Source organism: Polypterus senegalus, chromosome 3 (genome assembly GCF_016835505.1).
Source record: "Polypterus senegalus isolate Bchr_013 chromosome 3, ASM1683550v1, whole genome shotgun sequence".
Taxonomy (NCBI): Eukaryota; Metazoa; Chordata; class Cladistia; order Polypteriformes; family Polypteridae; genus Polypterus; species Polypterus senegalus.
In genome coordinates this window covers 74,311,656-74,383,744 of record NC_053156.1, presented here as the reverse complement: position 1 = coordinate 74,383,744, position 72,089 = coordinate 74,311,656, and the positions used below count along the sequence as shown (strand labels likewise).

General features: G+C 34.6%; 2 protein-coding genes and 1 pseudogene across 2 annotated transcripts; 1 reads left to right on the top strand and 2 right to left on the bottom strand.

Annotated features, from left to right (window-relative positions):
• The first annotated feature begins 18,719 nt into the window (after positions 1–18,719).
• Positions 18,720–19,751, top strand: LOC120526536 (trace amine-associated receptor 4-like). The gene has a single exon (XM_039749699.1). The coding sequence runs from the start codon at positions 18,720–18,722 to the stop codon at positions 19,749–19,751; it is 1,032 nt and encodes a 343-aa protein (XP_039605633.1).
• Positions 19,752–28,840: 9,089 nt separating this feature from the next.
• LOC120526535 (trace amine-associated receptor 13c-like) lies at positions 28,841–29,869 on the bottom strand. The gene has a single exon (XM_039749698.1). The coding sequence runs from the start codon at positions 29,867–29,869 to the stop codon at positions 28,841–28,843; it is 1,029 nt and encodes a 342-aa protein (XP_039605632.1).
• A 31-nt stretch (positions 29,870–29,900) lies between these two features.
• On the bottom strand, positions 29,901–47,206 carry LOC120526533 (annotated as a pseudogene).
• Between the last annotated feature and the right edge of the window lie 24,883 nt (positions 47,207–72,089).

The following is a 72,089-nucleotide window of genomic DNA, read 5'->3' as shown; positions in this document are numbered from 1 at the left end:
ATATGCTACTGTTAGCTTTTGCTTTGGATACTGTATGTTTTGATGAACACTTCCAGACATTTAATGTTGCACAGACAGATAGGAGACCATATATGATGTTTATAAAATACCTTCTGTATTATCAGTCCATTGACATACAAATGTCTTATGAATGTGAGGAGTCTGATTTGTGTATTGTCCCTTACTGTTATATTTTGTGACAGTTTTAGTTCCCTGCAGGTGCGTAGCCTGGAATAGATTTTTTTCGGTAGGCATGTGTAAAAATGGGTGTTTTAGTAGGATATATAAGGTAATTTTTCCAAAACAATACATTTACTTTATACTGTGGTACTTTCACATAACTGCATTATTAGGACCATGCAAAAGTTGAGCAAAAATTACCAAGGTCATCCAACACTGTTGTGCCATGGTGGACACACACAAACAAAATCACCCTACCTGTCCTGTGAAGTTTTATCCAGTTGCAGGCATCAGGGTTTTAGATTGAGCTGGTTGATGAATTTGGCACGTTCTAGTTTTTCAGCAAGATCGTGTTCAAATGATAAGACAGTTGCTGAGACAAACTGATGAATGACACTGATGATCTGAAACATGTCTTGATTTAATTTATGAATGAAAGAATCTCTCTCAGCACTGTAAGTTGTACTTGAAACAGTAGCCATTATTTGCAACAAAGCATTAACATTAGGGAAAATGTCCAAAGGCCAGTTGTCAAGCAATTTCAAAGGAGAGGACAATTTTTGCTGTCCACTTTTGTAATAATTTGTTGGACAAACACCGTGTATTCTGCATCCTGGATAGTTATTCCTTCTAGCTAAATGAGGCTTTTTGAAAAACCCTGATATTTCCGTTTGTTTTGCTACGTCAGAAATAATCAATCAAGATAAGAAATCTCTTAGTGTTCATCGAAAATACTCAATTAAGCAACTTAAGGTTCTGTTATCTGTGTAATGACTACTACCAATCAGGTTACACATACACCATAACACGTCCCATTTTTTATTTATTGAAAATTCTGTAAACCATTGGGATTTGGCACACCACTTCAAAACCGAATGAATGATAAAATAACAAATACCCAATCATTTACATAATTTAACAGAAAATTCCATATACAATGAACTGTTTGACTGGGCCTATGGCCAGTTATGGTGGGCCTGGTCACAGCCAGGCTCACCCTTCCCTATGTCACTGATTTCAGTGTGCAGTGTATGTGAAAAGCAAATATGCATTTAATTCTGAGGTCTCTTAAATTTCTTTTAACTAAATGTAGCCTTTAATTTTCATTTGGTTGTTTTTTGCATGGAGATACTTGTGTTTTACTAAATACTTCTTTCTTTTATGAAAAAAAGTGGTAAGCAGTTGACACTTTTAAAATTAATTAATGAAAAATTATTTCAATTCATGTATCTATTTCACTTATTTACTGACACAGGTATATTTTGTAAAAGCATTATTGTAGGAAATGCAATGATACTGCCTTGATAAACATCTTGAAATTCTTTGAGAATAAAGCAAATGTTTACATGCAAAACAATATACAGTAATATAATGTAAAACAATAAAGAATAAAGAAACTGACAACGAATACTGCGTAGTGTAGTACCTGAAACATCAGAGTGGGTAATCTTAAACTGTATCATGTAGATTAATAAATGAAACCCCAAATATTAAGAGGAGATTTGAATCTTCGAATAAATTTGTACTGTGTACACTTCAGAGAGTTATTTTTTTTTTTAACATTCATGGAATTGTATAACTTCAGTATTATATTTTTTACACCAGCTGGTGAAGTGTATTGTTAGAATCTAACACAAAGTAGAGTAAAACAACAAAGTAAAATTTAACACTACACAAAGCAGTACTTTTAATGCTAAAATATTATCTGCAACTGTGTTAAATGTAACATTTTAATTTAAGTTAATTTAACACTGACAAATGTACTCTGTACATTGTATTCTAGACTATCAACAAACACATATCCCCTCTCTTCAGTGCATATTTGCTGGGGTCAGACACATACCCATGCAAGCTGATTAAATTGACTTTTTCCATAATAATGACCTGTATCAGTTATCCTCACATACTTAACTGCTTTATTATTATTATTATTAAAGCATAACTATCAGTAATAAATGTTGATAACAGATTTACTGCACCATTATTTTTCTAAACTGATGTTAAAAGCCAAAAAGTTAACAATACTTCCAAATTAAACTTTTGTTGTAAGTGATAATATTATCTGTATGCTAAAAAATAAATTTGTTACCAGGGGACTTTATATAACTTGTGGCCTTTGAGGAATAGGAGGCTTTGCTAAGTGGTACAATGTAGTGTAACACTGTACATAGTTCATCTATAAAACAGGTTTTAAGTAAAACACAGAGCAGAATATCTAAGGGCCCTGGAACAAAGGTGAGCTCTCATTCTGTAGTTTTTAGTGAATTATGGCTAATATTTTTTACTACATAAAAAAGTTATAAATGTGCACAATTCATTTAGAATTTTTGATTGTCAATTTAATATTTTTAAAAAAGGATGCATATCATCACAAAAACATTGAATAACTCATACTTGGAGCATTTACAAATTCTGTAAGAAATACTCTCAGTGGCATTTCCATCTGATGCATTATGAATAGTATGCTATAGCCATTCATCTCTGCAATGTGGTTTGCTAAAATAACATTACTTTGGAATGGTCAGAGGTAGCTCAAGTGAGACATGTTTCTCTTTATATTGCATAATTCAGCAAGAACTTCAGTGTAAATCCTTCATATTTGCAAGTAATCTTTTGAGTATATCAAAGGTTTTTAACATGAAAACTAAGCAAAGATTAAAAAATACTGTACTATTGCTTTATAAGTATTACTAAGATCAAAAGAAACCTTTGTTAAGGTTTTGGTACACAACAGTGTTATCAAAAGAACTGTATCAAACATGTAAGTTTATTTAAAAGAAATCCAACAAAATTAAGTTGACCCTTAGCCAAACTAAAAAAGTAAAATCGCTCAGCTTTAATGCTGATGTTAATAAAAATGACTGATCATGGCATGCAGTCTGAGTGATTACTGTAGGTGAGTTATAGTCATTTGGACTGTTGTTTACTTTTTGCAAGCTAGTTTTGACTTGCAGTTACGGATATTTCATTTTGTACTTACTCAATTTTTATAGTTTGCAAGCCTTTCATGTGTTTTTCTTATAAGGCTATCAAATAGTGTGTTCAGTATACTTTATATGGTCATACTAGTTGTGTACTGTGGTGTTTATACCATAAAAAAGAAACTAGCTTAACTTGAAAATAACCTGCAACTTTTTATTGCTTATTATTATCACCTAAAATTAATCAATGTTTAGAGTTCTTGTAGATCATCTGATTTTAAATAAAACAATTTTCAACCAAGTGTTAATGTGTTAACTAAATTTTATAATACATGTAGTATTATTTTTTGTATTAAGATTTTACATGTACAGATGTGACACTTATTTTCAAGGAAGTAGAGTTGACATATCGAATATACACTTGAAGCTCTGATGGTATCTTAAAGTATTCATAATCTCAGCAAACAGCAAATGCATTCAGACAATTTTATGAAAGTAATATGATTCTCCTGTTGTTAATGCAGATGTAGAATCTTTGTGGCATGTTTAAGATAAAATAATTAACAGTATAAAGTGTGAAAATAACATACTTCTCTTAGGAACGCGGTCATAGACATAGTCATACGTCATCATCGAACCTCCTAGTCCAATACAGAAAATGGAGCCCAATCCCAGCAGTGCTGAGTGAATGGCAAGAAGCATCCTGGGAAAGTGTGCCAGTCCATTACAGGACCTAATCTACTATGTACCCACACTAACTCTTGGACTAATTTGGAATTTGTAAATATAGTGTGGTGTAAATAACTAACCCATTTTTATATGTTTAATTTCAGAAGTCAACCTTTTGGACTGAACTGGCAATGGCTTCGATTTTGTAAGCGCTGAGACTTCTTCCTATCCTTTATACCTTTTGTGGCTAAATAAAAACTAGTGGATGGGGATATAATAATGCTGGGTGACACTGACTGGCCTTTTATGTATTTACTTCCATACATGCTTATTAATGCACATTTGAAACGTTAACAGGTAAAACATAAACATACAAAAGATTCTGCCTGTTTTTTTGAATATCTCAGATAACTTTGATTCGATAGAGAAAAGGACATCATTTTATTAAGATGCATGGTAATCACAAGATGATAGTGGTTTTCCTTCTTTGTAAAGTGAATCTGTAAACCTGAAATAATGAAATATGAAAACCACAAATACATTTTAAGACATGAATTATAGCCAAAACAATGAAGAATTTTGTTTCAAATCTATAAATGGATCATGTCCTAAAATATCTTATTCTTTCCATATCCGTGTTTTAACATACATTTTCTTGAGCATTGCCATTACTATCACAATTTTGGGAAATCTAACGGTCATTATCTCTATATGTCATTTTAAGCAGCTTCACACTCCCACTAATTTTCTGCTTCTGTCCCTGGCATCAGCCGACTTGCTGATAGGTGGTTTTGTAATGGCCCCCAGTATGAGTCGCTCTTTGGAAAGCTGTTGGTATTTTGGGGATTTGCTTTGTAAAATATACATAAGCCTTGACATTGTACTTTCTACTGCATCACTGATTCACCTTTTCTTCATTTCACTTGATCGTTACTGTGCTGTGTGTTATCCTTTGCACTACCAAACTAAAATAAATTCATGTGCTGCAGGTAAAATGATTGCCATCAGCTGGATTTTTGCAGGAATATGGACATGTTTTTGTGTTTAAATGAACAAGGACTAGATGGATTACAAAATAATCGTAAGTGTCTTGGAGAATGTATATACATATCAAGCCCATTATAAGGACTTCTTTCATCTTTAACATGTTTTTATTTTCCAGGAGTGGTTATGATGGGCATCTATGCTAATGTTTTTATTGTAGCAAATAGGCAAGCAAAGATAATCAAACGAGCTGAACAGAGAGGACAAACAGCTAATGAAAAGAAAATGGCAGCATCAATGAAACAAGAAAGGAAGGCTGCAAGAACACTAGGGATGACAATTAGGTGTTTCTTTATATGCAGGTTACCCGTTTTCGTCTACAATTTAATAAACATATTTTTAAAATTCTCAACTCCGACGTTTGTAATAGAAATGCTTTACTGGTTAGGCTATTTGAATTCAGCATTTAATCCTTTTATCTATGCTTATATGTTTAACTGGTTCAGAAAATCTTTTCAAATGATATTGTATGGCAAAATTTTTCAAACCCAACTCTTCTAGAATAAACCTAGTTAAACATTAATATATAATAGGAGCGTTTATGTTTAAAGAGTCAACAAAATATGAAAGCAGAACAACAGAGTTAGAAGTTAAATGAAATACTAAAATGTCTACTATCACGGTTAAACTAGCGTTTCTGAAGTTTTTTGCTTTAGTTTTTGAGGAGTCAAAACTTATCCTAGCAATACAAAGTTTACAAAAAGCCACTAATGGAGTTTATTCCACTACAGGACACAGCAACACACACTTTAAACGAACCTACACATCTTTAGAATGTAGTAAGAAAACAAATTACAGGTAAAAACCCATTCAAACACAGAGAGAACACAGAAATTACCCACTGAACTGGAACCCAATGGAACTAACAACTACTGTATGCTACTATTCTGCCCTAAATTTTAATGTAAAGGTTCATAATTATAATGTAATTATAATTATAATAAATAGAACAAAAATGTGTTCAATAATGCTATTGTCATTTAAAAAATAGTAATGTTACTGGTAATAACTTATAAAAAAACAAAGTAAATATTACAGACAAGAGCAGATTATTTGGTCAAATCAAGCTACTTGGTTGACTAAGAGCTAAGTTGTCTCATTATGTCATCCAGGTACTTTCTTTTTTAGGTTTTTTATAGATCATTCATTTCAGTTATATGATTCACTCATTTGTGTCCAGATTTCTACAAGCTTTTGTATAAAATTGATTTCCTAGTTTTATTGTTTATCATGATTGCACCTCTTAATTTCCTTCCATGTTCTTAAGTACAAAACTGTTCATCTGATGGGATTCTACTTGAGTAGCTTTACTGATGTCTTTGAAAATTCTGAAGATCAAGATTAGTTACATAGGCAGCACATGTATGCACTTTAACAAGTTTAGTTCCTTAGCTGTGCCATGATAGGCCTGTTGCAGAAAATTCCAAAAAGTGCATTTCTGTTAAAGCTTTTTTTTTCTTTTTTCTGTATGAAATTGAGTGTTCTGGGTGTATTTATACTATAAAAACAAAATATTCTCTATCCACCATATCCTATTCAGTTACCAAGGTAACAGTGAGATAATTCTAAATAAATATAGTCTTTTTTCGTAGAATTTATAAATAAGAAGTTTTTTTCAGAGTGAAATGTGTGTGTCAAAGACTTTTAACAAGATAACTATTTTAAGATCATTAGATTATATTGAAAACATTGGTATGTTACTAGGTTATACCATTTGTTGAGTGCTAATTGGTGCAATCTAAGATGTTTCTAATATGTATAAATGATTTTACTCTATTTTAAATACTACCTTTACCTTTTTTATTTGAGTCAGTCTCTGTAATCTGCTAGAGAGCACTGAGAAAATTCCATCAAGCTTATCATAATAAAGATGTCCATTGTGAACTTCTTTTTTAGTAGTGACCTTTCATTTATGAATATTTTCTGCCACAATCTGTATTCTTAAGTCTAAGGACAGACATGATTACTTTAAGTAACAAGAAAGAAAAGAAAATAAAAAAAAACAATCAATTTAGGCATTCATCAAATTACTGTATAAGGTTCTTAGGCCTCTGCTTCTAAGTCACAGTTGTGGAGTTGATTCACTTAGGCAATCAACGGTGGCCCTTAAGTGCAATGCACAAAAACACATTAAATATGCAAAAGCAAATCCGAAACCACAAATTGAATTTGCAAAAACAAATCCAAAACCTTTGTGACAGCTATTGCTCCCCTGAACCCCTGTCCACGACTCCAGACACCAAGTAAAAGTCCAGACAATGACTTTATTTAAATGCCACAGTGCACAAAGCACCTTCTCCTCCACTATACTATTCATTAATCAATACAATAACAATAATAAATCAATCCTCCAACTCCCAGACACATTGCCACCCTTCCACCCAGCTCAGCTCGCCGTCTGGGAGCTCTCACATTCCTTTTATATTCCCTGACCCGGAAGTGTTCCCAATCCCAGTCCATGTGATCCTGTATCACTTCCGGGTCAGGTAAAAGTTCTTTTCTTCACACCGGAAGCCCGTCGCTCTTCCTTTGATGAACTTCCGGGTTATAGGGCACAAATAAGTCTTTGGTCCTCCCTGCAGCTCCCTCTTGAGGCCCCTGTGGTATCCAGCAGGGTCTTGTATAAAAACTACATAGTCCATGACTCCCTGCTGGTCTTTGGGGCACCTCCATACTGCAGGGAGGGCTCCATCTGGCGTCCTGGATCACACTGTAAAAACAAATCAGAAAGGTAAAAACAAATCAGAAAACACAAAAACAAGTTGAATATGCAAAAAATGTAAAAACAATTTGAGAGCCCAAAAACAAATCAGAAAGCACAAAAAAATTAAGAAAACATAATGATTGCTTAACTTCGAGCAATCTCGCGCCAGAGCAGTATTTAAAAACAAACATATTTTTGTAGTATATTGTAAGGCTATTAAACTATTGGGGGTTCTGTAGTAGTAAAGAATTATGGTGTTAAGGAGCTAGTAGGAAGTAGATTCTAATACAAATATGGTGTACTGTGTACACAGCCAAGACCTCAGTAAAAGGAAACTGTTAAGGTTTATTACTTTAAAATATTCTCCATCTTTCGCCTTTTTTGAGTGCAATATCTTTGCCTGCAGATATAACAAAACTGGCAACAAGGATGCAATAGACTTATGGTGCACCTTTATTGCTAAGATGCAACATGTAAAAGTCTTTTTTCTTTTTCACATGAGAGGAAAGAGAAAAGCTGCGGCTTTTTGTTTTTGGTAAAGTGACTGACGTTTAGCAGAAGATGCAAAATGGCACTGATAAGAGGACATTTTGTGCCATTCAATGGTACAGTTGAGCAAAAGGGCACTTATTCAGAACAATTTGAGTTTTTGTGTAAACAAACACCATTGATGATGAACTGAAAGGGCTGAAATTTCTTTGTGTTATCGGGAAAAAGACATTTAGTCTCCTGAGGAGTTCGATACAGCCAGAAAAACCTGGTGACAAGTTATTTAATGATATTGTAAGGATTCTGGAATCACATTTGTCACCTAAACCATTATTAATAGCTGATATATTTAAGTTTCACAAATGGAACCAGGAAGAAGTTGAGTCTATTGCTTAATATGTAGCTGTGCTCAAGAAACTTATAGAACATTGTGAATTTGGTGCCAATTTGGATGATGCCTTATGCAACAGGCTAGTGTGTGGATTAAGAACAGAGAGCATTCAGAAGCGGTAACTGAGGCCATAAAATATGTATATTTGCCATCCGCATTTAGAACATTTGTATATCTATTTATATATATCTATATATCTATTCCCATCATCACTGTGCTCTTAACTGTACATATCGTATTTAACTGTATATGTCGCATTTAACTGTAAATATCGTATTTAACTGTACATAATATGCACATATTATATTTATTGTACTTCTGCTCTTTGCACTTCTGATTAGATGCTAAACTGAATCTCGTTGCCTTGTATTTATACATGTGTAATGACAATAAAGTGAATCTAATCTAATCTAATCTAATCTATGGAACTGGCTGCTAAAGAAACACAACAGTTAGGGCCAGCTGCTATACCAAACAAAAAGGTGTCTTCAAAGAGAGTTACAGAGGAAATATAGATCACCATCCAGTGGAGTGCTGGGCAAAATAACTCATATGCTGTTGCTGTTTAAAAAAAGGACATGTGGAGCATGCATGTAAAGCTAAGAGAAAGAGGGGCACAAACAAGTGGGAAACGGAAAGATAAAAAGGCATCCAGGCCCAGTAAAAAGAAAAATGTGCATGTTGTACAGGAAGAAAATAAAACTGACAGTGAAACTGATTCAGAGGCAAAGCTACTAACTAAAACACTAAATAAAAAAGAGACTCAGCAGCATATACTATTACTGCCATGCTGGAAGGGCACACTCTGAAAATGGTTGTGGATAGTAGAGCAGGTGTCTCCCTAATATTAGAGAAACTGTTCAGGGAAAAACTAAACCACCTCTCATTGGGAGAGTGTACCAATGATAGGTAAAACAAAGATTCAGGTTGAACTAAATGGACAAAGAACTAATCTTCCTATATATATAGTAAAAGGCTCTGATGGGTAGGTTATGGATTGAAAAGGTACAGGTGGATTGGACCGAGATGAATGTTGTGTCTGTTGGAGAGTCTGAGTTGGCTATAGTCCTCAGAATGCATCAAACTGTATTCCGAGATGAACTGGCGAGTATGAAGGAGCATTAAAGTGACTGACAGAGTGCAACCAGTAAAGGTGTCTGAAGGCAATTAGTGCTGCCTATGCTTGTGAAACTATGAGTCCTAGAACCTGTTTCTCATTCTGAGTGGATCATACCTGTGGTTCCAGCAGTCAAGAATGATCTGTCTGTATGATTATGTTGGGACTTTAAGGTAACAGTTAACCCTGTACTCATAGCTGAGCAATACCCTCTTCCTTTGATTGAAGGTCTTTTTACTGGATTAGCTGGGGAGAAAAAATGTATTAAAATAGATCTCGGCCAAGCATATAAATGCATGTGGATGATGGCTCACAAAAGTACCTTACCATGACAATATCTAAAGGGCTATACTGTTATCATTACCAGGACCAGATCCTTAGCAGACTACCAGGTGTTCAGAGTAACCTAGATGACATTAAGTATATATGTCATGTATGTTTAATATAATGATGTAATGAAGTATAATCAATTCTAGCTGTTACTTTAAAATAAAAAGTATACAGGAGCACAGATGGAGGCCGAATAAGGTTAAATTTGGTACACATGAAAAATATTTCCTCATATAAAGTACTGCTTATACACAGAATAAGTTCCCAAGTAGAATGGTTTAAAGAAGAAATTTGGGAGTCTTGGAACTTTGACAATTATTAGAATGGAAATTGGTAAAACATCTGTAAGCTTATCAGAAGAAACTGTCTGTACACAGGTTAAGTATCCAATAGACAGGTTAAATAAAATAGAATATTTGGATAGCAAAAGAGTTAGAATTGATATTAAATAAGAAAAAAGTGAAAGTGGGTGAAAAGAGAATATAAAAACATAAAAGGACAGTTAAAAAGGTAAGTAAAGTACCATTTTTATTGCGTGTTGCTGTGGTGCTTACATGGGCACAATGCTGACACATATCTATTTTTCTTTATCAATTTAATACCCACAGTAAATCTTTTATCATTCTCAAAGTTAATAAAATAAGACACATAATGTAATGCATACATTTTCTTGAATTCACTAGGGAAATGTTTTATATACAATGCCTACAAAATGTATAGTATTCAGCCCCCATGGAAGTTTTGACAGTTTACTGCTGTACAACATTTAATCACAGTAAATTTAGTTTGGCTTTATTGAAATTGATCAACAGGAACTATCTCTTTAATGTCAAAGTGAAAACAGATCTCTTCAAAATTATCTAAATTAGTTCAAAGTATAAAACACAAAATAACTGATAACATAATTATACACCTATTTTAATATCTTCTTTCTCTTCATCTCCTCCCATGTGTCTGGGGGTTAATGTGCTTGATCAACCCTCTCTTTACAGTTCAATCCTACATCTTCTCCTCTGTCAGACAAATTTCCTTCCAATCTTGTTTTACTTTATCTGTCTACCTCTTGCTGTCTCTTTTGCTTGTCTTTCATTTCCTTCTCTCTTTTGTCCACATGTTCACTGACTCTGTTTATCACATGTCCAAACCACTTCAATCTACTTTATTAAATTTTCCAAGATACCTCTACTGCTTTTGTTGTACTTCTGATTGTCTAATTTCTAATTCTGTTCCTTCTAATTCCATCACGTCCTAATTCTTTTTTATTGCCCATGTCTTCGCTTCATATATAATTTCTTGTCTTACTGCTTTTCTTAAAAAATTTATCTTTATTCTTCACCATAATTTACGGAAGCCAAGAGAGGACGCGCAATATCATTATTTTTCAAAATTGTTTCCTCGAGATAACAGAATAATTTTATGGAGACTTCAATAAAATAAAAGATCTTGTTTTCTCTAAATTATGAAATAATTGTATCTAATGGTTAATGTTTAGCTTATTTAAGCCACATTCTGTTTGAAATGGCAGAAGAGCAGAACTGTGCTGATCAACACGTCACATTTTTGTTCAATCAAGGGCTGACATAGACTTAAATATGTTTCTGCCTTTAGAAAATAATAACGTTTGTGTCCGTCATTTAAGAAGACGGTTAGCAAGGCTTCAGCTGTATAGACGTCGCAATTTAAGTGAGCCTGATGCCAGGAGGTTAAGTTTCATTATCTTGAGATCGCAATAAAATTATTCCATTATCTCAAGAAAGACATTTTTGTTTTCTCAACATCTCAATAAAATTATTCCGTTATCTTGAGAAAACAAAATTAGTTTTCTCAAGATCTCAATAAAATTAGTCTGTTATCTCGAGGAAACAATTTAATTTAAAAAATAACGATATTGCATGTCCTCTCTCGGCTTCCGTACTAGTTCTTTGAACGCATAATATTCCTGATTCCTTATCTCTGCATCCAATTCTCCATCTTGGGATACCACTGATATTAGACATTTTAACTTATGCACTTGTTTAAATAACCCTATTAAATATCAAATATTTAACCCCCTTAAATATGACACCCCAAATCATCACTACTACAACCAATTGGCATTAGAACTCACATAATTAGTTCAATGAATATCACCTGTCTGTAGTCAAAGGCTTTCAATTGATCGTATTATAAATTAACCTGTATTTGGAAGTTTCAGCTTGGGATGAAATAGTATGGTGCCCTATCCTACACAATGAAAATGAAAGAACACACCAAGCAACTCTTTGAAAAGATGAATTAAAAACCACAAGTCCAGGGATGAGTGCAGGAAAATATCTGAGTCACATAATATCTAATGGAGTCGAGTTAAATCAACCATTAATGGATAGAGTATGTAACAGCTGTAAATCTGCATAAAAGACACCATCCACAAAAACTGAGCTGATCATGCAAAAAGGAGTCTAATGAATTAGGCCTCCAAGAGACCTGTGAGGAATCTGAAGGAGTTACAAGTTACAGTGGATGTGGTGTAAAGCATGGCACATTATTAACAATACTCCATCCCCATCATGCATCATGGTTGTGGCAGCATCATACTGTGGGGCTGCTTCTCTGTAGCAGGCTTTGGAAAGTTTGTGAGTGTAAAATGAAAATAAAAAGTACAGTGAAATCCTGGAGGAAAACCTCCTGCAGTTTGCAAGAAATAAAAAACTGAATTAAACACATTGTGATTCAATGTTGTATAAAAGTAAAATATGAAAATGTCCAAGGGAATGAATACTTTTTATAAGCACTGCAAAATGCAGCACATCACATGGAGATTCTTACCTAAAAGAAACCAGTACAAGCCTTATGTAGATTAGAGTTACCTTAAAGTACATGAAAGCTGGGAGGTAAATCATACAGCTATTCAAAAGCTATTTATAATAAAAGCATACTTTTAATACCAACAATAAAATCTGTCAACTTCCTATAACAAGGATCTATATCTAACAGGCTTTTAAATAACTACACGAATCACTTCTGTGACCAGGAACCACAGAAATGAAATCATCCATTAGCAACTGCAGAACATGTAGAAACAAATTAACACTAGAATTACCAGAGCCTACGAAAAAACTCGTAGATCTGTCCCACCTTAACACGCTTCGTACCTTTCCATCAGCGTCTTTTGTCCTCTAAATGTGTGGATAAACAGCAAACAGCCTACTATCACATCCCCCCACTGAGCACAGTTGTCTCAGCTCAAGTCTGTTTACCTGTGTGTCAGTTGCTTAGAGTTGTATAGAGTGAGAAGTCAAGCAAAATGACACCTTTTATAAATACTATATCGTTATTTGGAACACTTTCATTTCATGTGTGTTCCGTGTCTCCAACAATCTATGTACAGTAAACACATGGTTAAAACAGAAACGTTTTTCATGTTTTAGTAATAACAAACAAATATAGACATGAAGTGTATAATGTGTGAAGCCTGAATTCCAAATACTGTATCAAAGAAACAATTTCACAAAAGGCACAAATATAACAGAACAAATGCGCTTTTATTCAAAAATATAACTTCAGAAAAAAAAGCCGCTTTAGTGTGCTACATTGACACACATTTACTATGACTGCCTCTGTGATGCAACAGTATCAGCCCCTCACTGGGAAGCAAAAGGTCATGAGTTCAATCCTGCATGACTCCATTTTGAGAACTGAGTTGCAAGTGTTCTTAATATTTTAGAATAAAAACATACATTTGATTCCAGTCTGTAACAGCCAGTGTAATTTATGATACTTGTAAAGGTTAGCCTTGTTTTTTTTTATTTCAGTTTAATTTTCTCAGCCGCGTTCACAATCCCAATGACGTGCTATAACAGAGGTAAACTCAAATCATGACGCTCAAAACATTTACCTATTTACCTTTATTTATTTACTTACTTCCTACAGCGTAAAGTCACGAGTGCAGAGCTTCCCATGTACATATACAAAGTACAGCGATGGCAAAAGTACATTCTTGATCCGATGTAGAACCATTGTCATGTAAGTAAATAACTCAAGGTAAATAACAATAGATCTGGCTTTTATGTAAGTAACATATAAATGTTAATGTTTTGGGCACATGCACATGCACCTTTCTATGTAAGAGCCAGAACTAATGTTATTTACCTATTCACCTTCGTCATGGTTTGCGTCTGTAACAGACTGTGTATATTTATAGTACTGTAAAAAAAAAGAAAAAAGTTACCTTTTTTTCACTTTTATTGTGTCAGTCACGATCACCATACATACATCGCCTTAGGGATCTAACGCTGTTAGTATTTATTTGACACTGGGAATAATTGTGGATGTGAGTGGTGTTTTGAGGCAATGGAACTGGACATTCTCTGATCTGGAGGGATAAAAGCTGACGCACAAACGTTGCTGAATCTGCCTTCTTCGTATCTCACCGTCACTTTACGTTTTTTGTTCAGTTTTATTGAGTGTTCCTACTGCAATGAATAAGCTCACGCCTTCTGGTGCATGATGTCGACACAGCACGGAGAAAAAAAGAAAGAGACAAATATATGGGACATTGGGTATAAAATTAATCAGAAAACATCATCGCATTAATGCAATATTATTTGAAAACGAACAGCGTCAGATTGGGTTTGTGTGAATTGTTAACATTTGTGTGAACTCTTAAGATTTGAATCTGATGATTGCATATACTGTAGCACTGAAGTTACTGCCCTGTACTATTCTTTTCTCTGCATGTCCTGGAGTACAAAAGAAACAGCATACAGCAACATGTGGGGACTGGCAAGATCGGGAAAAAAAAACATGCGGTCACTGATTACAAACCGCAAGAAGTTATGCGAATGAATATGAATAATATGAATAATGTTGCATCCATTCCATTGTCTCAAGACACCACTCACATCTCCAGTTATTCCCAGTTTCAAATTAAAACTAATAGCATTAGATCCCTGGGTGGATCGTGGTAGTATGTATCGTGATCGTATTTTAGAGAGAATAAAAGTGAAAAAAACAGTAACTTTTACAAGTCCAATAAATGTACACCGCGTGTTACAGGCGCCGCAAACCAAGTGTATGTGTGTACTGTATAATATTAACAATAAGAGCAGCCCACTACTGAAAACGGCAAATATATGAGTGAGTTGGAATTGAACCAGGGACTCTTGATTATAAGTCAGCAAATCTTACCACTACGCCACAGAAGCTGATGTCTTTTCCTTGATCCTTTTGTGAAAGTGTTTATTTGATCTTTGAACTTCAGGCTTCAAACTTTATATAGTTTATGCCTACATTTTGTCATTTATAACTAAAATATGAAAAACGTTTCTGTTTTAAAAATGTCTTTATACAGATTACTATCGAAATGGAACACACATGAAATGCTTGTGTTCCAAATAACGATCTATTATTTCCACTCTAAAACTCCACTTCACTCCCAGATAATCAATCAAGACATGAGCTGGGAGAAGTCTGTGCACGTTCAAGTCGGTGGGGGGCCGGAATAGCCGGCTGCTTGTCTTTATTGGCACATTTAGAGGACAAAGGACACTGGTGGAGAGGTGTGAACAGATTTAAGGTGGGCCGGATCTACGAGTTTTTTCGTAGGCTCTGGTAATTCTAGTGTCAATACACAATTCAATTTTAATTATGCTGTCAGTTTTTTTTTCAGATGGAAACCACAAGGAGGCAATAGTACTCCATTGTTGGTATGTGATTTGTCGTATTTAATACTTTTCATAAATAAACATTTCATCACCTAAACCTGTAAATATGAAGTTAAATAATATATGTAGCTGTCAAATCCATTATCCCAAATGCAAGACAAGAACAGAAAAAATTAACATCAGTGTGAACACAAGAAAACAAAAGTCAATTCAATGCATAAATTAAAATACATTATTTTTCCTTTTATATTAGCATTTCTCCAGTTGATATACATTTTTGTATTAGAGAAAACTACTGGTTTTATATAATTTTTAGAATTACTCTTGGCTTTTTCTCTAACTTAAATATTTCTGACAATTTGTTTGAATGTCTTTTTTCCATGGCCAGGAAGTTATGGACACACAAGGTGGAAGGATATCCTTAATGTAAGAATTGATCCTTCTTTTTCTGGTTAGGAGGTCTCAATAATGAATCGACAGAGCAAGTGGATGCTTGCTGTTATCTTTTACAGTCATAAGCTTAGTATACCAAAGGAATGAAATATCATTATTGTAGTGGGCCAGAAGCCTGTGTAAAGGTATCTGTGTAAAATAAAAATAGTCTGTGTAAACCCAGGACTTGTGCCTCTGTAGTTGTAGCCTGGAGTTTCAGGTCTGTGACTTGTCATAGTGTCCACATTGTAGGAGCATACGCACTCCGATCAGTCTGCAGCTGCAGAGCCCCATATGCAGCAAGCTGCAGTGCACTATGTGTTCTGACACCTTTCTCTCATGGTAAGCATTACGTTTTCTAGTCATTTGTGCTAGAATAGCTCTTCTGTGGGATCAGACCAGAAGGGCTAGCCTTCATTCTCTATGCACATGAATGAGCCTTGGGCACCACTGACCCTGTCACCAGTTTACAGATTGTCATTTCTTGTACCACTTTTGTTAGATATTAATCACTGAATACTGGGAACACCCCACAGGAACTGACATTTTGTAGATGCTGTGATCCATTTGACTAGTCATCACAATTAGGCCCTTGTCAAAGTTGCCAAAATTGCTTAGATCTTTATGCTGGGTAATGTTTCCTGTTTCCAACACATCACTTTCAAGAACTAACTGCCCACTTGCTGATTAACATATCCATGTACCAGTCTCTGACATCAACCAGTAAAATGTTTTTCCCACTTCTCCATATTAGAATTATATTCTTTAATGCATAGCTCATTTCAAATCCCCTCTTGGATTCAAATCTGGTCTTTGACTTGGCCATTCCAGGACACTTTATTTTTTTCTTTTCAATTGTTCCTTGTTGTGTTTACTGGTATTTTTAGAGTTATTGTCATACTGTAGGGTCCACTTTCAGTTGAGCTTTAATCTGCTGACAAATGGTCTCACAATATCCAGAAGTACCCTCTGGTAGAATGAAGAGCTTAACAGGTCCTGAAGCAGCAAAGCAGCCTCAAACCTTTACATTTTGCCCACCATCCATTGCAGTTTGTATAGTCCTGGGTCTATTCTGGTCAAATGCTTTATTAAAAAGACAAATGATCAATGAATGCAGTACTTAATGATCCACTTTTTCATATTGCTATTTCCAGAAAAACAGCAATTGCATATACACTGTAGTTGTAAAAAGTAAAACAACATGCACTGTAGGCTTCATTTTGTTCTAGTAAAAGTGATTTTTTTTTATTTTAATATCAGTCTTGTAATGAGATTTCTTTATCTTCTTCTATCTATCTTTACCATTCTTCAAAGAAAAAAACATGTTATTTAAGAGTTTTCAATTTTCTACCATTTTATGAGTTCATATGATTATTTAAACTTTTACAATTTTTTAATAACCAGAAGGTAGTTATTACATAGCCGACAATGTCTAATTAATTAAACTGGTACCGTTTTAATCTTTTTGCTTACCCATTAGTAGCTGATTGTAATAAAATCTTTGAAAACGAAACTAGAAAGAAAAAAATTAAAGGCCTGATTCTAATCCTTTCCAGTTCACAGATTTTGTTGCAGAAGCTTACAGTACAATACAGTCAGATGGCACAATTCAGAGTACTGCTGCTTCACAGATGCAGTGACCTGTGTTAGAATCCCACACATGGTCATTTTCCATGTGGAGCTTTCACATTCTTCCACTGTCAGTATGAGCTTCTTCATCCATCCATCCATCGTCTAACCCACTGAATCCGAATACAGGGTCACGGGGGTCTGCTGGAGCCAATCCCAGCCAACACAGGGCACAAGGCAGGGACCAAAACCCACCGCAGGACACACACAAACACCAAGCACACACTAGGGCCAATTTAGAAACGCCAATCCACCTAACCTGCATGTCTTTAGATTGTTGGTGGAAACTGGAGCGCCCGGAGGAAACGCACGCAGACATGGGGTGAACATGCAAACTCCACACAGGGAGGACCCAGGAAGCGAACCCAGGTCTCCTAACTGCGAGGCAGCAGCGCTACCACTGCGCCACCGTGCCGCCTGCTTCTTCACATATTCCCAAAGATTTGTAGGTTAGATTCTTTGGCAATTCTAAGTTAGCTAATGTGTGGGTGACCAGGGATGGAACCTGCTGTATGTCCAGGACTTTCAGAAAAGTGTGGACTTTAAAAAGATTAAGTAGGTTTGACATTGTTATGTAGATTATAGTATGGGAGTCATTCATGACAGAATAATATAACAGGTACAGAAAGCAGAAAAGCTATTCAAATGGCAAAAATCCATAAACCAATGATGAACTAACTGAGAAAATGGCAGGAACATCACTTTAATAGATACTGACACCAGGCAGCAACAATAAATGTTTTAATGTTCTTATAATTCATATTATACCTGTGTGCATTTTTGAATACTCAAAATGAAAAAAACGGCATAACAGTATTTCATTTGTACTGTTCTGTTTATCCTATGCTATTTAGAAAATCCCCCAGATGCACTTGTCATAATTGCTGAGTAGATGCACGTATATATGGAACAATGAGGTTTGAAAAACAGGTATTTGGGAAAGGAAGAAGTATCTGTCTAATTTAGATTAAGGTAATACTTTTGCTTGCTAATTCAATGTAATCTTTGCCACTTAAATAAAAATAAAATAAAATAAAATAATCAATTTCAAATAATCAACTATCAAAGAACACTCTTTTATTAAAATATGTAAACAGTACATACATTACATTTGTTTTTCTCTGAATTTTTTTTTTTGAGTGACTGATTATAAAAGTTAATTGTGCATATAATGAATTTAAGTTTGTTGTCAGAAGAACCAGTAGAATACTGCTTTGAAAATGTAAGTAACTCCTGTGTAAAAGTCACCAGATCCTTAGCTCTTAAAATTGTTATGTATTTCTTGCTTGTTTTCACTGTTGTGCTCACTGTCTTTGGGAATCTGTTTGTTATGATTTCAATTTCTCACTTTAAACAGCTTCATTCACCAAACAATGTGCTGGTCCTCTCTTTAGCAAATGCAGATTTCTTAGTTGGGTTGCTCGTACTGCCATTTTGCATTATAAGATCCGTTGAAACTTGCTGGTACTGGGGCTCTTTCTTCTGTAGACTGCACACATGCATGGATTTGTTACTTTGTACTGTTTCCATTTACCACTTGTGTTTTATTGCAATAGATCGCTACTATGCGATTTGTGAACCACTTCACTACACAAGAAAAATCAACTATGAAGTTATTTTTTTATTTATTGTTTTTGCCTGGATGGTACCAGGTGTATGCAGTTTTGGATTAATTTATTCCAAATCTAATGAACAAGGACTTGAAGATGTGTTGGCCATGTTAACATGTGAAGGTGGGTGCCTACTGTTATATAACAAATTATGGGCATTGCTGGGTCCGCTTATATTTATAGCACCATGTGTCATTATGATTGGGATCTACACTAAAATTTTTTGTGTTGCTAAAAGGCAAGCAAAAATTGCAAACAACAGGGGAAAAAAAATTCTTTCTGAAGAAGACAATAAAAAGCGTGTCACCCAGAAAAGAGAACAAAAAGCTGCCAAAACACTGGGAATAATTATGGGCATTTTTTTATTATGCTGGCTACCATTTTTCATTGATATTGCAGTTGATGTTTATGTTGATTTTTCCACACCAATGGCAATTTCTGAGGCAATAACATGGCTAGGCTATGTTAATTCTGCTTTCAATCCACTAATATATGCCCTTTTCTATCCATGGTTTCGGAAGGCACTGAAGATGATTGTTACAGGCAGAATATTTAGCTCTGGTTCTTCAAACATTCAGCTTTATACTCAATAACTAACTATTAAGAAGTTGTTCCTAATTTGAATTATTGATCTTCAATTGAAAATCAATTTAAAATGTGCATTAGGGAAATGTAGAGCCAGGCATTGATTCTGAATAGAGCTTTTATTTTAACATTCATCCATTATGAATACCTATCATTGTTACAAATACTGTTATGAACCTATTACAATATCTTTGCTTACATTATGATTAAAATAGTAGTTAGTAATATTTGGCTTATTGTGATCAGTTAGTCATTTGCAGTTTCTCTAAGTGTATGATTCAAGAAGTTAAACTTGCTTTGGGACAGTTTTGAGACAGTGAAAAAATGAGAACAATGCTTTTCTTTTCTCTTAGGTTAAGTAACATAAATATTCAATTTCTAGAATTAAGAAAAGACTTGTAGTGTTTATATAGAACAAAATAACCAAGCACTGTTTACAAAGTACACACTGATTTAGTGCCATAACTTAGTATTTGCATTTTTGCTTACTTGAGTCTGAAACTGTGGTATATTGACAGATTTGTTCATTGACACTATAGTTTGACTTTTGTTTTGAATCATTAAATCTGACATTCTAACAAGAGGAGTTTGTAAATACAATTGAATATATACATTTGACACATGGGCGGCACGGTGGCGCAGTGGTAGTGCTGCTGCCTCGCAGTTAGGAGACCCGGGTTCGCTTCCCAGGTCCTCCCTGCGTGGAGTTTGCATGTTCTCCCCGTGTCTGCGTGGGTTTCCTCTGGGCACTCCGGTTTCCTCCCACAATCCAAAGACATGCAGGTTAGGTGGATTGGCGATTCTAAATTGGCCCTAGTGTGTGCTTGGTGTGTGTGTGTGTGTCCTGCGGTGGGTTGGCGTCCTGCCCTGTGTTGGCTGGGATTGGCTCCAGCAGACCCCCGTGACCCTGTATTTGGATTCAGCGGGTTAGAAAATGGATGGCATTTGACACATACAAATAAAAATGGAAGTGCATTTTTGGGAATGCAGAAAGAGCACAGAATCTCTTTAATTTTGTTCCTGAAATGTATGAATCATTTTCCTCACCTAAAGGTCAGCACACATCAGGAGATCAGAAGTGCAAAGTGTTTCTTTTCACTTCTTTATGATAAATAAAAAGAGCAAAGAGTAGGTGAGAATGTATAGCCTACACAGTAATAGTCAAAAGGCTCCATACAAAAGGACCCAATGGAGATTTTTCTCCAAAACAGCTATTGACTGTCCAATAAATTAAGCTGAATACAGTTTTAAACAATTTAACAAGGCGTTAACAGTACAAGTGTCCAGTCATTGTTGGTTCACAATTTTCCACTCTATTGCTGAGTAAATCAAGCAAAGTTTAACTATAGTGTTATGTTTCCTCAGTTAAAATAGCAAAGCACCACTACAGACACTGTAAGAAAACCACAAAATGCCAATGAAAAAACCTTTTCTCATTCCCATTAATCCCTACACCAAGGTACACTCTTTCCTAAATAAACAAACTACAACTATTTTAGAACTAACACGTAAATCAATTTTTATCTACTAAATACAATTTTCGTATTCATAAATAAAAATATATCTTTCATGAAAATGCCAAAAATATCAAACACTACAATACATAATTAAAATTTTTTAAATTAACAGAACACATTGATGCATTAAAATCTAATGAGGAAGAAAGTCTCGATTTACAAGCAAAGTTTAAATCAATATGCATCGTAATGATATAGTTTTCAGTTTTCTATCAGAGCTAGGCACCCTAGATCTAAAACATAAAATCTTTAATTTATCTAATAATTTTACTACTTTAAAAATACTTTTGGAGATGATGAATTTAGAAGGTGGTTAGCGCTACTAATTTCGATTTAAATATATGGAGTTTTTGAATTTTCCCTGTGCTTTTCATAAGTTATTCTCCAGTTACTTGTAAATGTTATCCCTGCAATGTAGATTCTGAGTCCCAACATCCTGTTAAATTATATTTATTAAGATGTTAATTTAAATAAACTTGAGGTAGTTTGCTTTGGTTGCAGTTCAAGCATCTAGTAAGAACAGAAGAATATCCATTTTTGTTTTATTTAACTGTTATGTTTAAATGCTTTAATGTGGGTGGGAGCCAAAACCTATCCTGGGAGCATCAATAAAAAAACAGGACCTACTCATCCCAAGGTGGGCTCAGTGCCCTGCAGATAACATTCACCGACATTCACTCATATCAAATCATTTCGAGTCCCCATGAATTGAACACATACATCTTGGGGAAGGTGGTGAGTTAGGAAAAATCTGTAGTAAAAATGGCACAGACTTAAACTAGTCTACGCTAAGAATGATGTATTAAGTGGAAGTTAAATATAAACTTTTTTTTTTTTCATTTTATTGTGTATTCACTTCTGTCTGTAAGAATTATTTTCTTGATTCTGTTTCAAAATTTAAGAATTGGGAAACGAGATATTTGGATTCAGCTTTAACTATCTGTTTTTCTACTAGGCGCATAAGTAGCAATAATATTCCTGTATAAAAATTGTGTTGAATTTACGAGAGGTGTTAATTTTACTAGAAATAAGGTTAAAATAAAGATATGAATTTGTTAATTAATATTTTGGCCTACTCTTTTCTTTTACAATTAGCAGTATATTCCATCTGTATAATTTTTATGGTTCTGTATTATTTTAAGGATTTTTAGCTTTTAAAAGCATCTTACCTTTTTTTTTTTTTAAACGAAACTACATTAGTATATGTCTCCAGTTCTCAAATTGTTAATTGAATTTTAGAAATAAGAATAATTACAGGTCTTTGGGGTACAAGGTTAGAGAGACAAAAAATAAAAATTATATCTGAACACAAATCTGTACAAAGTCTAATATCCATGTTTACATCAGGGTAGAATACAGTGAAAATAATAAATATTAATTAGCCAAACTTTTCAAACCAAACCTGCTTTAAATATTGCAGAGTTAAGGAAAACTGTACTAATTGATGACTGCATAGCAGGATCTTACTCTGTTAGGGATATCATTCTATCACTGGATGGATTGCCTTGCAAAGATGTTAAGATACTTTAAATGTGCAGGTGTCTGTCAGCTCTGCCCAACTGTTAAGAGTAATTTGTGTCCATTTCTCGTGATAAATCTTTTACATATCTTTCAGGTTTCTAGATTAGAGCATGTTCCCATTTTTAAATTGCAGTGCAAACAGAATAACATTAGGAAATACCAACAGAACCAATGGTTTTTCCTCTGTTGTGGAAATTGAACTCACTCTCATGCCCATGAAAAAGTCATCTTATGATTAGATATTTTATCAGTCTATGTTTTTGAACCAAATAATAACTTGGCCACATTATTTATTATTGTTTTCTTTCATAAATATTTAATTTTGCTGTTACAATTTCTTGTTTTGTTGATTATGTCATCTTTCTCATCCTTCATTTTGTTGCAGGCAATGATGCTCATTCCCAGTCTCGTGTTCAACGGTGGAACTGCGTGAGATGTCGTCATTCCTCAAGCTGTTTAAGGGATCACCATGGTATTCTTAATGTCTGAGATTCTGGATAGAATCACCTAAAACTTATGTGATTCTGCATTAGGTATTTAGGAGAAGAATTCAAAGACAATCAGAGATTTTTGGCAAAATTTGTGTAACTTTTTGTACTTTGCCAATCAGGTTCAGTGTCCTCCTAGTTTAAACCTAAGCCAGTTTTCAGTGTCATTTCCTGGTCAAAGAAATCCTTTTTCAATTATTCAGTATTTGCATTATTTATGCTCACATACAGTATCTGTATAGGAAGACCAAAAAAGCTCTATATTGTTGTTATGATTTTACCCTACCTCTGCCCCGGTCCCTATTTGTGTTATTATTGTTATTAAGTTTATTTTTTTGTTATTTTTTTAGTTTTTATTTATTTTGAAATTTAGATTTTTTTAGTCCTGGTTAAATTCTTGTTATGTATTCCTGCTTTTAGTCTACTAGTTATGTTCTTTTTCCTCTTCATGTTGAGCCCTGTTATGGTGCTGCTAGAGCTAGAGCCAGCAGTCCATGGGGTGCTGGGGCATTAGCAAACAATTTTGTTCAATGGCTATATTTTTGTTTTTCTGGATTAATGATTCTTATAATAAGCGCTTCTTTTTCTTTTATTCTAGGCTTTGCATTTTTTTATTATTAATTTTGGGATTGTGGGCTGCCTTTTTTGCTGTGGGGTTTGTCATTTAGATATATAGTAACTTCTGTTTACCTTTTTTTGTGAATAAAAATATGTTTTCTGAATAAAATATAACCTTTTAATTTTTGGGATTGTGGACTGGCATTGTTGCTCTGGGGTTTGCCTTTTACATATATAGTAACTTCTGTTTACCCTTTTTGTGAATAAAAAATATGTTTTCTGAATAAAATATAACCTTTTAATTCAAATAATTATTGGTATTTCGGGGCTTAGAGACTTTTCAACAGTTCTACTCTTCCCTTTTAGAGCTTTTTTTGGGCCGTGCAGGCTGGAAACATGCTTCTAGAGTTTAAGACCAGGATGCTTTTATTTTTAGAATGCATCCGGAGATCTTGCTTACTATCTTTTGAGATAAGTTTGGGCTTTGAGTTTGGTGGACGCAAGCACAATATAACAATTATATTTCCCTATTAATCATATTTTTTGTAGCTTACAGTCTCTGTGCTTATCTTTCTCTTTCAGCTGATTTGCGTGGCAAACCATTATTTTTAAGTTCTTCAGCATATTACTTATAGGTTTAGGGACAACTTCAAAATATCTCTGATTCCACAGTATATAAAGGGCACTGTCTACCTGCATGTATATAAACCTAATGCAATCTAAATCTAAACTTCATTTGTATATTAAATTGTACGGTGGGATAAAAATGCATGAGGCTAACCAGCCTGGGATTTAGGTTTATGAAATGCCTGTTTAACTGATAAACTCACAGCAGAATAATGAAGTCTCATTATACAAAGCCACACCTTATCTCATGTGTACTCTAAAGCCAAACCCCTCTAGGACAAATATGGTATTGTCCATTTTGCTAGACTTTTTAGTGGCACACAATTCCTGTTAACAGAGCAGATTTATGAGAAATGTAGAAAATTATTTATACCCTTACCATACCATACCCCAATTACACTTTTGCAGAGACAAAATGCCTCAAAATGGACATTTATTTTACATTCTGACAATAACAATGAACCTGCCTGTATGTGATGGACAAAATAAGAAGGCCCTAGAACTGTAACGGGAAGGGACATTAATCCAATCACCAGAGGTTACACCTTCCTTTAAAACTAGCTACATTCATGTCTTCTGTCTCTTTTGGGGGGACTGAATACTGAGGTTCTATTCTCTTTGGGGAGTCAAAAAGCAGACAATGCACACTCTTCTGGTGAACTGAAAGATGACAATCTGTTCTGTTTGTGAGCTGAAAGCCAACAAACTACTTTTTTAGGGGTGAGAAGCCATCCACTCTCTGCAGAGAAAAGAGCTCACAAACTTATTTTGACCTGGAAGTTATTCTCCATAGAGCTTTGGAGCTGAACTAGCTCTATGATTCACTCTGACAAGCCAAACTTTGTTCCAGTGACTGAGCCCACCGTTACCTCTTATTAAAATCCAGCACTTACACTATTGTTGCAGAAAGAGTAATGCTGTTCCATATGAAGGTACAGAGGACACAGAAAAGAGCCTAACAACAAGCTAAGTAAGGCAACATCACAATACACTACAAACAAAACACCATGTAGCAAAAGAAAAAGAGTGCACTCCAATGCAATGAAAGTCCTCCACTTGAACCCGGAGCAACAATTGCACACAACATTGGACATCACCCTTAAAGAGATTATGTCATAAAACCGTTTATCTGCGCCAAGATAAACTAGGATTATAAATAGCCAGTAAACAGCCAGCCCCTTGTATATAATGTTTTTCTGGCTAGTTTTGTTTCCTGTCTTCTATGTCAATACATATGATCATATTTCTTTAATCATTGTATTTATCAATAAATTGTATTAGTCTGCTTCTTAAAATGAGTGTACTTCTGTTACCTTGATATAAGTCTAACATCTGGAAATAAAGTAGAAGCCTTACCAAATTATGTTATAAGTTACCAACATTGGTGAAGGCAAAACTGATATTTAATCCATTGAGTGATCAATTCATCTTTTCCGACACAAATAAGTAGGAAAAAAAATCAGTGTAACATGGATATGCTACACAGAAAATTGCAGCTTAAATTACTAACAATGATCTTTGTTGATTTTGTTAGAAAATCCAAAAACCTATCCAAACAGTTCATAATTATACTTATCCAGAAGATTTTCACAAAAAGCTAAATTTCACCAGCAAGGAAGAAAACACAGAAGTGGCTTTATGTCTCATCTAAGGTTACCCAAGGAAGGTCTAAAGCCTGATCGGTCCCCAGCTGATCGTGGTGCTGAAAACGTTTGTGTAGTTGATGCACCTATGGTGACGTTTGCCTGGGAGACACTTACGATAACAGGAGGTGCAAACCATATTGTGTTTCACTGAAACTGCCACCCCGTGCACCTGTCTCACAAAGACGGCCAAGCCAGGCAGCCAGCCTACAAGGCATTCCTGCTGGCCATTGATAACGTGCAGCCACTGCTGCCACAGACTGGAAACAGGTACCAAGAACAAGCACAACAGGCAGCAACAGATGTTTTGTGCTAATTTATGTGTGAAACCATCGCTTTGTGTGCTTTTCAGAAAACTGAGTTTTTTAGAAAAAACATTAGCCCTCAAAGAGTTGCTACTGAACATAGACTGTTTATGCTGCTCCCTGATAAAAAAAAAAATGTTTCTGCTGGTATCTGTTCAGATAAAAAAGAAACAGATTTAGAAATGTTAACTTGCTGTTGCTTGGAAGGTGCCTGTTATAATGTTGTGATTGTGGCTCTGGACTCTGAGGGAAACTTGTTTTTCTATAACAAACTGGATAAAACGTTAATGCCATGGCAGTGGCAAATAGCTATGGTTTTATATTTGATTTGATTACATTAATGTTTAAGTTGAGATTTACAAGAAATATTTTAACTGCTACTATGTAAAAGGAATACCGCTGTTAAAAAGCACCTTATTTGTTTAGTCTTTGCAAACCAAATACAGTGGAACCTCGGGGACCCGAAGTAATTTCCCCCATAGAATTGTATGTAAATACAATTAATCCATTCCGGACCGTATGAGCTGTATGTAAATATATATTTTTTAAAGATTTTTAAACACAAAAATAGTTAATTATACCATAGAATGCACAGTGTAATAGTAAACTAAATGTAAAAACATTGAATAACACTGAGAAAAACTTGAACAGAGAAAATAAATATTGCAAGAGTTCACGCTACATACGAACTGCTCTCTGTAAACACTTTTTTAATGAGTTTTAAGCACAGGAAAAAAAGGGAACTTTGAAAAATCTGTAATTTATACAAAAACTAACCATAAACATCCAAGAAAACTAACCTCGCATGAGTTGAGTTCTGGCATGAAGAAAGTGAGGAGGAACTGGGTGGAGAGGAGATTACAGTTTTGAGGTAAAGTCTGTGAATATTTTCTGCATGCTCCCGTCTCGCTTCTGGGAGCCCTTAAACATGGATGGTGCAAAAAGTGCCAAGTGCTTTTATTAAAATCAACAAAACAACAATCAAAAACAAAGTCCAAATTAAATAAAGTGCCCTGCTTTCAGAATCCTTCAATAAATAAATGATCCCATAGAAACAGAAGTGAAGTGGAAGTTAAAATCCAATAGAAAAAAGTCTTCATTAAATATGACAAGATTAAAACAATGCTCGAATCTGTCTCTTTTAAAACAAGCCCGGTACATTCTTTAACTGTCTTCTCGCGCTCTCTCTTTCTCGCTCGCTCTCTCAAGCTCTCTCTCTCTCACTTGCTCTCTCGCTCGCTGCACAAGGAGAGACAGAACATGTGCGGAAATCATCAGCGCGTATGAACCGAAAGGGAAACTGGCTTGTTCATCACCCGAGTGTTTGGTCATGAACAGATGCAAAAGTTTGGTGAACTTTTTGGTTGTAACCCGATTTGTACGTGGTCCGAGACATTCATGACCCGAAGTTCCACTGTACATGCAATACAGTAGTTTTGAGTTCATTATTGAATTTTGTGCATAACAATGTGATTGTATGCGATTAATCGCGATTGATCATTGCCCAGCACTAATATATATATATATATACTGTATATATATATATGTTTATTTATTAACTAATTGTGCTATCCATCTAAGATAGGTTGAAATCTAGGCAAATTAATGAAATCCTCAGCAATAACCTTTGCAGCAAACCATCTATTGGAATGAATTTTGTAATGCATGTAGTGCATTGCATTTGTAGTTTCATTAGTACAAACGTTTGTGATGTGTCATCGGAGTGTTAGAGACGTAGCAAGCAGATGGACACACAGACAGACATGCAGACACTTAAGCTTTCATAAATGTGGATTTCTGTAAAAAGGCAAATTTCCTCTGTGAATAAATAAAGATCTATCTATCTATCTATCTATCTATCTATCTATCTATCTATCTATCTATCTATCTATCTATCTATCTATCTATCTATCTATCTATCTAATAGCAACAAAACAACTTGTAGACTATACTATAATAGAGAGTTCACTTTAGTCCTGAAATGTTGTAGTTCATTTGGGATACATCATTAAAAATACACTGACAACAGCATGCTAATCATTAGTGAAATCATTTATTATGAGATTCCAACTTACTGTATACCAACATACAAAAAATACTTGTGATGATAATTAGTAAACAAGTCTGTAATATCTGTTGACATCTTATATTATGAGTATTAAAAGGTTTTATTCAAATATCTTTTTTTGGATTCATTATTACAGAGAAATAGCTCCATTGGTTAATGTAGTTAAAAATAATAGCATTTTAAAGTTCATCCCATTTTCTTTTTTCCATTTAACATATGTGAAGCACAATTACCAAAAGATAAGGTAATATAAACTGAGATCCAGAAAGTTATGCTATTCCATAGTTAATATTACTAAAATATATATATTTTAAAATTTGCTTTTTCTTAACCATTTTAATGAAATAATAGACCCATTTTATCAGCTTTACTACGAATACAGCTTAATCTTTGATGAATTAGAAGTAAATATTTTAAAAGTCAAAATTAGTTTCAGTGCTTTGCGAAACCAGGGGTAGAAAAATGCATAAATCAAAGGATTGAAAGCAGAATTAACATAGCCCAGCCAGGCTAAGCCATCAAATACAAATGCAGGAGTTACATAATTGATATTGCCATCAATTAAAAGATCAATAAAATACGGCAACCAGCAAATTAAAAATACACCCATTAATATTCCCAGTGCCTTTGCAGCTTTTTGTTCCCTCTTCTGATTTACTCTCCTTTTCTTTTCTTCTTGTGTTTTAATTTTGTTTTGAATATTGTGTATTGTTTTAGCTTGTTTTTGAGCAACTCTGAAAATCTTTGCGTAAATCCCTATCATTATAAAGCATGGTACAAAAAATGTTAGTGATTCCAACACTGACCAGAGTTTATTAAATAGCAAAAGACAACCACCTTCACATGACAATATTGCAACCAAATCTTCAAGACCTTGGTCATTGGCTTTAGAGAAAATTAAGCCAAAGCTGTATATACTTGGTAAAATCCACGCAAGCATTATAAACATGTAAATAACTTTAATGCTGATTTTAGTTGTGTAAAGCAGCGGATTGCACACAGCATAATACCTATCAATTGCAATAAACCACAAATGGTAAATAGAAACGGTAGAAAAAAGCATATCCATACACGCATGTAACCTACAGAAAAAAGAACCTAAATACCAACAGGTTTCAACAGTTCTGATGACACTAAAAGGTAACACACACAATCCTAGCAAAAGATCAGTTGTTGCCAGAGAAAGGACAAGAAAATTATTGGGCGAATGCAGCTGCTTGAAATGTGAAATCGAGATGACCACAACAAGATTTCCACAAATTGTAACAAGAACAGCTAACACTAACACAAAATACATAACAATTTTAACACTAGCTGACCTGGAAACTTTTACACAGGACGTATTCACATTTTGAAAACAGTGTTCTACAGAGTCTGCAGATATAAAGGTTGAATTCATTATAAACTGTTGAACCAAAGCAGAATTTTAATTAATCTAGAATAAAAAAATAAAAAATGAATTATTGAAGAATATTATTTTTTGTTAACATATCTTAACACAATTTTAAGCCAACAATATAATATTCCATATTTTAGCAAGTGTATTGCATTTTTAAATCAATCTTAAATCTTTGTATTTTGATAAGCATGGACAGCTCTTGTCATTAAACCTGAAAAAATACATATAAACAAAGACATTTATTTATAAAAAAAGATGCGTCATGCACCCTTAAATGTGGCTTTTTTGTTTTGAATGAAACATACAATTATACATTTTACTGATTATCTTTTAACTTAAATTAGCATTTTCTATAACACTCATATACAATAAAAGTTAGCAAGTATTACAAAGGAAAACAGCTTGTATAATATTACCCTCCATCACATACATTGGCCAGTGATGAACTGTAATAGTTGTTATTCCTTTCAGCCTTGGTGATTTATACCGGTAGTAATTCAAAGACACAGAAAGTTCTGTTTGCCTATTGGCTTAAATCCAGCCAATTGGCTCACTTTTGGAGTGTTTGAATAATGGTAGGCTGTACTATTTAGAAAACTGTAAACGAAGACTATGCTATTATACGTGCTCACAAGTGTACACATTTAGAAATTTCAAAAACACTATAGGTATTATTATTATTTTGTTTTGGACACTGTGGTTCTTTCATATAAGAGCATGGAAATTAAGTAAGAGTGAGTTGTACAGATGTTAATGAGCCGCTTCACACATATTAAAGAAAATTAAAGAAATTAACTTCAAGACAGTTGATGACTCCAAATGGTTTCAATTTAGGTGATTGTGGGTCGTTAATCAGTTTTCCCAGTGGCGGGCTGGCACTCTGTCCAGTTTATTCATGATTTTTGAGTGCTGCCTTCAAGATTCAGTTTAGCAAAATCATATTATAAAAAAGATACCTTTAGTAAACAAATGGATGTGGTACAGACACACTTGTGTTTAAGTTTACAACAGTACATTTTTGTTGTGTTCATTTAAGGGGTATTTCTGTTACTATTTTTGTTTATGCCCAGTTCATTTAATTAAAAAAAAAACACAAACTTTAAGCTTTGAATTGGAAGCATGTAATTAACTAAATTAAATTTGTAAATTTTACTAGCACTTCTAGAGGAATGCTTTTTCTTATTCTATTACCAGCACACCAGTGACCCTTAATATCCTTTAAGGATCAACTGCAAAAATATGCATGCTTTAAAAATATTTAATCCCTAAATATGGATTTATTGCAAGTTTTCTATAAAAATGCTCTATAAGACAGTTTTAATAAATACTTATGAAGGATTCTTTTTTTTTTAACCAAATTAACACCAGGCAGCACAAATGACATGTAATAAAATATTCCTTTTATAGAGATACTCTTTGTCATTTCAAACACTACACAATACAAGAGGACTACGATTTAAAATACTTACATAACAAATATGACTGCAGTAAATTCAAATCTTAAAACATCACAAATTTATATTTGTTTATATTAACCTCTTTAAAAATCCTAAATCAATAGCAAATAATCATTCTTCTTTTTATTTTAATCAGTATAATATCTGTCTAAAACAAGAAAGCCTCTGATAAAACAAAACATCTGCAATGACTAAACAGCCATTTTGTGCTCCTTTTTTAAAATGACTTGATAATGTTAAACAGCACAAATCCAAATGCACAGTCAATAAAGACTAGCCTGCTTTCTAGTCTCAATGAGTAACGGGGCTATCTTTGATTATCATATTTTTATTATTTCAAAGTGTTCCCTTAGGCAAGTAGAAACAAAAAGAAATCTGTTTGGGAATCCTGCAGTAGTGGTTTTATTGAAGTATCTCAACACTTGCTGAATATAATTTGATGATGACTAGGAAGATGTGTGTTTAACTGGGTAACTGAAATTCATTATTTGCTGAAAGCTGGATTTACCTGATATCTTTCATTGTAAAAACTGATGAGTCTATTGACAAGGGGAAAAAAGTTGAAGAAATTCTAACTATTGTTTTCTGAGGATGAAATCACATCATCAAGAATGAGGCATAATATGAATCAAGTTAAGCAACACCACCTGACCTGCTTTGAATACATCAGATTTTTTTCAAAGTATTCACTTTTACCAAGCTGTAGAGATGCTTTAAACCAGCTATAGCACCTACAGCATAAAAAGTCTGAACATCTATCATCACTGTCTCACTTTGAAATAATAAAAAAAGGTCAAAAGTTTATGCGTAAACTCCCAGGCTACCACCCTTATGCCTTAGTCAGACGACTTTCTACCAGGCCCTAGCAACTATATACGTTACGTCGTTGACAAACCCTTATTACATTGCTTCTGGATGACGATTTTGCCTGACAACCAATTCGAATGTAAAATTTGACTACTTACCTCATTAACCTGTGCATCCTTATACCTAATCATACCAAAAACAGAATTTGTTTTCAAAACATTACTTCAAAACTCAGTTCAACAAATCCAAACATTCATTGGTTTCAAAAATTTCTTAGAAACATTACATCAAAAATGTTAGTATCCTGGTTTCCAAAGTTTGTAACTTTACTGGTTTACTGGGACTGTCACGGTGTCCCAGAGGAAAAGGAGGAATCGAGGGAAACCCCACAGCCAGCTCAGGTGACGGGGGCGTGTGCAGTCCCGTCCAATGTCCCAGCATGGGAGACACAGAGGTCTCGAAAGGGGGACCGAGTTCGCAAGCACTGGGGTGCCAGTCAGAGGAGGGAGCGTTGCCCCTATTTAAGGCAAAGAGACGCCGAGTGGCGGCGTCAGGGCAACGTCTCCGCCCCTTGTTCTGTTTTGTCTTTTGCATGACCGGGCCCTGGACTGGAGCATGTTGGCTTCCCGCCGAGGAAGACCTGCCCTCGTGGTACGGGCCGCTGGCCCCTAGGGGTCTCAGCTTGTGGTGGGGTACTGTGGCACACGGCTGGGGGTGGTACCCAGCCAGGATGCCCAGGAGGAATGGAGGAGGGCTTGCACCTCCTCCTCCAGACCACGAGGGGGCGACCGCCCTGGTTGCGCTGTGGACCACAGGTGCAGAGCTTGGAAGCGAAACCCTGTAGGGGCCCGTGGTCACTGCCTGGGGGTGCCCCAATGCCTGGAGAGCCCTGGACCTCAGCAGTTCTGCCACACCAGGAAGTGCTGGGGGGAAGACGAACAGGAACACCTGGAGTGCTTCTGGGGATGCAGCCGACACTGTGTTGGTGGGAGATGGCTGGAACACACCTGGAGCACATCCGGGTGCTTATAAAAGAGGCTGCCTCCCTTCATTCGATGACTGGAATCGGACGAGGAGTGGACGAAGTCTGGCTGAAGAGGAGTGGAGGCGGCCTGAAGGAGAAAAATCACTGATAGAGAGGCCTGGATTTTGGGGTGATTGGTGCTGTAGCACTGGATTTTGCACCTTTTGTAAATAGTAGACTATAATAAATGTGTGTGATAGGTGACCAAACGTTGTCCGTCTGTCTGTGTCCGGGACTCGTTCCACAATATGTATGTTTGCATTTTTTTCCTGTGATGTTTCACTGTTTTGTTTTTCCTTTTTGACAGTATTTATTGAACGTAAAAAATATACTTGTCAGTTTTGGGAGTTTCTGAAGCGAAGGAATTTTATTTCTTTTTTATTTACATGAGAGTTTTTTAACAATGTGAAAGGGAATATGTTCTCTCACTTTACAAATTTATTTTTGTTTATGTTCCTTTATTGTTAGGCAGGATAAACAGGAGTGAGCAACACATTACATTGTTTTCTTGTTGTTGTAATGGTAAAATCTGTGTGTGTCCTGTTTGTCCAGGTTTGTGGAATCTCATTCTAAACTTAGCATGTTTTTTGATATTATCATTCCTAGATTCAGAGATTATGAATCTCTTTTCTCTTTTACTACGATTTATGTCCTTTCCATTTAGCTGATTATGCGTAATTTTTTTTTTTTTTGATTTTGATTCTTTTGCTCTGCTCTTTGTTACTCCAATTTATATTTTACACTTTTTGCTTTATTTGAAAACATCCCTGACTTCCTGGTAAAGCCCTAAGTACTTTGCTTCCTAATTCTTAAATATAAATCATTTGACTGTTGTTATCCTTCACATTTGTTACACTGTGGATATATAGGATTCATCCATCCATCCATCCATTATCCAACCCGATATATCCAAACTACAGGGTCACGTGGGTCTGCTGGAGCCAATTATAGGATCTATAGTTTGTAAATAAATATTAAGTTGATCTGGATTAATTGGAATAGTGAGTTAAGTAACACTCATATATACATTTAAGCAATTATTTTGCAATGAGTGGAGCAGAGTAGGAATGTAGGGGAATATCCAAAGTCATTCACCACATCATTTAAACTCACTATAGGAACCACTTTCTTAACCTAATGCTACACTTAAACAGCATGTCTGCCATTACTTTCTGTAATAAACTATTTACTACTTTTGGAGCTGCAGCAGCTTGAATTACTTCTGTTTTTGCCATTGTTGTGAATTTCACTATTTAGGGAGCAAGTTTTTCAAAATAGCATATACAAGTATAAAGGTTTCATGTAAGTGGGATGTAATAGGCAAAAAGGTAATGAACAGTGAAACTCCCCTGATAATTCTTTCAAGATTTGGCCATCAGATTTAGAAGCCCTTGCAATGTTTTCCACAGCTGAAATGAGTCCACCAGAATCTGAGTCAATAATCTGGAGGATGATCATCTTAAGCAAAAAATAAAACACAGTTTCATAAAATGTTTAAAAAAATCCAGTCATAATTGAACAGTGCTATGTTATGCTAGGTTGTGTAAAGATGTCTGGTAACATGTCAGTGAATTCAGTTTGCCTGTGAGATGTTTACTGGACTCTTGAATGGAGCAGAAACTCCTTGGCAGTGATAAAGTTTCAGAGAAAGCGAGATATTTTAACCTAAGTCCACATGATTTTAAAAACATGTTTTCAGCCATTTCTTAATTCCATCTGGTGCTTTGACAAGTCACTTTGACATTAGGTTCAAAATACTGGTCAGTGTTCACAATTAGATGTTTTGTTAACATGTGTGTAGAGCAAATAACAAAAATAAGCAAACAAGGAAAAACCCTGACCAACAAGCCTAACGAAGAATCGAGGAAACCTGAAAGAAAAATGTAGTCAAAGAAAAATATCTTTTCTTTAGAATTGTAATAGTAAATTTAGTGTCCTGACGTTTTTTAGAGGCATCTAGAGTTTTTAAAATGGCATCTTTATTTTCTACAAAAATGTAAACTGTGAGAGGTGTTATTTTTATTTTTTAGGAAGCTGATTTGATGACTGCATGAATCATTTTAAGAGATTTGACTCAATTTTTTAAGTCAAAAAGGGTCAAGGACAGTTAGAATATGCAGAGCAAGCATAGTGAAACACCCGTTACGTTGGGTGAATGGCCATGTAGAGCTTTCACAAGGTGTGACGCTACATTTATTACAGCCTTCAGCTCCTGGCCTTTGGAGAATTATGTTTAAAAATCAAATGTGTTTTTTATCAATACACGCTAGAGTACTTTGATCCAGGCAAAGTACATGGTGTGTAGACCTTCAACTTTATTACTTGAATGAAGATCAAGAATAAAAACAGGATATTATAAGACAAAAGAATAATGAGTTGCATTCCAAGAGAAGAAATTAAAGAAATTGGTGTTCCATTTGGTAAATCACAACCAATGCATACACCCTAGCAGATTTATTTCTTATAATATAAAATTAAGGAAACACTTTAATGCTGATGCCTTTACATTATGTTTTTGGAGTAAAACATTAGCAGAATATACAAAAGTCAGGTGTGGTATCTCTTGAATAAAAACAACCAGAAACTCATAGACCATTCCTTTAGCTTTTGCAATTTGATGAAATGTCATTTACAATCTACATATTTGCTCAAACTAATATCTGTATGTTATTTCCGATTTTGAAAGTTAAATAAGAAAAATAAATAAGAAGCATTGTATTCGAGAGATTTTTATTGAAGATTAAAAAGATCATCATCTAAAGAGACAGAAGTGCATGCAAGTAATCCAGTTTAAAACAACTGCAAATGAACTCTTTGAAAATGTCTGGCCTAGACCAATAGTTAAGAAAATGACAAATAAACAATATTGATATTGAACTACATATTACAATATATATTCATATGCTGGTAGGCAGATCATTGCCTAATTAAGTGTAGTAAGTGTTAACATATATGACAAATATTATTGAACATCTGTATTTTTTGCAGAATACTGAACAAAAATATATAACTGCCAATACTGTTAAGTTTCAAATATTAGTACTAAGTATAAGTATGAAAATTGTGTCAAATTCTTTAGATTTCCCCATGGCTTTCCATATTTTTCTGGTAAGCTCCATAAAGTTTATAAAATATTTTCCCACTAATCGTTTACCTTGTTGAATTGCTTGATGCTTTTTGCATTAATAAATGGCTTTTTAAATTGCTTTCATATTGTGAATTATTATACATGATGTTTTAATTAGGTTGTGTACATTACAAATTGAAGAGATACAATAGCTAGGTACAGAAAAGTAGTATGAAATGAAAAAACTGTGTATATGATACTCATGTCGTACACTTGTACAGTGCCAATGCTGTAATAACATGTAAGGTACACTGGACACTTTTACTGTCATTCACATAAAAGTCTGTTAACTGTGGCACAACTGGATGTTATACAAACCTGGGATGAAATTATCTCAAAGATTTTCAATCCAAAAGAACCTTTTTTAAAATTTGAAAAATATTGAAGATCACATGAAGCAGGAGAAATGAAAATGGAACAATCATACTATTAGCCACCCAATTTGGACTGCCTACTTACTAAGAGTGAGGGATAGTCTTCCTATTTGCAAAAACATTGTATACACTACTTGTCTTTTTTTCCTTCCATCTTGCTCTGTGGAAGTAATTCCAGCAACTAGATCATTCCTTACTAACTTCCTGGGTCAGTTAATACTTCCTAAAGTTTTAGGGGCGCTTAACTACCCAAGCTTGTGCTTTCTAAAATGCTATAGCCTCCTCTGTTAGATGACCAACTTTTCCTACTAGACTTGAGAATAATCTCATACTATCATTTCTTTTGGCAAAAAATCTTCCTTCATTTGATTCAGCAGTATAGAAATTGATTTTTGTTTCTAATTGGTTCATATGCTTTTAAATTTCCATCTTTAATAATTATGGTTTGGCAATATACTGCATCATTTATCCTTTTCTGAACCCATTTACTCCTGTATGGGTTTATGGTGCCTTTAGGTTTGATTGAAGGCAATACATTCTAACTTTACTAAAGTTAAAGATACAGTATATTATACTATAACAATAGTATATATTATATTAATTACATAAATATAAACACATTCAGTGCAATTTTAAGGTAATTTCATTCTATATTCAGCTGTTCACTTGAAGAGTTAGGATTCATACATCTACATGTTACCATAATCTTGAGAGCCTTTCTAAACCATGGGTAAAAGAAGGCATAAATCATTGGATTAAAAGTAGAATTCATGTAACCTAGCCACAAAACTATTTCAAAAACAGCTGATGAAATTGAAATATCACTAAAAGCATCTATCAGTGAATTGGCATAATATGGGACCCAGCAAACCAAAAAGACTCCCATTAAGATCCCTAATGTTTTTGCAGCCTTTTGTTCCCGATTTCGTCTCAGTTTTGTTCTGCATTCTTTCAGCCACTGTATTCTGTTTTCCATAATCTCTATGTTTCTAGCCTGCTTTTTAGCTACCATAAAAATTTTTATGTATATAACAATCATAGCAAAACAGGGCAGAAGAAAAACAAGGGAATCAAGCAGCGCCCATAGTTTATTAAACAGCAAGACACAATTACCATTCAATGAAAAAATAGCAACTAAATCATCCAATCCAGGGTCATTAGATTTGGTGTATATAAAGCCAAAGCTGTAAATTACTGGTATGACCCATCCTAAGACTGCTAGCCACCATGCAATTCTTGTGTTGATAATACTTGCATATCGAAGTGGATCACATACTGCATAATAGCGATCTATGGCAATGAAACACAAATGAAAAACTGATGATGTACAAAACAAAATATCTAAACATGTGTGCAGTCTGCAAAAAAATGACCCCAGATACCAGTATGTTTCAACTGTTCTAACCATGCTGAAAGGAAGGACACATATTCCCAGAAGAAGATCAACCAAAGCTAAGGAAAAAATTAACACATGTTTGGGAGATTTCAGCTGCTTAAAATGGATGATCGACATAATTACAAATAAGTTGCCACCAACTGTTAATAGCACAGCTATGGTAAGAACTGAATACATAGCAATTTTAAAGGCAAAAGATTTGTAGACTTCATTGCATTCCTCCAAGTTATCAACATTATACCAGGTTGAATTCATTTTTCTCTTCACAGGAGACAAAGAAGATCCCTGTAGGTAATGAACACAGACAGTGATGATATGAAAATTTCACTTAAACGTGTTGGAAAATCCAGATAATTTTTGAGGATGAACAAATACTATGTGGTATTTGGTAAATTTTATTTTGTCAATGAATGGCTCAGTAGACATTCTAGAACTCATTTCAGTGTTGTTAGACTCCAGAGTTTATCTAACATTGGGTACTGCCTGAGCGGGGGAGTCTTCATTTACCTACATAACATTCACAATCACACAAAGAAATCCACACAGAGTTAGAGAGAAAACACAAAGTGAATCAGCAACACCAATCCTGCTACCTGTAAATGATTACATAATCCAGGAAAGACAAGACAAGTTTCAGTTGTCACAGAAACATTTTCCTTTATTAAAGCCAAAGTCCTAATTATAAGAATGATACTTATAGCAGAACTCAATACATGTACACTGAGTCCAGTACTGAATTCAGTTTGACACTATGGCTTTGAAGAAATATTTGGAGTTGAAAGAGAACTTCTTAATGAAAGTTTTACAAATGCAGAATGATATTTTTTAACCCTTATCCAGCAGACAGCCTTCTGAAACTACTTATGTACAGTGATGAGGAACCTAAATACACAGCGTCTTTAAACCAAGCGAGTCTCAAAGTACTGTATGTAGATACCTGCTTTGTTATGAACACTACCAGCATCTCCTGATGATATTCTAAACAATATGTGGGTATCTAAAAATATTATCTTCCAATGTATGGATTAATAGCTAAAAATACTATAAAAAAATATAAGCTAAATGAAAGTGATCTAATATTCTAGATATTGCTTTATTCTGTTTCTCAAGATAAGCATATCAACTGTTTTTAAAAATTGTAAAACTCACAATAGGTACACTACATAATGCTGGAAAATGTAAAGCATTATTAGGTATAACATTTTGCTAAGAAACAATAAACATGCATGAAAATATGAAGTAATATATCTAAGAGATACCTTCGAAACTGTTTCCCAACACCGATAGTCATGAGCTCATGTTAGTCAGCAGAGCTAATTGGAAAACTGAATTTCTCCGGAATATTTATATGAACTGAGCCTTTTACTTGTTAACACAACTTAATTATCAAGAGACTTTCCTAGAAGTTGTGATTAATGCAGTCTGTTTTTTACATAACATTACTTGACCAGAAATAGTGATTTATCAGTGTCTTTGTCAGTATTCATTCCATAGAGAATACACACCTAATATCTATTGAACACCATTTTATTGTGCAAATTTCACAATTTCACTACTTTTAGCCATTAAAGCCTCACATCTCATGATGTTGCTTATTTCATCAACACAACATCAGTTTTGATTTCTAAAGAACAATTTATGGATAAACTTACCACAGAATAAAAATGTATTTAAGTAGAAAATTTTACTTTCCTGAAGCCATTTTATTCCATTAGGTTTTTTATAAGTAATTCACTTTCATTTTGTTTTTCCATAAGCTTACTTTTAATTAAAATTGATTTGGAATAAATATGTTTCCAAATAAATTAATTTTGTTTCTAATAAATATATAACATTACATCACATTTTTTAATTTGTTAAATCCAATTCAGGCTTATGGAAAAAGTGCTTTTCCTGTATCCAGCCAAATAAAACAAATGGATGCAGTATGCCGCAAGCAATAATGCCGTAAATAAAATAAATATATGAGGTTAAAAGTGGTCTGCCTCATATAAAGCAGTTTCTTTGTATGATTTTGAACATAAATTAAAAATACAATGTTAAACACATTAATATTCCACTGGATAACATTTTAGGTGAAACACAAACTTTGAAACAGGTATGCTTTGAACTGTTTTGCTTGAAACCAAATCATTAAATATTTCATACTAGTAAAGGTGCACTGCATGATAACATGCAGTGAATACACTTGATTTGAGCATTCATAGTTTTCATACTCTTTCTCTGTATGTTTAGCATTCGTTTGCTTAGAGGTTGATGTGCTTGATGCTTCCTGAGCAGCTCTTCTTTTCTCCACCCTAGTGGCCCGCTCCTTCTCTTCTTTCTTCAGCATCTTTTCGCGTTAAAACTGATTAAGTCAGTGTTTTGTGTTACAATTACATAGTACGTTTTCCTTAATTTTTCACTTAAGGTGGCACTTAAGTCTTCAATCTGCCTCAAGAGTGATTCAAGATATGAAGAGCTAGGTGATGGCGAAGATGGTAGGGAATGAGGACGGAGCCGGTACGCATGTGCCGCACGACCGCCGTCCTGGCTGCTGCCAACAGTTGATTCTACAATAAAATAAAATAAAAATAAAAAGAGGAATAACCTTGGAGGTCAAAAAAAAGTGGATAGTAGATGTCACATAGTATATGTGTACCAAATTTCAGGTGAATAGTTCAAACGGGTTGCAAGCTACAGGTGATTTAAAATCCTGGACAGACAAAAGAACAGCCACAGTAGCATATTATATAAGAAGATCTGGCTGATGACTGTCATTTTTAGAGCCAAGGATGGAGCCATACTAAAGGTTTCACCACCAGAAAATGTGTCTCAGTTGCAGTCTTATTTAGGACTTGTTAACTACTAACACAAATTCCTGCCAAATCTTTCTGTAGTGCTGCACCCTTTGAATTCTCTTCTAAAAACAGGGTCTAAATGGAAATGGCCTAAGAGTTGTGAAGAAGCCTTCAAAAAAACTGAGAATGATAACATCAGACGAGATACTTGTACATTTTGATCCATCCTTACCAGTAAGATTAGCATGTGATCCATCAACATATGGAATAGGTGCTGTTCAATCTCATATACTAAATGATGGCAGTAAGAAACCAATTACCTTTGCGTCATCGTCATTGACCAAGACTGAACACAATTAGGCACAATTTGATTGAGAAGCTCTTAGTCTGGTATGGTGAGTGAACAAATTTCACCAGTACCTTTATGGCTGAAGATTCACACTGGTGACAGACCACCAACCTTTAGTGTCAATTTTTAACTGCAAAAGATGAGTTTCTCTGGTCACCATAGCATGTTTATAAAGATGGTCTCTCCTATGATATCGAATTCAAAGGAACACAACAATGCTGATGTGTTATCACATTTACCATCACAGACAGAACAAGAACATTCATATATATTATCATAATTTAGTTGAGCAGCTATCTGTTACAAATACAAGTATTTATGATATTGTTATGAGAGGTTGGCCAAAATTTAGACAGTCTCTTTATCCTGAGTTTGCTGTTAGAAAAGAACAACTATTTATTTGTCAAGGGGCTCTGATGTGTGGATCATGTGTAGTGATTCCTTCAAAGATGCGCTCCAGGATACTACAGACACTGCATGAAGGACATTTGGGTACTGTGAAAATGAAGATTTTGGCCCATAGTTATGTACAATGGCCCGGTATTTATAAACAGATTGAAGACCTTACAAAGAACTATACAGTATATGTCAGCTGGTACAGGACTCTCATCAACAAGCATCTGTAGACTGATAGCGTATACATCTTGATTTTGCAGGTCTGTTTTTGATCTCTGTGTTCTCAGTTGCCATGGATACTATACACAAATGATCAGAAATTATTTGCAAGACTTCAAAAACTTCTGAAAAGAATATCTATGTACTGAGAACAATATTTTCAATACATGGCTTACTAGAACAAGTTTGCAGTGATAATGCAGCACATTTCACTTAAATAGAATTCAAACATGTATAAACATATCACATCTGCCCATCATCATCTAGCTGCAAATGGTTTAGCTGAAAGATTTATTCAAACGTTCAAAGCCATGGATAAAGAAGATTTGTTATTATAACACAAGCTTGATAAATTTCTATTTGCATACAGAAATGCATAACCTTATTGAAAAACAGACAAGAGAACCAGTGATGCTATTTTTATACTTCTCATGACAGCTGCTGTTTTTGTTTGATGCTCTAGTGAATAGTTTGTAGGTAACATATAACCAAATTTATACACATGAACTCAGTCTAATTGGATTGATATTAGGGTGTCAATGAACCTGCTGTTGGAGCTACACTTAGGCAAATCAGCAATTTTTAGGAAAGAATAAATTTCAAATTCATATTGTTTTTGAATTAAACAGATAATTTCAAACAATCTAAACAATTTAGAGAGAGCAAAGGCTGAACTTTAAATACCATTGAAGGGGAAAGCTTTTACATCTGTGTGTCTACTAAGCGGCCTCTTGCTAAAGTACCAGGAACTGCTGCATAGTTTTCCAACTTAATAATGAATGGCATGATTTCTTTATATAAATAAAAAAATGCAGTAGATCAGTAGGTTTTGGGCTCAAGTATTCTTTTTGAATGCTCTCCTGATGTGTGAACAGTTTGTCAAACAGTATCAAGACAGACTTTCTATCAGCTTCATTACTATATACACTGCTTCATACTGGTGCATTACATACTTTTCTACCTGATAACACATGTAAAGCCATGAATATGACCCTTTCTCACCTTAGCCTCCTGTCAGCAAATCTTTTTTAAGGAACTACTTAAGATCATTTTTGTTAGGTAGAATCTCCATTGAGGGCTGGGCAGTCTTTTGGCCTGTGACATTCACAGATTTTGTTTTTTTCTTCTCCCTGGCCACCTGACCTTATCATTGGACTAGCATTTAGTGACTTAAAAACTAACCCTATTACTTCTCTTATATCTATTTTATATAAGTGCATTATTTATTAGTTGTACAATATACTATTGATTAAATATTATTCTTATCTACTTTTAATTTTTATTTCTTTACTTGTAACTATTTCTTTGACATCTTGCAAAGCAATTTGAGTAACATCCTTTGTATGAAAACGTGCTATAGAAATTAATTTTGCTGTTGTTAAATGTGTAATTTAGTGTTTGCTGCAGAAAAACAGGATGTCAGACAGTTGGATTAGCAGCTGGGTGGTATTTGCATATTAGAAAGTGTCAGCCTTGTCAATGAGCTGAACATCTAAAAGAACATGCTACCTGTTAATTTTAGTAGACATAGTGATAAATGCTGAGATCCAAGCCTCATGACACTTAACTATCCTTGCTGTCTCTTTCTTAATTTAGATCATGGCACCTGTTTTATATAGCATCAGATTGTACATAAAGGTTTTCTCAGTCACAGTCTTAACACTTAAACACACTTTGATTCGAACCTAGTTTTGTAAAATTTGACTTCCTGTATGGAATGCTATTTGTTTTTAATAAATTCAATAAAATGTTAACAAAATACTTAAACACATATGAGTAACTAATATAACAATGTAATTATCTTGCTTACACATGAAAGTTTGTTTTTGTTTTGTTTTTTTCTCATAGCAATGCCATTACAACTATACACACAAACAATTTAAACAGCTAACAAGGCTGCTTTCTTGAATTACTTCTCAAACATCCAGAAACAACAGTCTATAACCATCACATTATACTCCTCCATCACCTCCTGTGTGCAAACTACAATGTAAACAAAACAGATAAACCCATGTAGAAACAGAGGTCCCTCTTACTGTCCAACCCAACTCCACAACAACTGATAGGTAGCAGGTAGCAGATCCATTGATCTAACCAGTGGAAATGGGGCAACAGACAATTCCACCATAAGTCAAAGAGACCAAAGAACATCTCTCGACTTGTCTCCATTATGTTTACTAAAAGCCAATTAACAAATCTACACATACTGTTAAAACTTAACAATCTTTCAGAAAGAGCAGCAAGGAAGGAAAGATTCCATGTGGGACCAAACATTGCACAAATAGCAGTTAAAAAGTTAGTTAGGGAATTATCAAGCTTTTCATATCTTGCTTTGAGTCATTAAAGTTCAGATATTCTAAGGCTTGTGACATTTTGAGATGATCAAAATACAGGAGAAATTATTGCAGTCCTATGTCACAAGCTCTTTTCATTGCTCAAGTAATAGCTTTCCTTACTTGAGCTGCTGTTGAACTAAATTTAGGAAAGAAAAGATTTACTAGCCTAAAAGTTTTCAGAAATTCAGCAGCGTTTACATTTTCTTTTAAAGCAAGAATGCAAACTTTAATTCTATGCTTTCTGTCTCCCAGCTCCATGATTTATTTTAGCTAATAATGCTATTCAACTCACCAGGCTTTTAATTTGTCTATGAAGGTCTACTGTTTCTATCAGTGCTCAGTTAAAGCTTACATTTTTAACGTACACGCTCTCTTACACAGAACATGGCTGCTGGTATTATGTCCATTATCCCCTCCACCCCCTTTCTGACTAATTGTGGGTTGCTTAACCAGGGCCTGACGTGCAGTATCCCATAAACAACCATGATTTATCATTCACCTTGAATAAATGTATCAGCTAAACAAATAAATACTGTGTATTTGTTTGTGATTTTTTTATGCCAAATAATTAAATACCTCTAAACTTTCACTCTTAGCCTCATGGACAGGGCACAAGTATAAATTCAAAATGGATCAGAGCTGCACTCTGCATTTTGGCTAAGTTCAGATACTAAAAACACGGAGAAGAGGAAGCATTTCAGAGTTTTGGACAGATTATGATTGTGTGATGTTGCAGGGTTAGGAATTTGAAAAATAACAGGTAACTTTCATTTGTTCATAGAGACAAATAATCTACTTTCCTCTGAAGGGTTCAGGCTAATCCCCTTTCCTTCTCATGAACAGCACACACATTGCTGACAACTACAGAAATGACAGTGATTTACTAATTAGGTTACTCTCTTAGAAATGCAAAAAGAGCCAAAATGGAAAGAAACACTTACTGTACATTAGCCAGCATGGGTCTAAATATCCTGGACAGCACCAAGTTTAAAAGCCAAGATTTGCTACCCGCATCAAAATACATACTTTTGTAATTCTGCTACACTCAAAGAAAATACCCTTCATAGCCTTAAACACTCAATCAGCCTTTAATAAATCATCCTTGTATTTACTTATTTTGCAATAATCTTTAGTGAAAAACAAAATAGTCCATATAAATGAATACAAGTTATTTAAAATATAACAGGGACATTGATAATAACATTGGACTAGAATGTAGGAAACAGAAACATTGTATACATGTAAGTAAATGTATGCTCAAATATATACATATAGGATATATACTGTACATCATGGGGATTGTCTGAGCCATTGAAAAAAACAGACATGGTGAAAAGTATACAAAAAATAGAATCTTTCCAACTATAATTACATGGATAATGTACATTACCTTTATTAACAGAACTCACAAAACCTCAGATTTGTGTAGTGACATTAAAAGATCAACATGAAAAAAATAATATTAAGTGTTCTAAAATTTACTTAAGGAAGACTTGTATGAAATTGGTTTTGTTTTCATCATGGCTCTTTTTTGAGTAAAAACCTTATCCTGGGAACATTAAGGAGCAAACATGACATAAATGAGATACCAGGTTACTGCCCTGCATAAATTGGATTGGATTTAGATTGCATTAATTTGTGCTATCTCTGGATATGAAAGGAGTTCCCAAAGACATTCTGTACGTACAAACTTCAAACACATACTAACCAGATGGGAAATCTAAATCTAGTTCTCTGGGCAGCGAGACCGCTAAGCAAAAACTGCATTAGAACAAACCTAAGTATTACATAATAGTTCATTTTATTTTTTATGGTAAATACCTATTATTACTTAATAATTAAATAGTCAAACTCATTTCTTTAGCATATCAAAAACACTGGTATGTCCTTGAGGTTTCTTTTTCCTCCAATTTTTAGTTTTATGAGGAATTTGTTGCATCTTTATAATCAATCAATTTTTTTTTATTTTGACATTAAATATGTTGTTAATGTCTGGAATTATTTAACCATTTGAATCAGATATGTTTTTTAATAAATAGAATTATTCAACCCTTTGGGAAGTTGATTCTTTGTACAATTGTATGAGTGAAGAATGAGATTGGAATATTTTAAAAGTAATGATGAGCTTTAATGCCTTTCGGAACCATAGATCGAAAAAGCCATATATTAAAGGATTAAAAGTAGAATTACTGTATGCTAGCCAAATCAAACCATCAAATACAGTTGTTGGGGTCTGATAGTTATTGTAAGCATCGACCACAGTATCATTAAATATTTTGACCAAAATGCGAGAAATACTCCCATCACAATACCTAACGTTTTCGCAGCCTTTTGCTCTCTTTTCCTTTTGGCCCTTTGTTTGCTTTCTTCCAAAGAAAATATTTTAAAGTCCCTGCTTTGAATTTGCCTTGCCTGCTTCCTTGCTACATTAAATATCTGTGTATATATCCAAATCACTCCAAAGCAAGGTATGACAAATGTCAAGGCATCCAATAGAGACCAAAGTTTATTGAACTGGATTATTCATCCACCTTCACATGTTAACATAGGAACTACAATTTCCAGACCTTCATTATTGGCTTTAGAGAAGATTAACCCAAAACTATAAAAAGCTGACATCACCCAAGCAATTGCTATAAAACAGCAGACTACTCCAATGCTTATTTTGTTTGAGTAATGTAAGGGATCACACACAGCAAAATAGCCATCAATAGCAATAAAGCCTAAATGGAAGATTGAAACTGTGCAAAAGAACAAATCAATGCAGGTGTGGAGCCTACAAAAGAAAGTTCCAAGATACCAACAGGTTTCAACAGTCCTGATCATGCTAAATGGAAGTACACACAGCCCCAACAAGAGGTCAGCAGTGGCCAAAGACAGTACAAGTAGATTGTGTGGAGAATGAAGCTGTTTAAAATGAGAGATGGAAATAATTACAAGGAGATTTCCAAATATTGTTGTTAGTACAATTAGCAAAATTACTAAATACATTGCAGTTTTCATCCCAACAGACCTAGAAACTTTCACGCAGGATTTATTCAAGTTATCATAACAGTATTCTATTTTGTCCATCTTTAAAAAATGAAGATTCTAGTATGTGGCTGTTTATTGTTCTACTTGTCTTTCTGTTTTCCCATTTATCTGAAAAAGAAATAGCCAAAAGAAGTAAATAATAAAAAAGTATAAAAAGACTTAAATACTGTCAATTTCACTTAGAGCAATGCTAACTATACACTGCTGTGTCAGAAAAATAATCCAAAATAACTTCAAATAATAGATTTTGTTAGATTTAAGAAATGCATATATTAAAGCACAATGGCTCTAAAAAATATGTATGCCTTGGTATTCTACTGCCCTCTATCTAAAATATAATAAAATTACAATATGAAAATTATTAACATCTATTTTAGAGAAAAAATTAAACATAATAGTACAACTAAAAATTTTGGTATTAGTAATATATAGAGTATTATATATATTTTCATACTTACGGACCTTTAAAGTAAGGCAACCATGAAAAAAAACATTATGTAATGTTTATAAAATTAATAAACATAAGTTACGAGTATACTGCAGGATATTTTGTAAGGAATCAAAGGAAATATACAAACGGCATAATTAATGTATTGAGATAGGAAGCCATACATAGTTAAAAGAAATAAAAGAATGCTTTTGAAAAAAGAATACATACAAAAAGACTTTTCAAGAAATACACTATAATACTAAAAATGTATAAATAATCGACATGACAGTATAAAATGTGCACAGCTTGTAAAAATATGGTACAATTTGACTCCATAATTTCTGACAATTTATTTTTAACTATATTAAGTTTAAAAGTATAATATTCTGCAAACAAATATAAAGCAAATAGCTGGTGTTATCTATTTGATTTGTTTGTAAATTTCATAAATCACAATAATGCAACTCTAATCACCAGACTTCTATTTCCAGTGTATTGAAACATAATCATTAAAACAGTATTTTACAACCATATGCATATCTTTTTTGCACCTTTCTGAGCAGGGTCGAGTAGCGCTACCAATGTTCTGTAGTGTAGGTAAATACAGGCAATATTAAGATGTAATTATTATTTAGTAATTACAGTACATTGGATACATATGTCTCTGGATTTTATTTTATATATATAAAAACACATATGGCTTTTCCTCTTTTTTGAAGTTCAACAATACAGAATGACAAGCAAAAAGAATCAATTTTTTTACCTGGCAAGTGATTGTGACTCCCTGTACAATATTTCTGTTTAATGGAATGTGTGTGATGCACTCTTTTATATGCAGTATGCAGACTAAAATTGGTTGGCTCTGAAATGCTCATTGTCCCTGTAGCATGTTGGGAATTCTGAAAAACATATTGAACAATACTGTTCATTAAATAACATACTTTCTAATTTCATACTGCTAAGAAGAATATTTTTCTCAGGTTGATGTAAATGGCTGCAGTAGAATTATTTCTGCATATGTAAAATTGTATTGCTTTTTCAGAAGAAGGGAAATTCATATGCTAAGAAAAAAGCATTAAGCATATTTTGTTAAAACAAACAGTGTAAAAAGTATAAAGAAAAATTAAAAAAAAAATTTAAATTGGGAAGAAAATTTTTAGTAGAGAAAATTGTTTCTAAGGTAATCATGCTAAGTTAAGATTTCAAATGCAAAAATAATTACCTTTACTTAAGTATACTTTAAGGAGAATTAGCATTTGCTAGCCAAGTGATAGGGGCCTTACACAGTGGCTGCACAAAAAAGGCCTGTCACATTTGAAATGCCTGATCATCTCAGGAAGTGAAAACAGACTTTTCATATTAACATGTTGCAACTCTGGAATGAAAATGCTAAGCCTTCCAATCAGTTTGATTTGTGGCTTCCTGGAAGAGGTAGAAGAGCAGTACTTGCACTCCGGCAAGGAAGCAGAAACATTGCCTTTTTTGGAACATCTGGCAGAAACAAAGACAAAACAAGTGGTGGATATAATTCCTGAAGGTTTGTTCAGTTCACTTCCTGGTAAAACTAGTTTAATCTGACATGATATACACCTTACCACTTCAGGTCCAGTCTGAACGTTATACTGCAGAATCCCTGTACGCATGCAGGAGGTTTTCCGTGAAGAGCTAAACCAGACAAAACAAATAGGGATCATCGAACAATCTGAGTGACTGGTGTAGTCCTTGTGCTTAAGAAGAATGGACAGATGCGTTTCTGCATGGATTACAGTAAGCCTAGTGCCATATTGGCTTTTGATACTTTCCCCATGCCTAGGGAGGATGAGCTGATGGAGCAGCTAGGTCCTGCAAAATATTTAACCACTATTGACCTGTGCTAAGATTATTGGCAGGTTCCACTTACTGAAGAAATAAAACCACTCACTTCTTTTAGAGCACCTGGAGGACTTTATCAGTTTACAGTGATGCCGCTTGGTCTGCATGGAACAGCAGCCAATTTTCAGCACCTCATGGACAAAGTGCTGCAAGGGGAAGATGACTATTCCAGAGTGTACATAGACGATGTGGTAGTGTACAGCAAAATATGGGAAGAAAATTTACAGCACCTAATGTGAATATTTGATTGGCTCGGATCTGCAGGATTGGTGGTAAACCCAGAAAAACAGTAATTGCCAAGACAGAGGTGCAATACCTTGGGGGGTCAATACATCATAGGGGGTGTTCTCATCTGACCCTAAGTAGACAAGATGGCCGCAATCAAGTACCAGCAGATTCCTCACACCAAGAAGCAGGTCAGGTCATTCCTTGGTTTGGAGGGATGGTACCATAGGTTCACCCCCCAACTTTTCAGATATTGCAGCACCCCTCACTGACCTGCTCAAAGGCACAGCACCCTGGAACATCAAGTGGACAGAAAGTTGTAACAAAGCTTTTAATACTCTGAAAGAAATCTTCTGTAAAGATGTGACATTACATTGACCTGATTTTAACCAACCTTTTCTTTTACAGGTGGACACCTCAGGGGAAGGTTTTGGTGCAGCATTGATGCTTGGGGAAGGGGCCAGTTTTGTTTGTTAACAGAAAACTGACAGGGAAAACTATGCCACATTGGAAAGGAAGGGCTTGCAATTAAATGGGCAATGGACAGTTTAAAGTATTACCTTTTCTCCAGTGAGTTTGTAGTGGAAACCAACCACCGAACTTTACAGTGGATACAAAGAATGAGACACTCCAATACTCAAGTGGCACGCTGGTATTTGGTGATTCAACCTTATCGATTTCATGTCCGACATGTGCAGGGGTGGGGGAAAGAATCCCATAGTGGATTATTTATCCCATCCTAACAGACTTAAGGAGCAGGGTGTGTGATAATTTTCCTGCTAGGCATTGATGCTTCAACATTTAAGAAATAAGTCTTTTCATGTAGATCTTTGATAGCGCTTGATTATTCCGAAATAATTGCAAGTATTTTCTACTTGGCTAAAGGCTTTAGATACAATCTATTAGAAAATACATGGCTCCTTACTTGTAATATCATACTTTCCAACAACATAACTCAGTATGTCAAATTTTATTGTTAAATTGTTTTATTCTTATTGCTGTTTGTTGACACACCATTGACTCCTCTATCAGAGGTCATACCTAAGCACTCCTGGTTCATTAATGCTTGATAATTGAATCATTGTTATTCATAAGGCTATTATAAAAACATGTCCCTTATACACAAATGTGTCCCTCATACACCATTTAGGTATAATGTAAAGTTTAATTTTTGAAAATACAGTATGTACTTACTAATACAATAGCAGGAAACAAACCCCGGGCAGAGTGCCAGCCCACCGCAGGTATAACATACATAACCTCACTAATTGTGTTTCAAGGGGTGAGAGACAGTTACAACGAAATTGTGCTATGAAGCCACATCAGATGATCCAGAATGCAGCAAAGTAAATTTCCAGTAAAAATATATGTTTTTGGCAGCAGTGCTTTTTACTATTACAAATGATTATATTATATCTCTTTCACCATAATGTTACATTTGAAAATTCCTCATTTAATGTTTTATCTTTCTTGAGGCTCTTCTACCAAAAAGCCATTAATTGGATTACATTGGTCATTTTCAGTTTTTAAACAGTTTTTCCTTCTAAGACCTGTTAACCAGTAGTGAAGTCTTGTTACTTTAAAATGACTGATTCTGTAGATATTATTGGCCATAATTGGCTGTCAGTCACATGCTTCTTGATAGAAGTTGCCAACCTGAAGGAAATGGTCCTCAAAAAGATGCTACCTGTTTTTCTTGAAGTCCCATCTATAAAGTTAGAAAACTAGAGGCACAGAGAATTCACAAGATAGCTGCTTTGACCTTCCCTTGTCTCAAATGAATTTAATGTTTAAAATGAAAATGAAATAACAGCTTTTTCATGTGTTTACATGTTTCAGCCAACAGGAACTCCACCCCCAATTTCCAAAAACATAGAGATGAAAAATTTTCCTTTTCTTCTGTTGTGCAGCTAACTTGTCAACTTACTCTCTAGTTAGACAGAAAGCTGTTTTTGGTTTTTAAATAGCACCTCAATTTCTATGTGATCCATGGACCATCACCACTCACTAGCTATGCCAAGTAACATTACCAGTTAAAAAAACTAGTCGATGATAGATACTGATTTTTGCTGTCCTAAATAATTTGTTTATTATTATTATTATTATTATTATTATTATTATTATTATTAGTAGTAGTAGTATCTAGCTATCAAACCAGCCAGATTGTCAGCATTTTTAGTTATTTAGGTTACCATTTTTGAATGGCTGAATGTTAAAGAAAGAACTACAAAGTTTAATCTATTTTTTGGTAAGCATTTTGAAAAGATTCATAAGCAGTTTAAAAATCAGCTAATCTATGTAAAATGCATAAAAGAATACTAAAAATTATTGTTTAATTTTTGCATTAAACCTTTCTCTTTTTGATCATTCTACTGTATTTTTTGTAGTAATAGATCTAATTTATTAAAAATCTTTAACATTGTTCTTTCAGAATATTAAATGTCTAATTTAAATTAAAATAAATGGAGTATTAGAGTAGTTTTTTTTTTTAACTTAATATCTTTTACTGAAGCACAATTTTAGTTAAGAACTTTTTTGGGTTACTCCAGCCTCCTCTGTCATAGAGACCTTGGTGTGTAGAGGGATAATTCTCACAAACATGTCCTTTCAAATATCTGCCATTAATCATTCACAGTTGCCTATTGTTCAACAACTCTTGATGATTGCTATGATTTTATGACCCCCACATTTACGCATTGAGATAATAAGGTGTGGAGGATGGCCGGCTGTTTATCCCGGTCCATACCCCCAAGCCGCCAGGTGGAGCCCTCCTTGCAGCATGGAGATTCCCAGAAGACCAGCAGGGCATCACGGACAATGGAGTTTTTATGCACCGCCCTGCTGGATGCCATGGGAGCCACGAGAGGGAGCTGCAGGGAGGACCAAAGAGTTCTTTGTGCCCTATAACCCGGAAATTCGTCATAGGAAGAGCGACGGGCTTCCGGGTTGAAACGAAAAGGACTATTTACCATGACCTGGAAGGAATAAGGACTTGTGGACTGTTGGGCAGGAACACCTCTGGGTCAGGGAGTATAAAAGGACTGTGGGAGCTCCCAAACGGCGAGGTGAGTTGGGAGGCTGGGTGATAAGTGTCTGGGAGTGGAGGATTGGTTTATTGGTTATTTGTGATTATTATTGGAGAATTGTGGAGAGGAGCGTGCTTTGTGCACATAATTATTATAATAAATAATTATTTGGACTTTTATCTGGTGTCTGACGTGTGGTCTGAGGGTACAAGGGTGCGAGAAAACCATTAAATCTGTCACAGTTGGCGTAGTCGGCAGGATTCTCTGGCCGTCAGTTTGGCAGAGGACCTGAATTTAAAAAAAATTTACTGTGGACAGAATACCCCAAAAAGGCAGCATCAAAACACGCAGAAAAATCGCCACTAACCCTATCTTTAAGTCCGTAATGGGGAAGAAGAAGACCAAGCAGAGCGCCAGCAACAGCGGAGGTCTAGCGCTCGACATTGCCTGCGCTTAAGACGAGCCATGGAGCAGTTACGAGTTTCGGGAGAGATTTCCGGAGGAAGACGTCTCCGACGAGGTATGTGCTGGGAATGTACTTTACAATCTTTTTAATTTAACACGATGTCCCATGTACATACCTCCCACATATCCATCCGAAGGCTCTGCGGGAGGCAGAAGACAAACCCGAAGGCGATGGCGTGCTCTCGTTCAGGCAAACGAGCAACCCGAAGGACTTCCGCATTACGGGTGCCGGCAAGGGACACGTGACCTACCACGAAGGATTCCAGAAAGGTGACGCTCCGTGTCCAGCTGTTTGTGGCTTCGCCCAAGAAAAGACGGACTTGATTTTTCCGAAAGGGAAAGGGGAGGCGAGCAGAGCACCGCTCACAAATCAAAAAGGTAAGGAGGGTCGGGAAATGGCTGTTCGGATGTCGTAAAAGTAATTAAGACAGACCTCAGTCCGCTGAAAGAAGCGACCCGATCCTCGACCGCTGCCTTAGAGAACTCCAAGTCCCAGAAGCCTCTGCAAGACCTGTCAGAGCACGTGCCAGAAGCGGGCGTGCTCATTGGCTCCCGGCCGGCAGAGAAGACAGATGAGGAAGTAAGTCTTATGCCGGTCGAAATAAATAATATTGACTTGCGGGAACTCGAACGCTTGATCGAGCCCGTAAAGAGTTGTTTACAGGTCCTGACGACCATTGAGAAGATCGTCGGGGAATTGGGAGCGGTAGCCAAAGCGCCGTTGGAGAAGCTGAGGGACTACGTGCGGCGATTTGGTGGGGAGCCTCCCGTATATCATGATGTGGCGGTACAGGTATGTGAAACCCGTACCATATATAAAACAAGAGGGACGCAATGTAATCCGGGCCCACTTTTAATAAATAGCGGGTGCCAATACACGGCGTGCCCTACAAGAGAGGCCGGTACGATAAACGAGTGGCCGGCGGAAGGGCTAATCGATCCGGGGCAGCTACACAGTGCTGACTCCCGGAGCGAGACAGCCCTAAAGACGCCGCCACCGGTAATTTATAAAATAAAAGGGGTGCAGACAGTAAAGGGTCTCTCTTCATCTAGTAGAGAGACTCAGACTGTGGACAAGCCCCAGATCAAGCAGGAGATCCCGAAAATAAAACGGGTCTCCTGACAAAGAAAGAGAGAAAGCACCATTAGAGGCGGCAGGGGTTTCACTCCCAGCAAAACAAGGGGCAGACCTAACATTTCCTAATTGTTTTCAGTCCCGCAGGGAAAGAATACCAGGAGGACGGAGGCAGTGCTACGGGTGCCGAAGGTTGGGCCACATTTGGCGATACTGTCCTTGGAGAGAGGGGGACAAGATATCGAATTGGAATAATATTTCCCCTAGGTTCTCCAGAGACCAAGATATTCAGATTAATCAAGGCTCAACCGGAATGTCTTCTTGGAGGAAGACTTCCCTCTCAGGGCAGGCCGCTCTGAATCTTTATAATTCGCTGGGAAATACTGTGGAGGATGGCCGGCTGTTTATCCCGGCCCATACCCCCATGCCGCCAGGTGGAGACCTCCTTGCAGCATGGAGGTTCCCAGAAGACCAGCAGGGCATCACGGACAATGGAGTTTTTATGCACTGTCCTGCTGGATGCCATGGGGGCCACGAGAGGGAGCTGCAGGGAGGACCGAAGAGTTCTTTGTGCCTTATGACCCGGAAGTTCATCATAGGAAGAGCGACGGGCTTCCGGGTTGAAAAGAAAAGGACTATTTACCCTGACCTGGAAGGAATAAGGACTTGTGGACTGTTGGGCAGGAACACCTCCGGGTTAGGGAGTATAAAAGGACTGTGGGAGCTCCCAGACGGCGAGCTGAGTTGGGAGACAGGGTGGCTAAGCGTCTGGGAGTGGAGGATTGGTTTATTGGTTATTTGTGATTATTATTGGAGAATTGTGGAGAGGAGCGTGCTTTGTGCACATAATTATTATAATAAATAATTATTTGGACTTTTATCTGGTGACGTGTGGTCCGAGGGTACAAGGGTGCGAGAAAACCCGTAAATCTGTGACAAAGGTAAATGATTATTATTATTACAGTAAACAACCCACTGCAAAAATGATTTAAGTCATGATTTGGCATTCTGTTTCTTATAAATGTTAGTCAGAATTACAGTCAGAATATTACAGAAAAAAAGATAAATTTTTTGCTATTAAAATATTACTTTCATATCAATAAAGTTGTATATTTACTTAAATAAAAATATATCAAAATTATAAGCATAAAAAGAGCTGTTTTAAGCCTAAAGCATAAACTGAAAATAAATGAAATAAAATACATAATACTTCTTATCAATTCCAAGATTAAATAACAGAGAACATATCATTTGAGATCACAACCTGATGATGTTATCCAGTATTTTGAATTTGTTCCAGAGTTTCACAGTTATTGCTTGAATCAAATATTACACATTATACTTGAGAGATTGTACAACTTGACAATTACAGTTTTATTAAACAAAACATAGGCATTTTTAGCTGAACATGAAAAACGAATCATTATTTATAGGAAAAAAAAGATTTGAAAATTAAATAAAATCTTAAATCACTGAACTGAGCAGTTAGGACAAAAAATGTTTAGGTGAAAAGGTGATGTTGTTGATGGCCATGCTTGGGCAACAAGCATCCTGAATGGTCAGTTTTTGGGTTATTAGCCAAGTAAATGAGGTGAATGTTCAATTAATAAAATATGTTAATTTTGTTTTGATGTAAGAACAAAATATACATTATCTGAAATTGTCTTAGCATAAGAATCAATTGTCCTATTACACTATGCAAACATATAATTTCTCTTTTATCATTTTTATGTCTTACTTATCAGGCATCTGAACAGCTATACATAAGGATGTTTGATGAAACTAGAAATTAATGAATCAATTCAGCACTATCATTAGCAACAAAACTACAATAATCATTGACATAAAAATCGAATGCAAAATCTGTTTATGGCAATGTAACTTATGCAACCTTAGGCTTTGATTACATGTACTGTAAACCCAATATTTTATATATTGCATGCAGAACTTTTGTATTCTCTTCGTTAAAAATAATTCTAGTTAAAATGGTTTAAAACATGGAATAATCTAGTTTATGTGTATATGATACTTCTTTTTAGCAAGATTAGACTATCATACATATCTTCAGATTTTGAAAAAAATTGAATATACACAGTGAATTTAAACAATTGCAATATTTTATATTAGATTCTTAAGGCTAGTGATGATTATATATGATGTGGACCATTGAGTTTATTATTAAGTTTATTATTCATATGTATTTGCCTAACTGGCAATATTACTGCCTACAGGGTCAGTCTGCTTTCTTTCTGTCCTGTGTGCTGAGATACAATACCCAGTGTTTGAAGCCCTGAAAAACACAATGTCTGGGCATGGCATTAAGTATCTTGTTTTTGCTTCTAGTACATGCATGTACCTGTATAAAATTTCTAAGGTTAACAATGAGGGTGTCTATGCATTAAGAATGAACCATCTTATAAGGTAATAATTAAAGACCTTCTTTTGTTAAGTATTATTGGGGCTTATTTTCACTTCCACAAACAGTATGTTAATTAACTGTTATGTATAGATGAACTACAACTCTTAGAACTTTCCCTAGCTAATTACTGCATTGTACTGTACACAGCATGTTTTTCTATAATGTAACAAATAATTTTCTATTATTTTTATACTTTATTTATGTACCTTAAAATGTGTTGCATTGTAATTCAGAGAAAAATTGACCAACAAAATCGGACTGCACATTTTTGTAATGTTCTTATTAGAAAAACACATATGTGTACATTCATTTTTTTACAACAAGACAGTAACGACCTGTTGTTGCTTCTTTCAATTAGAAAAATACTGTATGACACTAATAATAGTGATAGTAATAATTTTTTATTTAAATAATAAAGAAACAATACAAAACAATAATCCATTTGTTAAATCCACTACAGCAGATGATAAGTTGTATTCAACAACACCAAGCTCAACAAATAGTTTCTGCCCCCTTCTGCTTTCTGAATCTTTATATATAATACGCTACCGTTTGTCTGTCCAGGATTTTAAATCACCTGTAGCTTGCAAAACATTCGACCTATTGACCTGAAATTTGGTAAACACATACATACTACATGACGTTGGGGTGATTATTGACCTCCAAGGTTATTCCTCTTTTTATTTTATTTTATTGTAGAATCAACTCTCGGCAGCGGCCGTGCGCCACATGCATATGGGTGCCGTTCTCATTCCCTACCACCTTCGCTATCACTTCCCTTACCTCTTCATATCTTAAATCATTTGTGAGGCAGGTTGAATACTTAAGTCCCACCTTAAGTGAAAATTAAAAAAAAGTACAAAGTAAATGCAGCACAAACACTGACTCAATCAGTTTTAATGCAAAAAGATGCAGACAAAAGAAGAGAAGAAGCGGGTCGCTAGGATGGAGAAAAGAAGAGCTGCTCAGGAAGCAGCAAGTGCATCAACCTCTGAGCAAATGAATGTTAAACATACAGAGATAGAGTATGAAAACTAGGACTGCTCAAGTCACTGCATGTTATTGTACAGTTCACCGTTACTGGTCTTAAAATATTCAGCAACCATCAGTAGAAGTATTTAACTGTCAGTTGACCCCCTCTCCTGCTATGTAGAGTTATTATTCCCTAGATTAAAACATTTCCACACACACAAAACACTTTATTTATATGAGATGTTTTATCTTTAGACATTAACAGTTGATATTATTTCAGGACCTTTAATTGGTAAATGTTACTTGTCATGTCCGCACTTGTTGCCTATTGAACTTGTGCTTTTATGTTACATTTACTGCTGTAGTGGGCATGTCTTTTTTTATGCAGTATGTCTGATGCTGAAAAAGTATGGCACTTTGTATTTTTTGCTTTGGGATTTGTGTTAAGTATGCATAATTTATCTTACGGGGGGAAATTACATTAAGTTTGATATGACTTGAAATAGTAGACATGCAATAAAAAGTACTAAGAAATTCATAGAAAAACACAACTAAAAAAACTGAGCAGAGAAAATATGAATCATTATTGCAATATAATAAAGTCAAAATTTAAAATAAATTACAAGGGTGTGTGCTAAAATGTATTGACAGAAGTAACTCAGTGAAGTTGATAAGTAAGACTGCCAGTGGGAAAGATATGGAAAAGACTAAATAATTGTTCAGCACACTTCAATCATAATGCACTTGTGACAGAAAATTGCCTGAGCATTATTAAAAGAATAGACGGTGTTTTATTCCCAATATTATTTCCATTGAGCGTTGGTTCATATTGCTCAGATGAAAACTAAAACATTGGTCTACAAAGGAAAACATAAAGGTCTAAGCACAGAATGACCTTTTTTTCCACTGTAAGCTGGTGAGACTCACTGTTATTGCAAAGATTCCATGCAGTTTCACAGAACTGTGTCATTTTTAATGGCAATAAATTTGTTACCTTGCCTTGTAACTGGTTATTATTGAAAGCACATTTAAAACTAATATTGTAATTATAAAACATATTACCTCACAATTAGCAATTGTTAACACTTTACAATCACTTTAATGTATATGATTAACACTATAGCTAAATATGTTATATTATTATTATATATTATTAAGTATTATCTAACCTTAAGTTCAAAACTATAAGCTGTCTAAACTTGCCACCTAATTGTTGTAATTTTTGCTGTAAACCTTTTAACAATGAATTGCCATCATGGACTGTATTCCCTTTGCTATTTTGCATAAAGAAGGTGGTATATATATGCTTCCTTAGCAGATTTAGATGTTAAAAGAATGAAAGCATCTCAAGACTATTTCCATGTGTGAAGATACTGAAGATACAGAAAGGTAAAACTAGTGACTGTAATATTTCACTTCTCAGCAACAATAATAGCTTAGGACTTAAAGGGAATCAGATTTCTCAAACACAACAGTGTGTTTTTTCCTTTGGGCATACCTTATCAAACTATTTTTTTTATTTATATGGGATGCTATTTTCACAGAATTATTATTCACCTAGTAATTGACATTGAAAAGAGAAATTTGTTGAATTCCATGTTATCTTTCTTAAGAAAAATATCAGAATATAGTCTGTTGTTAACTATCTGTACTATTATTCTGTTACATTCTAAGTAAAAAAAACAACCATAGTCATTTGATCATTTTTTTAATTGCCTGATATATTGCAACTAAAATTGTACCTTAGTAAATACACTATTTTATATTTAGGTATTGGCTTGGCTGATTGCATGCACATAAAAGACACCATAAACAAATCATTAAGTAAAATATAGTTTCATGTTTTGTAGACATTTTTTAATTAATTTTCTTCTCAGCAGTAAAGTGAAGGTTACGTTACAACTCCTCAGGAAGAAGCACTGAACTCTCTAATTATAATGGAGATGAATTCCACATTTCTGCCTGTTGAATACTGCTATCAAAATTTAACCAGCTCCTGTATTAGGGTCTCCAGGTCTGCTAATGGTAAAACAGTGCTATACTGTGTTCTTGTTATGATCATGTTAACAAATGTGTTTGGAAATCTAGTCGTTATTGCTTCAATTTCGCATTTCAAACAGCTTCATTCACCACATAATCTGTTGGTTTTATCACTGGCCACAGCCGATCTTTTGTTAGGATTACTGGTGCTCCCATTTAGCATGATCAGGACAGTGGAAACTTGCTGGTACTTTGGGCCAGATATATGTAGGACTCACAGTTCTGTAGATTTATTTTTTTGTACAGTGTCAATTTTTCATTTGGGATTTATTGCCATTGATCGTTATTTTGCAGTGTGTGATTCACTGCGTTATTCTAGTAAAATGAATAATAAAGTAATTAGCTACATCATACTGTCTGGGTGGATAATGGCTGCAATATACAGTTTTGGATCTATTCATTCAAAATCCAATGATGAAGGACTACTTACTACGGTCCCCATGATGGCATGTGAAGGAAGCTGCTTATTACTTTTTAATAAGTTATGGTCAATTGTTGATATTCTGACTTTTGTTTTACCTTGTTCTGCCATGGTGGTAATATATGCAAGAATTTACAGTGTTGCAAAAAGTCAAGCAAGGAAAATTCAAAATATGGACATCAAATCACAAACAACTGAAGAGAGTCAAGCTGGAAAGAAACGTAAACTAGAACAAAAGGCAGCTAAAACGTTAGGCATTGTAATGGGAGCGTTTTTAGCTTGCTGGGTTCCTTATTTTACTACTACTGTAGTAGATGCGTTCTACAATTATCAAACACCAGCAGTCATATTTGATGGCTTTATATGGTTAGCTTACACAAATTCAGCTTTCAACCCATTGATTTATGCTTTTTTTTATCCTGGTTTCAGAAAAGCACTAAGGATTATTATTACTTGCAGAATATTCCACAATGACTCATCATTAATTAAGTTATATGCAGAGTAAAAAATACAGCTACCAAAATGAGATGGAAAGTAAGAAAAATACTAACAAGCATTAACAACATTTGTATTGTACAGCATACCTTTTCTAAGAAAGCCATCAAATGGAAAGATACGAGTAGCTAAGTGATTGCAACTTAGTAATAAAATAATGTTTACTATGATTTTAACAGGAAATAAATAATTATTGTATAATATCTTTTTCCCTGTGTGGAAAGCTGTATCTAATAAATATCTATGCTGTTCACTTGTTACATGTTCAGGAGGAATATTATCAGAATAAAATTAAATTGGCACTATAATGGATTTAACAAAGGATTATTGTAGAATTTCTTTTTATCAGTACTGCTATTACTAGTGTCATACAGTATTTTTCTAATTGAAAGAAGCAACAAAAGTTTGTTACCGTCTTGTTGTAAAAAAACTAATGTACACATATGTGTTTTTCTAATCAGAACATCATTAAAATGTGCAGTCTGATTTTGTTGGTCAATTTTTCCCTGTATTAAAATGCCTACATATTTTATAGTAGTATAAAAAGTATACAAAAATATAGAATTATTTGTTACATGCTGTATACAGTAGAATGCATTAAATACCTGGGGAAAGTTCTAAGAGTTGTAGTTTACAGAGCTGATTGCCTCAGATTTATTGGTTACATACAGGATTTGGTCAGCTTTTCGTAATAAAAACAGCGTATCCACAGATAACGTTTAATTAACATACTGCTTGTGGAAGGAAAAATAAGCCCCAATAATAAAGTAAAAATTGAATTTGTTTTAAGATGCTATGTGTATATTCATATGTCTTGTGTAGATATTATATGTTTTGTGTTTATTTAATTTTTCTTTTTTTTCAATATCTGAAGAAATGTATGGCGGTCTAATCTTGCTAATAAGAAGTATCATATATAGTATTCCATGTTTTGAACCATTTTACCTAGGATCATTTTTAATGAAGGGAATACAAAAGTTCTGCATGCAATATATAAAATATTGGGTATACAGAACATGTAATCAAAGCCTATTACATTAGCAACATTAGTTACATTGCCATAAATAGATTTTGCATTTGATTTTTGTATCAGTGATTATTGTAGTTTTATTGCTAATGATAGTGCTGAATTGATTCATTAATTTTTACTTTTGTCAAACATACTTATGTATAGCTGTTCAGAGCCTGATAAGTAAGACATAAAAATGATAAAAGAGAAATTGTATGTTTGCATAGTGCAATAGGACAATTGATTCTTATCCTGAGGCAATTTCAGGTAAATGTGTATTTTGTTCTTCAATCAAAACAAAATGAACATATTTCATTAATTGGACATTCACCTCATTTACTTAGAAAAACTACTGCCTAATAACCCAAAAACTGATCATTCATAATGCTTATTGTCCAAGCAAGGCCATCAATGACATCACCTTTGCAGTGACATTTTTTTGACCTAACTGCTCAATTCAATGATTTAAGATTTTATTTTATTTTTAAATCTGTTTTTGCATATAATTATTTTGTTTTTCAATTTCTGTTATAAATGCATATGTTTTGGTTAATAAACCTGTAATTGTCAAGTTGTACAATCACTCAAATATAACGTGCCTCATGTAATATTTGATTCAAGCAATAACTGTGAAACTCTGGAACAAATTCAAAATATTGGATAACATCATCAGGTTGTGATCTGCAGTTATATGTTGCCTGTTATTCATTCCTGGAATTGATAAGAAGCACTGTCTATTTCATTTCACTTAATTTCAGTTCTGGCATGCTTTAGGCTTATTACAGCTCTTTTGATTTAAGTAAATATACAACTTTATTGATGTGAAAGTAATATTATTTTTTACCAAAAATGAAACTTTTTATTCAGTAATATTCAGGAAATATTCTTGAGTAATATACAGTACGTTAATATTTTGGGAGAATCAAAAGGTTATGAAACATACCAGAAAATAAGCTTCAGGTTAATGTGCTGATGTGAAGAAAAGGCTACTTCATCTAGTTTCTTATCACGGTGAAAGATATATGATGCTTGATTTGAAAAATAATTTGGTGTGTGGGCATTAAGAAGCAATGCTAATAGAAGATGAGCTGAAGTGAGCGATGCATTGACATAGTCAGGTGTGCAATAATGCCAATAACAGCATAGCCTTTCCCATATGAAGACTCACAAAATCAAATGTTGGTTTTATAAGTACGACTACTAATGTTGCTCTGTGCTAACACTTAGGACTCTACTTTAAGTCTTTTTATACTTCTGGGAAGAGCTTGGAATCTCCCTCCTGTCTCAGAGTTGATGCTGTTTACTGATTATCACTGGAGTGAAACTGACCAAGCATAAAAAGTGTGTGAGTCTGGTGATTTCATGTGGAATACCACAATGCACTCAAATCAGGAAAGTTGGTTGATTAATGTTTCATTGCCAAATAAAAGAAATAGCAGCTGCTTTTCATAATGGTATTAACCAAGCACAACAAACTATGTTTAATTAGACTTCGTTTAATAATATGATAGTTAGTTTGCAAGGGAGCAGTATCTCTTTGCACCTTTATGCTAAGCTCTTGATAAAAAATAGCTTTATTTGGTACTGTTCTGTTCATTCATTGTTAATCTCTGGATGCTGCTTTTCAGATAATTGCCTGTCAATGCCACTTAAACTGTAAAACTGCCTAAACATGTTTGATCGTATTAATGGCTACAAGTGAATGTCTGCAGTCCCCTGAGAATTTCTGAACTTTTGTGTACTTAATGCTAAAAAAGAAATAAAGGTATACAATTCTGAAGCAACTTAGCAATGATAAAAACTCTTTTAAACTGGTATTTGATTAAAATAGATTTTTAAAAAAATCTGTGCATTGCATTTTCAATAAAGCCTATGTTAATTCTATATTTCTACATTTCTTATACTGTGTATTATGCAGTAAGGGTATAGTTAGCTCAGTTATATCACACTTTAACAATTAAAATATATCTGCATTCATTTTTTCTCCACTTCTAAGAAACCCATTAGTGTTTTATGACTGGATGATATGATCAATTTTTAATGTATATTTTGATTTAAATACTTTTCAGTCATTCATTCATTTTCCACCACTTATTCAAAGTGCAGGGGCAACAGCAAAATGCAAAATGACACCTTTTATAAATACTATTTCGTTATTTGGAACACTTGCATTTCATGTGTGTTCTGTGTCTACAATGATCTATGTAAACACATTGTTAAGACAAAAATGTTTTTCATGTTATAGTAATAATTGACAAAATGTAGACATGAAGTTTATAATGTGTGAAGCCTGAATTCCAAATATCAAAGAAAGACTTTCACAAAAGGCACAAATATAACAGAAGAAACGCGCTTTTATTAAAAAAAAAAAAAACTTCAGAAAAACAACCCACGTTAGTGTGTGACATTGACACGCATTTGCTATGAGCGCTTCAGTCACGTATCAGCTGTTGACTGATAATCTAAACTTCAGCAGTGTCAAATGTGTATGCGGGTTGGTATCGTGAACCCGGCTGAGAGAAGAAACTCTCACTGCTGTTTTTACATAGACGCGCTAAAACAGAGGTAAACTCAAATCATGATGTTCAAAACAAGAGTGTCAAATTAGTTTGGATCGTGAATGCAGCTCAGAGAATTAAACTGAATTAAATAAAAACAAAGCTAACCTTTACAAGTATCATAAATTACACTGGCTGTTACAGACTGGTATCAAATGTATGTTTTTATTCTAAAATAATAAGAATACTTGCAGCTCAGTTCTCACCCGGGAAGTTTAGATTACCAGTCAAAACAGATACCGCTGTGCCACCAAAGCACTCGTAGCAAATGTGTGACAATGTCGCACACTAATGCGGGTTCTTTTTCTGATGTTATATTTTTGAATAAAAGTGCATTTGTTCTGTTATATTTGTACCTTTTCTGAAAGTCTTTCTTTGATATTTGGAATTCAGGCTTCACACATTATACACTTCATGTCTACATTTTGTCAATTATTACTAAAACATGAAAAACGTTTTTGTTTTAATGATGTGTTTACTGTACATAGATTGTTGTAGACACGGAACACACATGAAATGCAAGTGTTCCAAATAACAGTATAGTATTTATAAAAGGTGTCATTTTGCTTGACTTCTCACTCTATACAACTCTAAGCAGCTGACACGCAGGTAAACAGACTTGAGCTGAGAAAACTTTGCGGGGTGGGGGGATGTGATAGCAGGCTGCTTGCTGTTTGCTGTTTATCCACAAATTTACAGGACAAAGGACGCTGAAGGAGAGGTGAGGCGATTTAAGGTGGGATGGATTTTTGAGTTTTTTCGTAGGCTCTGGTAATTCTAGTGTTAAAACCTTAACAGGGAGGCATCCAAGAGGCATCCGTATCAAATGCCCAAACAACTTCAATTGGCACTTCTTGATGCAGAGGGTCAACAGCTCTAATCTGAGCCTCTCCCATATGTCAGCATTTCTCACTCTATCTCTAAGTGAGTGTCCAGCCACACTGTGGAGAAAGCTCATTTTGGCCGCTTGTACCTGCAATCTTATTCTTTCTGTCATTACCCAAACCTTATGACCTATGGAAACTTTTATTAGCAAATAAAGTCTTAATGAGTGTCATTACAAAGCATATTACATGTAAAAACCTTATTCAACATGAACTTCCGTGTTTTGTCATTCTGAAAAATAACTTATGCAGTTTGATTCTTTTATGATTAATGTTATGTTTGAAATTTACAGTCAGATTGTTATAGGTTTTTACAACCAAAATAGGAATTTACATTGCATGGTAGGCAGGTAGTGTGATGTAGTGGTTAAAGCTTTAGACTTCAAATCCTGAAGTTGTGGGTTCCAGTTCTGCTACTGGCATTGTGTCATCATGAGCAAGTCACTTGATCTGCCTGTGCTCCATTTGAAAAACCAAAGAAAGCATTAGTCAAATAAGTAAATTGATAGTGCTTTGTGGCATACACCAGCCCCCTAGAAAAAACAAATATTGTGAAGTAGTGTTTTGTTGAGGATCCCTATAACAGATAAGATATAGTATTCATCGCAGTTATTAAAATTAGTCCTTTGCATTCATGAACGGCCTATCATAAAAGTTTATAAAATGTATACAATATATACAGTAAAACATACCACTATTGGTTATTAAGATATTATTGCAAATAATCACATTATTATTATTGCACTCTATAAAAACTGTATTACCTTATGTCATGATTAACAAAGAGTTCACTTTTACTGTGACTGCATATTTTCTCCACAGCACTCAGGATGCTCTTGACAAGAACTTTGTTTTAGATGTTCACTTGCCTCTTCTGCAAATCATTCATTAATAGTGCTAATCAACATGCAATTAATTTGGATAAATTAAAATGTTATGAAGATATGTGTCAGTGATTAAAAAAAATCACATGGACTACTAGCAAGGGATATTACTTCATACGCTGATATTCTTGAGTTTACTAATGCATTCATCTTCAACAAGTACACAGCTACATACACTCTGTGACAAAAGAAAATATGCATCCAAAAAGAGAAAGCTGTTAATCTGCATTAAGATCAGTGTAAAGAAGATATGACAAATACATGAAAGGCTGACAAGTGTGGTTATACAAACTTCTGTTCTCTTTAATTAGACCACATACTGTTGCCAAATGACTTCCTATGGCACATCTAGCTTTGCAATGTACAAAAGATCGGAAAAAAACAAACATGGTCACTGACTACAACCGCATGAAGGTATGCGAATGAATATTATGTCACATTAGTGCAATGTTTTCCGAAATGTACTATACATGCCATAAAATGAATTATTCCAAATGTCATATATACCTATGTCTCCCTTTTTTGTCAGTGCGGCTTTGACATCATGGAGCAGAAGGTGCATAATAATTCAGCATGAGCAGGAACACTCAAGAATAAAACTGAAAAAAAAAAATTCACATCCACAATCATTCTCAGTCACGCACACCACTCACACCCACATCCACAGTTTTCCCAGTTCCAGTCTTGTTCACACTCAAGATCTGATACTGTTTTCAAATAAAGAGGTGGTATACAAAACAAGTTTGTTATACCACGTCTTTATCTGAAAACTGTGTCAGATCAGGGATTTTTGTGGGAGCATGAACGTGACTGAGAGAATAAAACTGAAAAAAAAACGCTAGTACTTTTATAAGTACTACAAATTTACACCGGCTGTTATAGACACATATCAAATGTATGTTTTTATTCTATAATATTAACAATAAGAGTAGCTCACTATTCAGAACGGTAAATTTGGGAGGCAGTCGGTGTCAGACCAGCGATCGCTTGACTAGGAGTCAGCAGTTCTAACAGCTGCACCACCCAAGCTATCAAATCAATAGTCTACCCTAACCTGCTTTCTTTTTCTTCAGTTATATTTTTTAATAAAAGCGCACTTGTTTTGTTATACTTGTACCTTTTGTGAAAGTGTTTATTTGATATTTTGACTTCAGGCTTCACATATTGTACATTTCATGCCTACATTTTGTCAATTATTACTAAAAATTGAAAAATGTTTCTGTGTTAATGTTTGCATAGACTGTTGTAGACATGGAACAGACATGAAATGTATGTATTCCAAATGACAATATATTATTTACTCTCTACAACTCCAGGCACTTCACTCCAAAATAAACAATAAGCACTGAAAACCTTCTTTGCGAAGAGCTATGGCGGTAGGCGGGGGATGGGATAGCAGGCTGCTTGCTGCTTGTGCTGATCGACACATTTACAACACAAAAGATGCTGATGGAGAGGTGTGAAGGAATTTAAGGTGGACCAGGATTACAAGTTTTTTCGTAGGCTTCGGGAATTCTGTGTGTTAAGCAACATTTGTTATTAGCAATGATTGGATTCCAATTCAGCAATCAGTTTGGAACAAAAACCTAAAAACATTCCGACCCTCCACAATTGACACTGTAGACTCCTACTGTTGACAATGAAATGCTTAGCCATATACATAGGTGACACATGGCCCAAACATCCTGTCTTCTTGTTGTTTTGAGCTAGTTGGATCTCTAATTGTTACACCAGTATAAATAAAGTGCACAGAAAAAAATGAGAAGCAGGATTACTAATAGAGCCAAACAATTTGCCCACCCCATCAGGATTATAAGGTATGATGTTATGAATGAAGATTGCAGCACTCATGATGAGTGGGGAGCTGTTACAAACAGAAAATACTATGGGAAAGTTAAGCTTGGTTTAAGATAGGATAACTGTTTTAGTTTTCAAAAAAGATAATGATGGTAATGGGGATGACCAATATTCAACAATCAATAATGAGCAATATAGAAAAACACCACTACAGAAACACATGAATTAAAAATGAATACATTTATCACAACTTGGGATAAGTCCTCATTAGTAATAAAATGTTAATCTTTAATGAAACATTTTGAAAGACATTTAAACAAGTTCATAATTCTGAAAAAAGACTTTTCACCTACTAGGTCCACCATTTAAGTGTAAGCTACAGTGCATCTGGAAAGTATTCACAGCGCATCACTTTTTTCACATTTTGTTATGTTACAGCTTTATTCTAAAATGGATTAAATTCATTTTTTTCCTCAGAATTCTAAACACAACACCCCATAATGACAACATGAAAAAAGTTTACTTGAGGTTTTTGCAAATTTTTAAAAATAAAAAAAACTGAGAAATCACATGTACATAAGTATTCACAGCCTTTGCCATGAAGCTCAAAATTGAGCTCAGTTGCATCCTGTTTCCCCTAATAATCCTTGAGATGTTTCTGCAGCTTAATTGGAGTCCACCTGTAGTAAATTCTGGATGCACTGTATATCACCAACTACTGAGAACTCATTTGGAGCACTACGTGCAGTCTTGGACACAAGGCTACAAAAAATACTGCACCAAAGAATGTCCAGAAAAACCAGACTAGGCTGATTCTGTGACTGTACGGTATGATGTATGAGGAAAGACTGAAAGAGTTGAACCTTTTAGTTTAAATAAATAGAGACTAACAAGCATACAGCACACATTTTTTTTTAAATTATTAAAGAAATTAGTAGAGTGGGTCTCTACTAATGTTACTTTAAAATGAGTTTTTTTAACAAAAACATGGGAACACAGATGGAAAGTCGTTAAGTGTACAGAAAACCATACAAACATGGAATAAATTAGAAAATAGTGTGGTGCACACTAGGACTTTAGGCATGTAAAAACTCAATGTTATTTTGGAAAAGTTGGATGAATAGGATTTTCTAGCTTTTGTTGGGATGAATTATTTGTAATCATAAAAGCTGTAACTATTGTGATGCTGAACAATATGAAATACCAAGACTTCCTCTGCTGCATTCACATCACTCTCTGCTTTACCTGCTCTGACAAAGTAGTCTTTTTCTGACAGTCTCTCTCTCTCTTAACATGAGTTTTATTCTTTGTTAAATGAACTTGACTTTTTAACTCAGATATGCCTCTATGTGTGGGTATGTGTGTCTTGCATTGTATTTAATAAATGTTAAAGTTACTCCACTACTCTTTGACTGCCTCTGTACTTAAAAATGTATCCCAATTACCTTCCCAAATGTCACCTATGGTACATATGCTCTATTAAAATCCTGCAAAAATTATTATATTAAGATTAGAGGAACTTAATGGTTAAAATATCTCTACCCACCTAAATTGTAACACATTTTGCATCTCCAGGCCAGGTCATTGTCAATGTGGAGTTTCATGCTTTTTTCATGTCTGTCTGGGTTTTCCTCGCACATCACAAAGACATGAATGTTAGTTTGATGATTCTAAATTGGTCCCTGCTTGGATGTATGTGTGAGTGAGTCATATAATGGCTTGGGGCTTGGACCCATGGATATTTCTTGCCTTGGAGTAATTTTGCATTACATTAAATTTATCTGCTTAGCAGACACTTTTATCCAAAGTGACTTACAAAAGAGGTAAACAATTGAGTAACATTAGGCCAGGTCCTGTTTGTTCTGTACGATGGGTAGCAAAAGTTTATTGCCACAAGTGAAAAGATTTAATAACTCATACATCTGCAATAGATTACAATCACTAAAGCAATTAAACTTAAAGAAATTAACCGAGTATAAACTATCGCAGAGCAATGTTTTTTTTTTCTTCATCAATTCAACAGATATTCACAGAACAGATGGGTCTTGAGGTTGCTCCTAAAATACATTGTGGAAGTCTACAGTACAGATGGAGGTGGGCAGCCCGTTCCACCAACTAGGAACTGCACAGAAAAAAAGTCTGGATTGAGACTTGATGTCACATATAGGTGACATCACCAGATGCTGTTCCCTGGCAGACTTGAGTGGATAGCACTTCATCAATGTTTCCATATACTCAGCTGCTGACCCATTGACTACTCTGTTGGCAAACATCTGGGATTTGAACTTAATGCATGCTGTTACAGGGAGCCAATAATATGACCTAAAAAAAACAGATACATGTGCCCGTCTTGGCTGGGTAAATGCCAAATGGGCTGCTGCATTTTGGATCATCTGCAGTAGCTTGATAGCAAAATTTCTTTGGGATTGTCTCTCACTCCTTCAAACACTGAATTAGTGAGGTTATGGTATGTTATACTGTTATTGCATTAGTAAGCGCATATTTTCAAAAATGAAAATTTACACTATACCTGAATGATGTCAGAGGGGTACATTTCTATATAAGGGAAATGTTTATGTAATAGCCTTATAAATAAAAATGATACAATTATCAAACATTAATGAATCAAGAGTGCTTATTATTACCTCTGATAGACAATGATGTGTCATTTTCTCAGTTTTAACAATACAATTCAACATACTGAGTTATGTTGTTGGAGAGTATATTACAAGTAATGATCCATGTCTTTTCTAATAGATTATACCTAAAGCCTTTAACCGAGTAGAAAATACATACACATACAATTATTTCAAAATAATCTAGCACTATCAAAGATCAACATGAAAAGAAGACTTATTTCTTAACCAAAAAAAAAAGATTTATATGTGCTTAAATGTTGAATCATCAAAAGTAAGGAATTTATTTTTCTGCTAAAACCTCCTTTCAACACAAGCTAACCAAAATGAAAAATTTAGTAGATAAATGGAAGACGTACTAATGATTTTGTGTACACACTAAAAGTAGAAGACTTGTAGTTACTTTTTCCTCTAACTTTTAATGTTAATTGAAGCGTGTGATTATGAAAATGCTTAAAGTAATGTGAAAAGAGGCTTTTCATATCTGGACATAAGTAACAATATCCTAGTGCTCACAAAGGGTGATGAAGCCATATGTAAAAAACTAAATGCACTCTGTTACGGGCATAAAAACACAGACATTTCATAGCATAATTGTACCTCAAGTTAATTTTCAAGAAACAATTGTTTTAACAAATCTGACTATTTTTGTTGTAATTACAAAAATGAAACCACATTTTTCCCAAACTGAAGATATCTGAATCTGTCTGTGTCAATTTAGAATCACTAAGAATGTAAGGCAAAACAAGGACTCCTGCAGTAAACCAACACACACAAGGATTATACATATTGTACATTTGCCACAATGAGATATTAAATAACTGTATAGGAGATTGCGCAACACATATAGCCACTTAATTGTTGCTACCAATTCAGATAGTCAAGTTGGTGTTCTATCATCCTTCAAAGAACAAGAGACTCCTGCCTTAGCCAGTCATACCAAAATGAGTTAAATTTACCTACTGTTCAGGCTTTTGACCACAGGCATGTATCCTGCAACCAAGCAATTTCACTTCAGCATGTTTACATGAGTAAACATCTAGTTTAAAGTTCATATTTTGCTGGTTCCAACTGTTAATGATGACTAAAGATGGCCATTTTCCCATATTCAACAAAGAAATACAAATCATTTAGTTTAGTGTACTGAAAAAATAAATCATTATCTCAACAATTCATTCACTCATTACAAGAAACTATCATTTGACATCTAGACCTCTCTGTGGTAGGCATATTTGTCATGATTGTGGACAATAAGGCAAAACTGCATTAATGCATTTTATTCAAAGGGTTTATCATCTTGAGGACCCCATATCAAACAATACAAATATGTATACTAATATGGTTACAACACTATGCTCCTTGATTCATCAGCTTATTGATCACCTTTAGCTGATATAACTTGAAGTAATCATTTTCTTTTATTAGCCACTTACATTGTATTGAGGGAATCTGGACCTCTTTACAACAGCTAATTGATGTTTTAAAACTTTAATTTATGTACAGATCCTTTATGGTTCCACCACAGCCCCTTAAGTGGCTGAGGCTTAAAGCTGGACTAAGCTATTCCAAAACTTTTATTGTTTTTTTAAACTATTCAGTTTTATACTTGCTACTATTTGAGAACTATTGGCTGATTTTCATAATCATATTTCTAGTCCTCACAAAACCTTGATTATTTTCTTCACTGGTGGCATTTTATATTAGCTCTTAAGAC

Excerpts from the sequence above, each read along its gene's own strand:
- LOC120526536 (XM_039749699.1), top strand. The coding sequence starts at position 18,720 with ATGAATTTAAGTTTGTTGTCAGAAGAACCAGTAGAATACTGCTTTGAA.
- LOC120526535 (XM_039749698.1), bottom strand. The coding sequence starts at position 29,869 with ATGAATTCAACCTTTATATCTGCAGACTCTGTAGAACACTGTTTTCAA.